The sequence below is a fragment of the Stegostoma tigrinum genome, chromosome 39 (genome assembly GCF_030684315.1).
Source record: "Stegostoma tigrinum isolate sSteTig4 chromosome 39, sSteTig4.hap1, whole genome shotgun sequence".
Taxonomy (NCBI): domain Eukaryota; kingdom Metazoa; phylum Chordata; class Chondrichthyes; order Orectolobiformes; family Stegostomatidae; genus Stegostoma; species Stegostoma tigrinum.
Genome location: NC_081392.1, coordinates 9,612,855 through 9,684,943, shown reverse-complemented (window position 1 = coordinate 9,684,943; position 72,089 = coordinate 9,612,855). Strand labels below are relative to the sequence as shown.

Here is a 72,089-nt window from a genome sequence, read left to right as displayed (position 1 = left end):
TGGTACTGCATTTACCTGGTATTCTACCCACCTGGTCCCGCATTCACCTGGTATTCTACCCACCTGGTACTGCATTTACCTGGTATTCTACACACCTGGTACTGCATTTACCTGGTATTCTACCCACCTGGTACTGCATTTACCTGGTATTCTACACACCTGGTACCGCATTTACCTGGTATTCTACCCACCTGGTACTGCATTTACCTGGTATTCTACACACCTGGTACCGCATTTACCCGGTATTCTACACACCTGGTACCGCATTTACCTGGAATTCTACCCACCTGGTACCGCATTTACCCGGTATTCTACACACCTGGTACCGCATTTACCTGGTATTCTACCCACCTGGTACTGCATTTACCTGGTATTCTACACACCTGGTACCGCATTGACCTGGTATTCTACACACCTGGTACTGCAATTACCTGGTATTCTACCCACCTGGTACCGCATTTACCGGGTATTCTACCCACCTGGTACCGCATTTACCTGGTATTCTACCCACCTGGTGCCGCATTTACCTGGTATTCTACCCACCTGGTACTGCATTTACCTGGAATTCTACCCACCTGGTACTGCATTTACCGGGTATTCTACCCACCTGGTACTGCATTTACCTGGTATTCTACCCACCTGGTACCGCATTTACCTGGTATTCTACCCACCTGGTACTGCATTTACCGGGTATTCTACCCACCTGGTACTGCATTTACCTGGTATTCTACACACCTGGTACTGCATTTACCCGGTATTCTACCCACCTGGTACCGCATTGACCTGGTATTCTACCCACCTGGTACCGCATTGACCTGGTATTCTACACACCTGGTACCGCATTTACCTGGTATTCTACCCACCTGGTACTGCATTTACCCGGTATTCTACCCACCTGGTACCGCATTGACCTGGTATTCTACACACCTGGTACTGCATTTACCCGGTATTCTACCCACCTGGTACTGCATTTACCCGGTATTCTACCCACCTGGTACCGCATTGACCTGGTATTCTACACACCTGGTACCGCATTTACCTGGTAATCTACACACCTGGTACTGCATTTACCCGGTATTATACCCACCTGGTACTGCATTTACCTGGTATTCTACACTCCTGGTACTGCATTTACCCGGTATTCTACCCACCTGGTACCGCATTGACCTGGTATTCTACCCACCTGGTACCGCATTTACCTGGTATTCTACACACCTGGTACTGCATTTACCCGGTGTTATACCCACCTGGTACTGCATTTACCGGGTATTCTACCCACCTGGTACTGCATTTACCTGGTATTATACCCACGTGGTACTGCATTTGACTGGTATTCTACCCACCTGGTACCGCATTTACCTGGTATTCTACCCACCTGGTACTGCATTTACCTGGTATTCTACCCACCTGGTACTGCATTTACCTGGTATTCTACCCACATGGTACCGCATTTACCTGGTATTCTACACACCTGGTACTGCATTTACCTGGTATTCTACCCACCTGGTACTGCATTTACCTGGTATTCTACCCACCTGGTACTACATTTACCTGGTATTCTACACACCTGGTACTGCATTTACCTGGTATTCTACCCACCTGGTACTGCATTTACCTGGTATTCTACACACCTGGTACTGCATTTACCTGGTATTCTAACCACCTGGTACCGCATTTACCTGGTATTCTACCCACCTGGTACCGCATTTACCCGGTATTCTACCCACCTGGTACTGCATTTACCTGGTATTCTACCCACCTGGTACTGCATTTACCTGGTATTCTACACACCTGGTACCGCATTTACCCGGTATTCTACCCACATGGTACCGCATTTACCTGGTATTCTACCCACCTGGTACTGCATTTAGCCGGTATTCTACCCACCTGGTACTGCATTTACCTGGTATTCTACCCACCTGGTACCGCATTTACCTGGTATTCTGCACACCTGGTACTGCATTTGCCTGGTATTCTACCCACATGGTACCGCATTTACCTGGTATTCTACCCACCTGGTACTGCATTTACCTGGTATTCTACACACCTGGTACCGCATTTACCTGGTATTCTACCCACCTGGTACTGCATTTACCTGGTATTCTACCCACCTGGTACTGCATTTACCTGGTATTCTACACACCTGGTACCGCATTTACCTGGTATTCTACCCACCTGGTACTGCATTTACCGGGTATTCTACCCACCTGGTACCGCATTTACCTGGTATTCTACTCACCTGGTACTGCATTTACCTGGTATTCTACCCACCTGGTACTGCATTTACCTGGTATTCTACACACCTGGTACCGATACCTGATATTCTACCCACCTGGTACTGCATTTACCTGGTATTCTACACACCTGGTACCGCACTTACCTGGTATTCTACCGACCTGGTACTGCATTTACCTGGTATTCTACCCACCTGGTACTGCATTTACCTGGTATTCTACACACCTGGTACCGCATTTACCTGGTATTCTACCCACCTGGTACTGCATTTACCTGGTATTCTACCCACCTGGTACCGCATTTACCCGGTATTCTACCCACCTGGTACCGCATTTACCTGGTACTCCACCCGCCTGGTTTCGCATTTACCTGGTATTCTACCCACCTGGTACCGCATTTACCTGGTATTCTACCCACCTGGTACTCCACCTCCCCGGTTTCCCTACTTTCCGTGGTACCACGCCCATGTCGTATTCTACCACCTGGTGCCCTACTTTTATTTGGTCCCCTCCTCCCCTGGGACTCTACCCACCTGGCACCATACTTTACCTGGCACCCTCCCCACCTCCCCTACCTATCTGGGACCCTTCCCTGCATCCATTTGGCATACTCTGCCCCTCATGGCCTGGCACCGTAACATCACATTTACTTTGTATATTTACAGTTTGCCAGCAAACAGGCCTTCGCCGGAATATGGCAGTTGGAGTGGGACATGCTTTGCATTCGTCTGAAACTGCTGTTCACAGAGCTCCCTTATTCCCCAAATAAAGGGAGAGCTGAAGAGACACCCTGAGTGAGATCACAACTCCTTGGAAAATCTGACCCGTTGTTAAATTCGCTCATGTCTTTCCTTGAAGATAAAAAGAAATGTACCATCGCTATTAATTGTTTGAGCACACATACAGGCTGAGTCTCTTGTGGTGCAGTGGCAGTGTTCCTTTGAGTCAGGACGCCTGGTTCAAGTCCTACTAGCTCCAGGAGTGAGTTCTAGCTTTGCTGAGTGGGTTGGTTAAAAAGTGTACGTGTTTTTAAAATGTACATATACAAAACACCGGGGGTGGAAATGTGACAAATGAGGCTGACCATGAGCTTGGTTGGCTTGGTGGCTTCAGTGGGTTAACACAGCTGCCCCACAGCGCCAGCGGCCTGGGTTCGAACCCACCCTCAGGCAACTCTCTGTGTGCAGTTTGCACCTTCTCCCTGTGTCTGTGTAGGTTTGTTCTGGCTTCCTGCCACAGTCCCCAAAGTCGGTGCAGGTTAGTGTGGATTGGCTGTGCTAAATTGTCCCCGTAGGGTGCAGGAATCTGCAGGCTGGGTGGGTTGGCCATGTGAAACGCTGGGAATCCAGAGGTAGGGTGGGGGGTGGAATGCTCTTCGGTTGGACCTGATGGGCCAAGTGGCCTGCTCCCAAAGGTCAATTAAACCTTCTCTGCTAAAGGAAAAAAAAATTCAATCCTGGTGGAAACGGGACCATGGGGATGTGGAAGCAACCACAGAAGAGTGGTGCGGATGCATGGATTTGAGGAGAAATTAAGTGGGAGGAATGACAAATTCCTGGCTGATCCACAGTCCATTCCAATATTAACCTTTATGAGGTTAACAATAAACCTGCCATTGCCATACTCCCTCATTAGAGAGAGATGACTGAATAAGGTTTAATCTACTACCTCAGGCGAGGAGAGTCCTTCGGGGGAATCGAACCCACATTGCTGGCGTCACAGCGTTTTGCAAACCCAGCCAACTAAGCTAAACCAATCCCAATTTACAAATGGCTAGTGGTGTGGTGGTAATGTAACTGGTTTCCTGAACTTAGGTCTGAAAAAATTCATGCCTAATCGATTGCAATGTGCTGTGCCCACTGTGACGACGTTGTGAAGGTTTGGTGGGAAAATAAAGCAGGATCTTTTGGGAAGCAGACACTGGGGCAGTGCAGTGGCTCAGTGGTTCGCACTGCAGCCTCACAGCACCAGGGACCCGGGTTCGATTCCACCCTCAGCTGATTGTCTGTGGGGAGTTTGCACGTTCTCCCCGTGTCTGCGTGGGTTTCCTTCAGGTGCTCCGGTTTCCTCCCACAGTCAAAAGACGCAAGGGCTAGGTGCACCAGCCTGGCTAAATTGTCTGTAACGTTCAGGGACACCTAGATTAGGTGGGTTAATGGAGGATGGGTCTGGGATGCTCTGAGGGTCAGTGTGGACTTGTTGGGCCAAAGGGCCTGTTTCCACACTGTAGGGAATCTGCGAAGCTCCCAATTATCCACGTTGTAATGGAGAGGCGCAGCTTGCAACCTGCAGATAGTTAGAGTTACAGCAAACTATGCTTTGTTCGCTGTACAGGACACTTCTAGTTAGAGCAGAAGTGGTTACCTTCGCATACACTGGACCGTATCAGTCCCCCAAGCAATCCACATATTTCAAGGATGTTGTAATACTTCAAACAGCAATAGAGTAAGAATTTCAGGCCCAATTATGGGTTACATCGGGCAAGGGTCCTGGTTAGCCCAGTTGGCTGGATGGCTGATGCAGAATGATGACGACAGCAAATCCCACTGAGGTTACCATGAAGGACTGTCCTCCTCAGCCTTCTCCCCTTGCCTGAGGCGTGGCGACCCTCCGGTTAAACCACCACTGGTCACCCCTCTCCCTCCAATGAGAGGCCAGCCCTCCAAGACTGTGACAGCTTTACCATTTGGAAGAAACCTGAGGCAATGGCCCTGGTCCCAGGTTCAGCTGGTGAGTGAATGGGCAATGGAGATTGTTTGAGTCAAAATTAAAATCCTCAACACCACCATAGGAAGCTCTTGGACCTAAATCCCCTCCCATTCTTTGAGCAATCTCAAGCTTATTCTTATAACCGGTAAATAGTAGCAGAGTCATACAGTCATACAGCACTGAAACAGGCTCTTCGGTCCAACCAGTCCATGCTGAATATAAACTAGTCCCACCTGCCTGCTCCTGGCCCATGTCCCTCCAAGCCTTTCCTATTCACGTAACAATAAACCATATCATATCGACTCTACAATACCCTTCTCTTAAAATCAGAAGTGGGGATGCTCGCCAATGATTACACAATATTCAGCACCATTTGTACCTCCTCAGACACCGAAGCAGTCCAATGCAACAAGATCTGGGCAATATTCAGATTCAGGCTGACAGGTGGCATCTGCGCCACAAAAATGCCAGTCTATGACCATCATTGATAAAACACAATTTAACAAGTGCCCTTTGACATTCAATGGTGTTACCATCACTGAATCCCCCACTAGCAACATCCTGGGGGTTACCACTGGCCAGAAACTCAACTGGGCTCACCACATTAACTCAGTGGCTACAAGGGCAGGTTAGAAGCTGGGAACTCTGCAGTGAGTAACTCACCTCCTGACTCCCGAAAGCCTGTCCACCATCTACAGGGCACAAGTCAGGAGTGTGATGGAATACTCCCCACTTGCCCTGGTCGGGGGCAGCTCCAACAACCCTCAAGAAGCTCGACACCATCCAGGACAAAGCAGCCCCTGCTCAACTGGCACCACATCCACAAACATCCCATTCCCACCACCGACACTCAGTCGCAGCAGTGTGTACCATCTACAAAATGCCCTGCAGAAGTTCACCAAAGATCCTCAGACAGCACCTTCCAAACCCACAACCACTTCCATCCAGAAGGGAAAGGGCAGCAGATACATGGGAACACCATCACCTCCCAGTTTCCCTCCAAGCCCCTCAGCATCCTGACTTGAAAATATATTGCCGTTCCTTCACTGTTGTTGGGTCAAAATCCTGGAATTCCCTCCCTGAGGACATTGTGGGTCAACATATGGCACATGGACTGCAGCGGCTCAAGAAGGCAGCTCACCCCCACCTTCTCAAGGGCAGCTACAGATTGGTAATGAATGCAGGGCCCAGCCAGTGATGCCCACATCCCATAAATGAATTAAAAAACAAACTGAGGTTGGCTATGCTCACACTCTAAGCCCCAAATGAACCCACACACACAGATGATACAGATGGCAACATATGCAACATGAGTTAGTCACTGGCCACACCAGTGTCTAATTGTCCATCCCTAATTGTTTTTGAGTTGAGAGGCTCGCTCTGCCATTTTCGACACCAGTCAACCCCATTGCTGTTGGTCTGGAGTCACATGTAGGCCAGCCCATGTCAGGATGTCAGATTTCCTATCTTAAACGGCAATAGTGAAAGTGAAGGGCCGTTACGATAATCAACAATGGCATAATGACCGAAACAAGTTTTAGATTCCAGATTTCTAGATCAAATTTAAGTGGTTCCAGCCAGCACAGGAAACTGGGCCCACTGGCAAATTAATGATGTGACCGCTACACCATTGCAAAGGAAAAACTGATGGATAAGTGAAAGCAGAAAGCTGAAATAGGCTGATGGACTACAGAAGGAGTGTAGCTCAGCTCAGAGAACACAGTCGATTTGACTAATGAGACTAGGTTGAGTGGGATAGAGCAATATTCCCAGTCAGTTCTAGATTTCAAAATGGCAGCAAAGTAGGGCTTCTGAGCCAGGGTTTGTCTGCTCTGTCTATTTCTTTTCTATTCATGAATCTATCATCAGTGAATCTTAGAATCCTTACAGTATGGAAACAGGTCATTCTTCCCAACAAGTCCACACCAGCGCTCTGAAGAGCATCCCACCCAGACCCATTCCTTATATTGTACTTTCCATGTCTATCCCACACAGCTCTGGGCAATTTGGATAATTTATCACGGCCAATCCACCCTAACCTGCACATCTTCGGACTGTGGAAGGAAACCCACACAGACACAGGGAGAATGTGCAAACTCCACACAGACAGTCACCTGAGACAGGAATCAATCTCGGGTCTCTGGCGTTGTGAGGCTGCAGGGCTAACCACTGAGCCACCGTGCTGCCCCAAAATCAAAACACATTGCTTTGAGCCTGATGTCACATTTCAGACAGGCCAGGCAAAGGTGCTCCATCCTCCTTATGAATATAAACCTGAGTTTCCATTTATTCATTCATAGGATGAGAGCATTGCTGGCTGGAATTTATTACCCATCCCTAATTGCCCAGAGGGCAATTATGAGTCACCCACATTGCTGTGGGTCTGGAGTCACATGTAGACCAGACTAGGATGGCAGCTTCCTTCCCTAAAGGACATTAGTGAACCAGATAGAGTTTTCTTTTCTGACAATTGGCAATGGATTCACGGTCCCTGACCTTGTAGATCCAGGGAGGTTGCTGCCTCCTGGTGGGAAACACTGGAAACTGGGCTTTACTGCCTCAAGACAAGGGGCAGGCCTTTTGGACTCAGGTGTGGAAGAATTTCAACATTTGAGTGTTTTGACTCTTTGTAGTTCTCTATCAAACTGCTCGAGCAGTAGTTAGATCAATTGATTGTTGGGATACTGAGAGGGTCAAAAAGAACATGAGTTTAGGGTAGACAGGTGTTAACTCAAGCACGATCCTGAGCAGTGGCCCGGGTACTTCTGGCACTGTGGCAGCGTCCCAACTCTGAGCCAGGAGGCCTGGCTGGCTCAGAGGCGTGCAATAACATGCCTGAGGAGCTGTGTACAAAATATCTCCCTGTATAATGGCCGAGCAGAGGAAGAAGGATCAAATGGCCTACCTGTATTGCTGTTTTGGATGGAATGCTGACAATAGATTGAGGTGGTATGTGCCGCAAGGATAAATGGAAAAGGAGCGCACGAGGCCGCCGATGATTTCAGTCTTGTGGGGCAATTCTTGGCCGTTCCTACCCTCCTGGTTACTGATGAATCAGACTCAGCGCTTCGCCAGGGAGACAACCTGACAGCTTGGTTGCCCCCATTAAATGTTGGTGTCGTGCCCCATCTACTGTTCACAATGAGTACTGCAAAATTGTTGAAAACACACATCAAACTCTCAGAACCACAGGCTAAAAGACCTCTTTTCAGACTGTATGATAATGAAAATTAGGAATCTAATGCTAGAGGGCATGCATTTAAGGTGAGAGGGGGGACGTTCAAAGGAGAAATGAGGGGCGAGTTTTTTTTTCGCTGCAGTGTGGTAGGAGTCTGGAACATGCTGCCAAGTATGGGTGGTGGAGACAGATACAGCAGAGGAGTTTAAGGTTGTGATCAGTGATGATGGGAACTGCGGATTCTGGAGAATGCAAGATAACAAAGTTTGGAGCTGGATGAACACAGCAGGTCAAGCAGCATCTCAGGAGCTCAAAAGCTGACGTTTCGGGCCTAGACCCTTCATCAGAAAAGGGGGATGGGGAGAGGGTTCTGAAATAAATAGGGAGAGACGGGGAGGCGGACTGAAGATGGATAGAGGAGAAGGTAGGTGGAGAGGAGAGTGTAGGTGGGGAGGTAGGGAGGGGATAAGTCAGTCCAGGGAGGATGGACAGGTCAAGGGGGCAGGATGAGGTTAGTAGGTGGGACATGGAGGTGCAGCTTGAGCTGAGAGGAGGGGATAGGTGAGAGGAAGAACAGGTTAGGGAGGCGGAGACGAGCTGGGCTTGTTTTGGGATGCACTGGGGGAGGGGGAGATTTTAGCTTGTGAAGTCAAGCCGCACCTCCATTTCCTACCTACTAACCTCATCCCGCCTCCTTGACCTGTCCGTCCTCCCTGGACTGACCTACCCCCTCCCTACCTCCCCACCTACACTCTCCTCTCCACCTATCTTCTCCTCTATCCATCTTCGGTCTGCCTCCCCCTCTCTCCCTATTTATTCCAGAACCATCTCCCCATCCCCCTCTCTGATGAAGGGTCTAGGCCCGAAACGTCAGCTTTTGTGCTCCTGAGATGCTGCTTGGCCTGCTGTATTCATCCAGCCCCACACTTTGTTATCTTACAGAGAAGTTTAAGGCATTCTTAGATAAGCCCATGAATATGCAGGCACTTGAGGGATATGGACCAAGGGCAAGCAGAAGGTATTAGTTTAATTTGGCACAACGTCATGCACCAAAGGGCCCATTCCTATGCTGTACTGTCCTATGCTCTCGGAGCAGGAGTAGGCCATTCGGCCCCTCCAGCTGGCTCCACCATTCAATGAGGTCATGGCTGATCTGATTTTGACCTCAACTCCACATCCCTGCCTATCTCCAAAGATTTTACGCCCATCTGCTAATTAAAATTCTAACCAGCTCTGCTTTAAAAATATACAAGCACTGTGTTCCATTGCCTTTTGAGGGAGAGAGTTCCACAGGTTCAGCACCTTCTGTGAGAAAGGAAAGGTCTCCTTATCCTTATTTTAAATGGGTAAGCCCTAATTTTTAAACAATGTTAGCGTTTCCCTCACAAACCCCCTCCCCAACCAACCCATTCCAGTTCCAAATTCTCTCACAAGGGGCAACATCACAGTTAGCAGGGAAAAACCCTGGGGGCTCGAGTTAGGCATGCATGCAGTAAAAATAAGAAACAGGAACAGGAGCAGGCCATTCAGCCCATCAAAAGTGCTCCCCATTCAATAGGATCATGGTTGATCCAACATTCCGAATGCCCATTTTCCTGCCCTTTCTCCGTAACCCTCAATTCCCCACAGATCAAGAATCTATCTGAGCCTGAAATGTACACAAGGAGTCTCTCTGTGACAAGGAGTCCCAAAGACTCACAACCCTCTGAGAGAAGAAATTTGTCCTCATCTCAGTCTTAAATTGGTGCCTCTTTATTTGAAGACTCTGCCCTCTGATCTTAGACTCCCCCATGAGGGGAAACATTCTCTCAACCTGTCAGACCCCTTAAACTGGTGAATATCTCCCTATGAGTGAAAAGACAGAAACAAAACATATCGTCAAGTGAAAGAATTCCAAAATAAGACTCAGGTTTATTCAATCAGATATTGAATCAGAGTTACCTTTCACTTAGTAGACAGCATTGTGTCCTCATTGTTAAATTGAAAGAGCTGAAAGGAATAACACTCCAGCTTTTGATCTATGATCAACAGAAATGTTTCTATCCCTGATGTTGAACTGATTTATATGTGACAAAATGCATATGGGCCTTACAGGGCTATAATTTAAGTTGCACGCTGATAAATAGGAAATGCGTTTCTTGCCATTTGGTAAAGAATGACATGCAAATCTGTGAGGCGTTCCATATTTTTTGAAAAATGGTAGGTTAGTTTTTAGATCAATTAGGGCACAATGGTTGGTACAGACTTGGAGAGCCGAATGGCCTGTTCCTGTGCTGTACTTTTTCATTTGTTCTATATATTATTGTACAAAATGCGGAGGAATGGGATTGTGGGAGATATAGCAGTTTGGATCGGAAATTGGCCTGCTGAAAGAAGACAGAGGGTGGTAGTTGATGGGAAATGTTCATCCTGGAGACCAGTTACAAGTGGTGTACCGCAAGGGTCGGTGTTGGGTCCGCTGCTGTTTGTCATTTTTATAAATGACCTGGATGGGGGCGTAGAAGGATGGGTTAGTAAATTTGCAGACGACACTAAGGTCGGTGGAGTTGTAGATAGTGACGAAGGATGCTGTCGGTTGCAGAGAGACATTGATAAGCTGCAGAGCTGGGATGAGAGGTGGCAAATGGAGTTTAATGCAGACAAGTGTGAGGTGATGCACTTTGGTAGGAGTAACCAGAAGGCAAAGTACAGGGCTAATGGTAAGATTCTTAGCAGTGTAGATGAGCAGAGAGATCTCGGTGTCCATGTACACAGATCCTTGAAAGTTGCTACCCAGGTTGACAGGGCTGTTAAGAAGGCATACAGTGTTTTAGCTTTTATTAATAGAGGGATCGAGTTCTGGAACGAAGAGGTTATGGTGAAGCTGTACAAAACTCTGGTGTGGCCGCACTTGGAGTATTGTGTACAGTTCTGGTCACCGCATTATAAGAAGGATGTGGAAGCTTTGGAAAGGGTGCAGAGGAGATTTACTAAGATGTTGCCTGGTACGGAGGGAAGGTCTTACGAGGAAAGGCTGAGGGACTTGAGGCGGTTTTCATTAGAGAGAAGGTTGAGAGGTGACTTAACTGAAACCTATAAAATAATCAGAGCGTTAGATAGGGTGGATAGGGAGAGACTTTTTTCTCGGATGGTGACGGCGAGCACGAGGGGGCACAGCTTTAAATTGAGGGGTGAAAGATATAGGATAGATGTCAGAGGTAGTTTCTTTACTCAGAGTAGTAAGGGAATGGAACGCTTTGCCTGCAACGGTAGTAGATTCGCCAACTTTAGGTACATTTAAGTTGTCATTGGGTAAGCATATGGACGTACATGGAATAGCGTAGGTTAGATGGGCTCGAGATCGGTATGACAGGTCGGCACATCAAAGGCCGAAGGGCCTGTACTGTGCAGTAATGTTCTATATTTAATGATAATCAGCAGTTATTTGCTGTTAATAATGAAACTTTGTGTGAATTACCATTGTCCTGATAGCAGCCTGTCTGGCAAATTCATTATTTTGATGCTTTAGTTGTGCAGTTATACATTGGTGGAACGGTGGGGCCTGGTTATTGGCTCACATGCCTCCCGAAGGAGTCGATACATTTTGGGACAGAACAGAGCAAGATCACCAAACTCTCAGGCACACTGTGAGACTGCCAAGGAAGATGAGGAAGGGCTGAGTGACCACCAGGAATCGGTCTCTCGGCACCCAACTATCCATGAGCAAAGATATGTAAGCAACGTGACTTCAACACCGTTATTTCATCCAATGTGCAATAGTTTTACTGAGATTGTATCCCTCACAATCTATGTGGTGTTGAACATTTCAATGCTCATCGGCCCCCACAGTGACTCTATGGATTCATAATGTTATCATTGCTCACACTTATTGCAAAACACAGACACTCCTGGGCAGTGAGTTGGTTCTGTTCTTAAATCCAAATGCAAATCAATTTGTACACAATTTATAGACTCATATGACATGGAAATAGACCCTTCGGTCCAAACAGTCGATGCCATCCATAATCCCAAACGATATTAGTCCCACCTCCTGGCCCATTTCCCTCCAAACCTTTCCTATTCATGAACTTATCGGAATATCTTTTAATTGTTGGAACTATACCCACCCAGCACTTCCTCCAGAAGCTCATTCCACACGCAAACCACTCTGTATGTAAAACAATTGCCCTGACGTCCATTTTAAAACCAGAACACAAAACAGGACAACATGAAATGGCAGGTGCTAAATATGGGAAATGTTCACATGTTGGATGTTTAATATTACAGCCCGGTGTAGGATCATGTTCACAGGCATTTATAAATCAGGGAACACCCTGTAAACAGGATTCTAGATGATCATATTCACTCAGTGATAGACCAGCCAATTGATAGCAGCTCCATTCCCTCCCCTTTAGCTGAATCACTGCCCCAATTTACTGTTTGCCAATGGGCCGTGTTACAAGGCTTGTGATGCAATGGCAGCGTCCCTGTCTGTAAATCAGGAGGCTTTTCCGACACTTTTTTTTGTCTCTGTTTACGGCTTTCGCAATTCTTTCGGTTTTTAATCTCCACACGTTCTTTAGCGATGGAAAAAGTCACCAGAGGCGGGAAATAGTTTGAAATCAACTAACCACTACTTTTATTTTGGTGCTGTAATTTGGACACGAGTAAATATTGAAGAGTGAGCACTGTCTGAGCTCTTTGCACAAATATTTTTTAAAATGGATTATATTATTAAAAAATAAACACCATAATAGGGCATTCAGCTCAGAAACTCCCCCTCATCTTGGTATCGGCAGCTGCTACATGGCCTTGGAATGAGCACTTACTTTGAAAACTTTTTCTTCCAATTGCATTTGAAGGAACAAAGCATTAACAGATATCATCTGCAGTTCTAACAAGTTCACACAAATACTGCTTCGGAATTTGTTCAGAAATTAACCTATGCATGTTTATTGAAACAGGAACCAGAATTTCAGATGAATGAATAAATTCTTTATTTCTAAAATCTGTTACTCTTTCCCACCCCCCCACCCCCATTAATGAACAGAGGCTGCCCTTCAACAAATAGCTACAATTTAAACGTTATTAGCAATTTAATGTACCAAATATTCCACACTGGAATACAGTGATTACAAAGTTATCATACTTAAATACAGATATGTTTCAGAACAAATACAGTACAGCACATTAACCCGGACTCCAAATTCACTGGTCTTCAACAGGATTATATTAATACAAAATCAGGAAGTTGATTATTACAGTCCATGGTCTCACTTGACTTTTCAGTGAAATGTTAAGCTTATGACAATACAAAGGTTTCCATTTAATCATTTTTCTTCTCTTCCTCTGGTTTTGCCATTAGACCTTTCGGGGAACTATTTTCTTTTGACATCTTCACAGAGTCCTCTCCACTCGTCCCAAATTCATTCATTCGAGTGGGATCGACTCGATAGATCCAGCGTTGGTACAAGTAGATAAAAAACACAACATCTAATTTGGGGAGAAAGGAAGAAATATTACTTCAGACATGTGTAAACTCTGATTCAATTCTCAGATATTGTCAAGTCAAGATCAGTCAGTGCTCTCATTCGAGGGTCCATCATACTAATCAAAGTATCAAGCTATTTATAACATGTAATATTCAAAAGTGTGCCCAGACTAATATTCATCATTCAAGAAGCTGCCTCAATACAGGCTATCCGATCGTTATCATATTGCCACTCGTGGGAGGTGGATCGGTGGCTGTGTTTTTCACATGATACCTATTACTACACTTGGAAAGGACATCACGGACTAGATAGCGTGCTGAGAAATTTGAGGTTGCAAGCCTTTTGTTTGTGGATGAGATCAAGCAGTTGCAATGCGCTGCATGCCTGCAGTTGACAACAAAGTTCCCCAAAGCACTTTTTAACAGCATTTGTGAACTGAACAACAACGGTGTCCAAGAAGGGAGAGAATTAAGAAATGCAAAACAGTAGACAAGTGGTGGTCTTGGGGGGAGGGAGGTGCAGGAGAGAAGGAGTCAGGAGGGACAGGGAGAGAGCGAGGCGCGGGGGGGGGGGGGGGGAAGAGAGAGCGCGAGGCGGTGCGGGGGGGGGAGAGAGCGCGAGGCGGTCGGGGGGGGGAAGAGAGCGCGAGACGCTGGGGGGGGAGAGAAGAGAGCGCGAGACGCTGGGGGGGGAGAGAAGAGAGCGCGAGACGCTGGGGGGGGGAGAAGAGAGCGCGAGACGCTGGGAGGGGAGAAGAGAGCGCGAGACGCTGGGGGGGTAGGAGAGCGCGAGACGCTGGGGGGGGAGGAGAGCGCGAGACGCTGGGGGGGGAGGAGAGCGCGAGACGCTGGCGGGGGGAGAAGAGAGCGCGAGACGCTGGGGGGGGGGGAAAGAGAGCGCGCGAGGCGGTGAGGGGTGGGAGCGCAAGAGAGAGAGGGAGAGAGAGAAAGGCGGGGGGTGGCGGGCAGTGGGCGCAGGGGACGGGGGGGAGGGGGGTAGGAAGGGAGGGGGGAGGGGGGAAGGAAAGGGGGGGAGGGGGGAAGGAAAGGGGGGGAAGGAAAGGGGGGGGAGGAAAGGGGGGGAAGGAAAGGGGGGGAAGGAAAGGGGGGGGAGGAAAGGGGGGGAGGAAAGGGGGGGGAGGAAAGGGGGGGAGGAAAGGGGGGGAGGAAAGGGGGGGGAGGAAAGGGGGGGGAGGAAAGGGGGGGGAGGAAAGGGGGGGGAGGAAAGGGGGGGGAGGAAAGGGGGGGGAGGAAAGGGGGGGGAGGAAAGGGGGGGGAGGAAAGGGGGGGGAGGAAAGGGGGGGGAGGAAAGGGGGGGGAGGAAAGGGGGGGGGAGGAAAGGGGGGGGAGGAAAGGGGGGGGAGGAAAGGGGGGGGAGGAAAGGGGGGGGAGGAAAGGGGGGGGAGGAAAGGGGGGGGAGGAAAGGGGGGGGAGGAAAGGGGGGGGAAGGAAAGGGGGGGGAAGGAAAGGGGGGGCAAGGAAAGGGGGGGCAAGGAAAGGGGGCGCAAGGAAAGGGGGGGCAAGGAAAGGGGGGGCAAGGAAAGGGGGGGGAAGGAAAGGGGGGGGAAGGAAAGGGGGGGGAAGGAAAGGGGGGGGAAGGAAAGGGGGGGGAAGGAAAGGGGGGGGAAGGAAAGGGGGGGGAAGGAAAGGGGGGGGAAGGAAAGGGGGGGGAAGGAAAGGGGGGGGAAGGAAAGGGGGGGGAAGGAAAGGGGGGGGAAGGAAAGGGGGGGGAAGGAAAGGGGGGGGAAGGAAAGGGGGGGGAAGGAAAGGGGGGGGAAGGAAAGGGGGGGGAAGGAAAGGGGGGGGAAGGAAAGGGGGGGGAAGGAAAGGGGGGGGAAGGAAAGGGGGGGGAAGGAAAGGGGGGGGAAGGAAAGGGGGGGGAAGGAAAGGGGGGGGAAGGAAAGGGGGGGAAGGAAAGGGGGGGAAGGAAAGGGGGGGAAGGAAAGGGGGGGAAGGAAAGGGGGGGAAGGGGGCGGGGGAGAGGGGAGGGTGAGAGACAAAAAAACATGTCAAGAAGGGGTTCCTAGAGGCCAGATAGAAGGTCTGCTGCTCATGGTAGGATGGCGAGATCTGAAAGCTGAAGAGTTTGCAGGACAGAATATATCCGAGTATGCCTGCAGTGTGCAAAGTGGCCAGACTGCCCATCATGTCCACACTGAACCCCCAACGAGCAACCACCCAGGCTCACCCTAAACCCATAACCTCACATTTCCCATGGTTAATCCACCTAACCTGCACACCTTTGTCAAGTGGGAGGAAACCGTAGCTCCTGGAGGAAACCCATGCAGACATGGGGAGAATGTGCAAACTCCAAACAGATAGTCACCCGAGGGTGGAGTCGAACCCAGGACCCTGGCGCCGTGAGGCAGCAGCGCGAACCGCTGAGCCACCCAGTTAAGTCACAACTTTGCCGTGGCTGGGAAGGTGCTGTCTTGATGTGAGTATTTTGAGGCTGACAGAAAGTCGGTCAGAGCAGTGCTTGAGATGGGTCAACAAGAGGAAGAACCACACAGGAAAGCCCAATGCAGCTGATCTAGCATCAACTTCTAGGCCTGAGCTTGCACCCTTCAAATTGGTGGGGTCACTGCAGGACTTTCGTTCACATTTGCTCATGGGAGACAGGTATAGCTACCCATCACTTATGCCTATCCTTACTTGCATTTGACAGGGAATGAGAGGCATTGCAATCTGCATCGTGAAGTTACTCCTATGGGAATGGTCACTGACTCAGCAAAAATGAAGGAATGGTCTTCATAAATAGATTTCCAAATCAAGATAGTGTGTGACTTGGAGGGGCAACTTGCAAGTGTTATTTTAAAATTTGATCAAGAGATACCGGCAAGGAACATTTATTCCCATCCTAAGGCCCCCTCAGCAAGGGATGTGTATGTGTGAGGGTACGCACTGTGAGGGAGACGACAGTGACGAAGTAAGCCCCTTGAGCCTGCGCTGCTGTTTATTAAGGACGTGGAGGTGCCAATGTTGGACTGGGGCCGACAAAGTCAGAAGTTACATGACACCAGATTATAGTCCAACAGGTTCAGTTGAAATCACAAGCTCCCAGAGCGCTGCTCCTTCGTCAGGGGCAAGTGTGTATGCAGCTGGCAAAGGAGCAGCACTCCAAAAATTTGTGATTTCAAATGAACCTGTTGGGTCTATCACCTGATGGCGTGTGACTTCCGACATCGCCATTTAATAAGATCATGGTTGATCTGTTTGTGCTCCGAATTCCACATCTACCCCTAATAACCTTCGATACCTGTAACAAGAATCCAACCACCTCTGCCTGAAAAATAGTCAATGACTCTATTTCCATCAGCTTCTGAGGCAGAGTATTCCTCAGTTCCACAACCCTTGAAAATTCCCTCTCCCTGTCTGAAAACAGGTGGGTTCTAATTTCAAAAACACCATCCCTTAGAAGCAGGAATTCCATGCCATTCCTTCTGATATATCAGAGAGAACTTCATGTTTCACAATAGAAATGTCACCACCCAAATGAAATGTGCAGAAATGCACACTGAGAATACACTTCATTGTCGAGAGCGGAGATGATGTAAAAGGGTCACCTAATCAGTGAATTAATTTGTAGAAATGATATAACCACTTACCATCTCTCAAACATCCTATTCTGTACATCATTGGCATTTTGATAACAAATGCAAAGAGATCATCAATGAAGGTATTTAGTGCTTTGTAGGTAAGCATCCTCCACGGGAGATGAGCTACCGACTTTAGCTTATAATTAATGAAAAGCTGTGGCGTCATTGTTATAAATCCTGCAGGGAGGAAACAAAAGACATTTAGAACCTTCAGACATACAACAGGCTACTCATCCCTTCGTGGTCATACTAGCTCTGATAGAGCTAACTGATTCAGAACAAAGCAATTTGCTGTTTTGATCACAATTGACCTGCAACTTAACTCCAAGTTTTGTCATACATTCCTGAATATCTTTGAACAAGAATCTCTCCGACAATTCACGTAACATTAAATGCTCTTCAAGGGAGCGTTCCAAACTTTGCTAATTTTCTAATTACAACTCTGAAAGGCCTGGTGGTTTTTTTTTTAAAAAAAATCATGAAGAATTTGAATATATTGGAAACTAAAGCTTCAAGGACTCCTCCAAGATTATAACTTCTGAAACTATTTCCACCTCCCATGCAATATTTGGAGCATTTACCACATCAATGTAAAAATATAAATTTCAGGCTGATGCTATTAGCAATGATCTGCACTCAATGTGCTAATCTCACACCTGTTCGATTTGAACCCAGCCCTGAAATCTGGGGTTAAAAAGTGGGAGCACAGAAGGTTGATTAATGAAGCGATATTGTGCATATTCAGCAAATGATCATTAATCTGGTGAATAAATCTGCACTAGTGCCCACAGCCTCAGCATGCGATACTTGGCACCGGAGGGATATCAAGGGGAATAAATATAATCAGGAATTCAGAGACATCCAGAATTATAAACACTACATTTGCCATTAATTGTAAGAAGTATCTATGCTAATACTATGAAACAACCATTTTGCACCCAAATGGTATTTTAATTATTAACTGATGGGTGGCACAAACACTTCCTTGTTCTCAGCTTCCACCCCACCAGCTTCTGTATTCAACAGGTCATTCCCCTGGACATGTGCCTGCTCCCCCATGATGCCAGCACCAAGCACATCAGCAGCCCTCCTTCTTCAAGCTTTCATTGGAAATATCCTCTCTGCAACACCCCAGTCTATTCCTCAGTCAGCTTGAACCACACCCTCCTTCCTCAACAGCACCTTCAACATCACCGAGACGACCTGATCTCTCTCGATGTGGACTCGAAACCAGTTTCACCATTCCGTTCTGTTACAATGTCATCGGGTTGACATGTTAACAGTGTTTCTGAATGTAAATTAACTACCTGAATTCACAACAGGAATTATATAAACTAGAAGCCAGTTTTGGAGGAGTACAGGTAAAGATCCAAACAACTCTTGTTTCTCCCAAGCCTATTCTGAATTAAACCCTTCATGATTATATAGACCTCTGTATGGTCAACCCTTAACCTCCCACAGTCTACTGGACAAAAGTCCCAGCTTATCCATCCTACTCCCATAACTCAAATCCTCCATTCCCGGCAACATTCCGGTAAACCCTCTCCAGTTCAACAACATCCCTCCTACATCAGGGCAACCAGAACTGCACACAGTACTCCAGAGGAGACCCCACCAAAGTCCTGCACATGGGACTAGTTCAGTTTAGAAATATGGGTGGCATGGAGTGGTTGCGCCAAAGGGTCTGTTTGCACACTCTATGACTATGATCTTTAGTGTAAGATTCAAGTCTTGTATTCAAACTAAACAGTGTTCCCACAGCTGGGAAACTAATTGAAATCAGTGTTTCACATTCCCCACTCCCTTCTACAGCTAAAGGCTCAACATTAAGTCCTGTAAAGTGATCAATTAATCATAACATTGACAAAGGATTCAGCATTAGATTTCAATCGCAGAATTAATTCACCAGCTTTGATCAGATAGAACAGAGTTAAAGTCAGTAATTCAAATTAATGGGTTATCAATGGTAAATCAGAAACTTTTTTGTTAGTGTTGCATTACCTAGAAAGTTATTGTACTCACCAAACGTCAATAAGAAACCATAGAGCATACTCAACACCCAGGAATACCAGCTTTTATGCTCCATATACAATAAGCTATAGACAGCATAACAGCCCAACAGTGGGAACAGAATCCAGGACAAATATTTAAAAGCCATCTGAAAAAGACCAGGTATGAATTATTAACTACCCAATAATCACTTCTAAAGCAACTAAGTGCCTCTAGATCAACTCTGCAGGCTAACAGGGAAACCAATTTCATTTGGAGACAATAATGGGTGTACCTCAAGGACTTGTACATTTGCTGCAAATCCCAAATGACTAAAGCCTTAAACAGTAATCCAAAAAAGCCTTTGTAATTATATAAAAATTAACCATTCAGATTGCCTAATTTTGAAAAGACAAGAGGAATCGGAACTGCTGAACTTCCTTTTGGAAAACATCACTAAATATTCTACGTATGAATAGAAAATGTATGCTGCTTGTTGAAGTGAACTTCTAATCACTGCATCTAGCCACGTCTCAGAAATGAGACTCCCCGAGGTCACATTTACAACAACAAATGGATAAGTCAAGGTAAGGGAAAAGTTACAGCACACAACAGATCACATTTGTGCCTCATATGATGCCTTCAACCACTTGGTTTACATCCCCTAAATTTATCAACATATCCTTATTTTCTCTTCTCTCTCATTTACTGATCAAACTTCCTTTTAAAATTCACCCGTTCCATTCGCTCCACCATTCAGCATATCCATGCTGCCTGTCTGTAGAGCAAACCCCACAGTCCCACTCCCTCTGCTCCATCCTTGTAGCCCTGTAAGTTTACTTCCCTTGAATGTCCACGCAATTTCCTTTTGAAGTCATTCATCACCTGGACCCCACCCCCTTCACAGATAACAACCTGCAGGGGTCACTACTATTTGTTGCATGAAGTTCTTCCTCGTATTTCTTTGCCCCCGCTGCCCACACCAATCCCAGACCGACTCCCACCACCCAAATACACCCACACACACAACCCCGAACCTTAAATCTAGGTCATTCAGTCCTCACACCATCAGTTAATGTATATCTGAACCTGTCATGATAGTTCACACCTTTATTAAACCGTTCCACTTCCTTTATTCCAAGGAGAACAACTTCAGCTTTTCCAGCCAGACCTTGCAGCTAAATTTCTGAAACCATTCTGTTAAATCTCCTCTATGCCCTTTCAAAGTCCCTCACATCCTTCCTAAACTGTGGTGGCTGAGCTAGGGCAGCATGGTTAACACTGTTGCCTCAGAGCACCAGGAACACGGGATACCGCCAGGACTGGAGGGTTTATGTTAGAAGGAGAAATGGGAAAGACAAACCTCTCTCACTGGAATGTAGGAGGTTGAGAGGTGACATTACAAACGTTTATAAAATCATCAGGGGTATACACATGGTGAATAACAAAGGTCTTTTTCCTAGGGTGGGGGAATTCGAAACAAGATGGCACATTTTTAAGGTGAGAAGAGAAAGATTTAAAAGGGTCCTCAAGAGTAACTTTTCATGCAGAGGGTGGCTTGAATGTGGAATGAACTGCCAGAGGGAGTAAAAACCAAAAGAACTGCGGACGCTGTAAATCAGGAACTAAAACAAAGTTGCTGGAAAAGCTCAGCAGGTCTGGCAGCATCTGTGGAGGAGAAAACAGAGTTAGTGTTTTGGGTCTGGTAACCCTTCCTCAGAACTGGAGTTCTGAGAACAGAAGAACAGAGTTCTGAGGAAGGGTTAACGGACCTGAAACGTTAACTCTATTTTCTCCTCCACGGATGCTGCCAGACCTGCTGAGCTTTTCCAGCAACTTTGTTTTTGTGCCAGAGGAAGTGGTGGATGCAGGTACAATTACAATATTTAAAAGACATTAACATGAATAGATTAACATAAGACATGGGAGCAGAAATTAGGCCATTTGGCCCATCGAGTCTGCTCCACCATACAATCATGGCTAAGAAGCCTCTCAACCCCATTCTCCTGCTTTCTACCCTTAACCTTTGATCCCCTCGATCTAAGTCTATCTTAAATATACTCAATGACCTGCCCACCACAGAATAGGAAAGGTTTAGAGGGATATGGGTCAAATACAGGCAAATGGGACTAGTTTAATTCTGGAAAACGGATGAGTTGAACCAAAGGGTCTGTATCCATGCTATATGACCCTCTGACTTTATGACTCTATGACGAGTTGAGTCCTCTTGCAATTGAAGAACATGAATGAGGCCTTAGTGAGAGATACTGTGTCCACCCAATACAACAGAACACAGGCACCTTTCTTGTAAAGGTCACAAGTGGTACATAAAGGGCACCAGTCTTTGGGTGAAATGCTAGGTATACTTGAATACTGACACTCCTGATTCAAGAGACAATAGACAATAGGAGCTGGAGTAGGCCATTCGGCCCTTTGAGCCAGCACCACCATTCATTATAATCAAGGCTGATCATCCACAATCAGTATCCTGTTCCTGCCTTATCCCCATAGCCCTTGATTCCTCTATCTTTAAGAGCTCTATCTATCTCTTTCTTGAAAGTATCCAGAGAGTTGGCCTCCACTGCCTTCTGGGGCAGAACATTCCATATATCCACCACTCTCTGGGTGAAGAAGTTTTTCCTCAACTCTGTTCTAATTGATTTGTGCATCTTCCACTTGCCAGGCCACACAGCAGCAAGGTTACACCACGGCTAGCTGGCACTGAAGATTTTCAGCAGAAGCAAGCCATTTGAGTCCGAGGATCTCAAAGTCGCTTCCCAAAAGCTCCCAGCTTACAGACAAAGCAACTTGTTCCACAAGTTCAACAAGTAACTGTCTTCAGATTAAACCACTGCTCCCCACTTAATTTACTCTCTGACACTAAGTCATTGACTCTGCATTTCTGTAAACCAGACTTGCCTGTAGCATTTCAAGGAAGCGTAGCTTCTTCCAGGTGGACCATCAAGCTTTCAAAATATGCTACTGGGGATAGAGTTGGGAACAGACTGCCAAAATGCAATATAAATAGCCTTATTTCACTCACGTTTTAAAAATATATTCAGCAGTTTTAAGAAATTATAAACACAGTTTCATACTTACATCATCGTAGTTCTTAGTTGAGGACTGCACGTATGTTGATTTGTCTTTTAACGTCAAGCGAGGGAAGATCCCAGCCACTTTATTATCCCGGTCAATCTATAACAAAATTGGTCATATTACCTACAATAACTTAAAAACACACCAGTATTAAAGAGAAAAGCTAGAACTTTGCCCAGATATGTTTAAACTATCCTCATTCTTGTAAATTTGATCTCCGTCAAAGAGGTGGCACAGGAACAATGGACTGATTGTTACGATGCGCCACGCGGCCATTCTTTAAATAATTAGTACACAGAAAATAAACAGTGATTGTGTAACCCACAGTACTAACCAGAAAAGACTGGAACTAGGGGATACAGTTTAAAAAGCTGAGGTCTCCCACTTAAGACTGAAATTGGGGGTATTTTCTCTGACGGTTAGGCACCTTACAAACACCCTTAGAGAATCAGGTCAGGCACACTGAATATTCTTAAGGTCAAGGTGGATAGATTCTTGGCTGACAAGGGGATTATGGTTATCAGGAGTAGGTAGTAAGGTGAGGTTCAGGCCATAATCAGATCATGATCATCTCTGAACGGCGCAGCAAATGGTTTACTCCTGCTCTTAGTTTGATTGCTCATGAATAGGATCACAAAATGGCCCCACTTGCAATCTGGAAAGATGACAGGGCCCTAACACCTGAAATGCTGATGGTCACTTAGTTCATTGGTTCTTTTATTTCAGAACAAAACAAACCTGTTTTATTCTTTTAGTTTTAGTTCAGTGCTTATCAGATAGGGGGAAGTATACAGCAAAGGTGCATCACAATATTTGCATCATGTTATAAATGGGCTGATTAACAACTTATTTTCTTATAGTTTGCCAATCTCATTATACATTTTGTGATTTTCTTAGAAATAGGACATATTGCTCTTTAAAAATCCTCTGTGATATAACTAAATTTCCATTAGCTTTCAGAAAAAACAGTTACTGAGCGAAAAAGAGCAAGTTTTGTGTGAAGCAAAAACTGCAGGTCTGCCAGAATCTGTGGAGAGAGGTCAGAGTTCATGCTTTGGGTTCAGTGACCCTTCCTCAGAACACAAGTTCTGTGTAATTCACCCTCTATCACGCTGGGAATAGCTATCACACAATAAAACAATTTTGGCGTTTTGATTTATAAAGTTATGATCAATGTTGATCAGTTAAACTACCACAGAACCAGAAACAAGACAATGAGAATTTCTTAGTATGTCTGGAAGACACACACTCAAAGTCACATGCTCCAACCAAACATGCGACACACAACACATTATGTCTTCAATTACTTATAGATGGGATTCAAAATAGTATTTGTCCAAACTAAAAACCATCTCAAACACGTTTGAACAAAACAGTACCATCTGCTTCTACAGTCTCTCTCAGGAGCATCATCCACAAACTGGTCACTTACTCACTGAAATATATATTTTAATTTATTAATTTGTGGGATGTGGGCGTCACTGCCTGGGCCAGTATTTATTGCCTGTTCCTAGCTGCCCTCTTGAATCACTACAGTCCATCTGCTAATGCCATTAGGGAGGAAATTCCAGGATTTTGACCCAGTGACAATGAAGGAACGCCAATATATTTCCAAGTCAGGATGACGACGTATTTCCACAAAGCACTGTAAAAGCTGACGTGCAGTAGAAGAGAATATTCTTACCCGCACATCCATGACTTTGGTGATCTTCCAAAGATCGATCAAGAGGCCAATAAATACGCTGACCTGAACCACAAAGTTGGTCTCATTATCCAGGATGTAAAGCAACACGACCCCAGATTGGAAGACACCAAAAATCACAGAGCGTACAGACAGCCCCTCCAAGGACTGACGGCTGTTCCAGAACTGAATGTCTGAAAAACATTAGTTACACTGATTAACTTACTTTGAATATTCAGCATAAAAACAGAACAACTGGTCTATGGTGGTATTTATAAACCCACACAATGCTCCACTCTTCTCCCCACTGACCAGTTAGTATATACTTCAATTCCTTTCTCTCTCACGTACTCATCTAGTTTCCCCTAAATCAATGTATGCTGTTTGCCTCAACTACTCCAGTGCTATGAAAGCTTGTGACTTCAAATAAACTGGTTGGACTATAACCTGCTGTCGTGTGACTTCTGACTTTAAAATAACGAAGCAACACCACAGATGAAGCTTAGTTCGGAATGGCAGCTTTATCAGAAGTTTCCGACTTTTTTGATTTCTTAGCTATTCCAATTTATCAATGGATCAACTAACCCTAAAGTCCAGGAATGTTAAAACATTCATCTCCTGTCTCTGCTAATGACTGTCGGAGTGGAGATGGGGATGCATTACGTTTATTCAGAACACTGGCCCTGAAATGACAAGCCGAGGGGATCTGTAGAACAGATAAAAATAAAGTGCTGTGAAAGGCTAGCATTTCAGATCATTGTCACATTGTGTGTACTAGAATGGACATTGTTGCCTGACCATCGTACAGCTTTGTGCAGTAATTTGAAAATAAGCAAGCACTTTGCAGTTATGGCTCACCATTTTTGAAAGCGAGGAATTCAAACACACTGTGCACAATGGACACAATAATAGTTACTGCTAGGAGATATGGATTGGTTTCCAGTAAGGCAACCTGTCAGAAGGGGAAAGAAGGAAAAAAACAAGATAGTCATGTTAACAAAATAGACAAATACTTTATGGTAATCTATAAAGAACAATTAAGTCCTCGAACACTTACCTGGTTCTCGACCCATTTTACGTACAACCACTTATCGATTATAATTTTTTTTATTGCAACTTGGACAATAATTGGTGAGATTAGATTTGTCCTGCTTTTTTATGGACAGGACATACCCATGGGCTGTTTCCACATTGTCAGGTAAAGGCCAGAAATGTAGCTGTATTGGAAAATGTTTCACTGGAGACATTGCTAGTGCTGGAGCACAGGTCTTCACTACTGCTGCCAGGATGCTGTCAGACCCATCGTCTTTGCAACATCCTGTGCCTTTAACCATTACTTCAAATCACTGGGATTGAAATGATTTGACAGAAACCTGCGTTGGAGATGCTGGAAACTAAGGAGAAAGCCAAGATGTTTCAGTCACTCGTGACTAGAGATGGTTGCAAACAGCTTGTCTTTTGCACTGATGTTTTGATCAGATTCAGTGGTTGTGGGGTCACTTGGCACAGTTTGCTGCAGGCTAGATCTAATCTGAATTTATCCCATTCAGCATTACAGTTGTGCCACTCAACACAATTGATGGGTTATCGCCGTAATGAAGATGGAGCTTTAACTCCACAAGGACTACATGATGGTCCCCCTTGTTGAAATTGTCTGTGATAGGTTGACAAGATCGAGTCAGCTTTTCTCTCTATCTGTCCCTTCACCACCTCTCGAGCTCAGCCTGGCTAAATATATCTTTTTAGGACATGACCAGCTCAAGCTCAATCAAAATACTTGCTACCAAAATACTTTTGGTAATGGACAATGAAGCCCGCCATTGACAGTATACAATGTAGCACTGCCATCTTCAGTTCTCCCTCCAAATGGTGCTTAATATGGAACTGATGCATCAGCGGAGGTAGGGTGGTATCAACAGGAGGTATCCTTGCCAAGGTTTGACCTGATGCCATGAAACCATGTAGTGGTTTGGTACAACTGAGTGTTTTACTCAAGAGTCAACCACATTGCTGTGGGCCTGGTGCCACATGTAGACTGGACTAGGGAATGACAGATTTCCTGACAGAAGGAGTGAACAAGACGGGGTTTTTATGGTAATCATTTATAGCTTCATGGTCACCATTACTGAGGTTACCTTCAAATTCCAGATTTTTTGGAAAACTCAGGAGCTGCCATGGTTGGACAGGAACCCCACAGAATTAGGTTCAGAATCTGGATTACTCGATCTGCCCTTGCAAGTTCCACATTCTGCTTGTTTAACATAAAGACATTCTACTGGATTCCCTGTTGGATTTCTTAGTGACTATTTTATCAATAGCCTCCCACACATATGGAAACATCTTCCCTTTTTCCTTTCTCAAACCCTTTAGAATTACAAGACTCGATTAAGTCAATTCTCAGCCTTCGTTCCTCCCTCCACACCTCCAAGAGAAAGGAATTACAGTCTGCCTTAATGAAGGAAACAGAAAATGTTTGGGCTCACTCCCTAAAATCATGAAAAGGTTTGAAAAAATATATTAAAAATGGAAACATAACTGTGACAAAACGTCAACAATCACTGAGCAAATCCTGATCTTTTACACCATTAAACAAATTGGCAAGGGATGGCAGAAAGTGTTTAATCCTCCCTGCTTTTTTTGTCAATTCCACTGACAGGCAAATATTAAAGAACGATACAACAGTGAGGAGGCTGCTTGGCCCATTGTGGTCACGTCGGATAACCCAGCAGTTTCACTCACTGCTTCTTTTCTCTGCAATTTTTCCCACTGTTGCATGGTTTTAAAGAAAAAGTCTGTCTCTATTATGCTGCCTTTTCTAAACTGCCCATCTGGAAAGATAACATTCAAGTATCTGGCGATCTGTTGGCATGCTGTAAGCTTACAGTCGCTCACAAGGCTCCCAATCTCCTAAGGTTTTGCAATGGAGTTAACATTCAAAGGAAGAATGTTATTGAGATGTTCAGCTAAGAGTGAAGGATTTCACCAGAGAACATAAATCAATTTCAGAGGAAACGCCAAAAAAACATTTTATTTCATTGTGAACAGCTAAGATGCCAAACACCATCAAATACAATTCGACATTAGTTTCCAGTATTAGCATGGCTGGGCTGCCCTGCTCAGACAATTAACGATTACTATCAGGAAGGAATAATAATTCCTTCAACCCAGTCTTTGTTTTAAAGAAACTAAGGAAACAAGCTCATTTGTATTCAGTACCGTTGAGGTTGTGCGTAAACTGGCAGTGGAGCTCAAAGTCTTTACAATTAGCATCCAGATTTAGCGAAGATTTCAATGTATAAAATTCTAAATGGAGCCTACAGTCCCATGCTGCAAGACTCTGCTATTGGCAGAGCTCCAAAATAACAGGTCTCCACAGACAGGAAACAAAACAGCATTTCAAATATCTCAGGAGGGAGATGCTTTTTACAACCAGGCTTTGTATTGAGCCAGGTTTTAGCAAGGTGGTGAATCAGACAAAAAGGTTTCTTCACTCCCTCATGAGTGTACTGGCTCATGCTGCAGTACAGGTTCGGAGTGGGCATTCTTCATCTATTACACCACAAGGAAAGGATATTTAAGTAAATCATTTGGAATGAGAAGGGAGGAGATTTAATCCTGAACCAGTCTGCACTCACTGGAGATATTGATTTCAAGTGAAGTTTCTGCAATGACTGTTTGTTGCTCCTCAACAGCACTCATCAAAATGATCCGAATAGAGACTGGGGATCACCGCTCTGCCTACTACGGAATATCAATAAATAATACATTCCTTAAAGTATTGAGGAATTGCCGTGCTGGGTTTCAAACAGTAACCAATTAATCGGTAAGTGGTTGGGAAATAGGAGAACGCAAGAGTAAAGGGAACATTCTTCAATTGGTGTAAGACAACAACTGATGCTCCGCAGGAATCTGTACTGGTATCTGAATGCCTCACTATTTTAATAACCTGACTGAAAAAACTTGCAAAGCACACAAATTAAGGAGTCATTGGAGGAGGAAAACTAGAGCGTTAAGTGAGCAAGGACACAATGCAAGGAAAGCTAAAACCACCCATTTTGGATTTGAGAAAGACAAATTTGCTTTCTCCCTGATCAAGACCAGTGACCTCGAATGAAGGGCAGCACAGAGTGCTTCATACATTCTTGAGATGTAGCTGCCACTGGCAAGAGCAGCATTTGTTGCCCATCCCCAAAGGTCTTTGAGCTGAGTGGCTTGCTAGAGTCATTTCAGAGTGCAGTTAAGAGTCAACCACATTGTTTTTGGTCTGGAGTCACATCCGGACTGCAGAACGACAGCAGATTTCCTTCCCCAGAGGACAATGGTGTACCAGATGGGCCTTTTATGACAACTGATGTTAATTACTGAGGCTAGTTTTCAATTTGAAATTTAATTATTTGAATTGAAGTTCCACCAGCTACCATGGTCTTACAGCATTGACCTGGGCCTAGTGTTACTAGTTCGGTGACATTACCACTGTGACCATCTCCGCTGCTTCACAGATTCGCTAGAGTTAAATAGTTAAATTACAAGAATTGGTTCTGTAAGCCTTGAATGTATTCCCTTGAGGTGTTTTACATGGTTCAGGGGCTTTTATAGGGCAGATAGAGGGAAATTTTTTCAGGGAGAAGGTCTGGAGAAATCAAAAACAAGAGGTCACAATCCTATATTAGAGCTAGCCAGGTAGGAAAGAAATCAGGTAGCACCTCCTCCCGCATGCAAAAGGTAGTAAAAAAAAAATCTCTGAATTTTCCTCTCCGAAAAGCAAGGAGCGAAACGTCAGCTTTTGTGCTCCTGAGATGCTGCTTGGCCTGCTGTGTTCATCCAGCTTCACACTTTGTTATCGATGTTTTTCCTTTCTTCTTCAACTGGATTCGGGTATAGCTGGTAACATCATCATTTGCTGCCCACCCCTAATTGCACTTGAGCGGAGTGGCTTTCAGAAGGCAGTTAGGAGTCAACCACCATTGCTGTGCATCCGGAGCCACACATAGGCCAGACCAGACAGGGACAGCAGATTTACTCCCCTACAAGATGCTAACAAGCCAGTTAGGTTTTTGCAACAATTACGGTCACCATTACTGAGACTAACTTTACACTCCAAATTTTTTAATTGAATTTAAGTTCCACCAGCCAAAGAGATGAGATTTCCACAGAACATAGAACAGGACAGCACAGTACAGGCCCTTCGAACCACCATGTTGTGCTGACCTATTATCCTAATCTCGGGTCAAAACTAACCTGCGTACCTTTCATTATACTATCCTCCGTGTGCCTATCCAAGAGTCACTTAAAAGTCTCCAAAGTATCTGGCTCCACTATCACTGCCGGCAGCACATCCCATATGCTCACCACTGTGTGTGTGTAAAGAACCTACCTCTGAAATCTCCTCCAATCATCTTAAACTTTTGCCCCCTCGTAATAGTCATTTCCACCCTGAGAAATAGTCTTTGACTATCCACACTATCTGTGCATCTCATCATCGTGTACACCTCTATCAAGTCACCCCTCATCCTTCTTTGCTCCAACAAGAAAAGCCCTAGCTCCCTCAACCTTTCCTAAGACCTGCCCTCCAGTCCAGGCAGCATCTTGGTAAACCTCCTCAGCACTCTCTCTAAAGCTTCCACATCCTTTCTATAATTACGTGACCAGAACTGACCACAATATTCCAAGCGTGGTCTAACCAGGGTTTTACAGAGCTGCAGCATAACCTTGAGGCTCTTAAACTCAATTCCCCTGCAAATGAAAGCCACCACACCATATAGCTTCTTAACAACCCTAACAACTTGGGTGGCAACTTTGAACCATGTCCCTAGAATATTAGCCTAGGTCTCTGGATTATTTACCTGCTACATCACCATTTGCACCTAAAAATGTCGGTGAAACTTTCAAGATGAGGATTAAAAGTTTTTAGAAGGGTGAGGGTAATTGAGGGATATGGAGAAAGGGAAGGCAAATTGGTCCTGAGGTACAAATCAACCGCAATCTAACAATGGAACAAATTCTAAGAGACCGAATGGCCTATTTATTATGCTACATTGCTCTGTCTCTATTGAGCTCATTAGGAGACTGGAGACAGTCGATAATTGGGCTGACAAATGGAATCAAAAGTTATTTATACTCGATATTAAAGTGATAAACAACCTTCACTGAATCCTGCTCCTCATCTGGTTGGTCGTACAAGTCCTCTCCCCAGAAATTCCACGGAGATTTGGTACTCTGTGCAGCGTACAGCTGCCACTTCCACAGCGACAACGGGCAGTACGTCATACGCAGAGGCAGTTTCTCCAGGGAAGCATTGATGGGAAAGTAGTCCTTCTGCAGGTTCCAGTAATCATTGAAATAAATGATTGGATAATAGTCACCGCTGACTGGATCAAACTTCACATCTGTTGGAAAATGAAAAGAGGACCCAAATGCAATGTCACTCAACTTGACACACTTGTACGTGTTCCACAAATCATCCATATATCACACAGGAAATATTTAAACTTGTAGCTGAATAACACTAGAGAATCCAGGCATAGCTTTTGAGATGACCAAAAGGCAATCTTGGTTAGAAATTCCACTCAATTGAGCAACTCAGTGGTTAGCACCGCTGCCTCAGTGTACCAGGGACCTGGGTTCAATTCCACCCTCCAGTAACTGCGTAGAGTTTGAACATTCTCCCCTTTTCTGGGTGGGTTTCCTCTGGGGGCTCCTGTTTCTTGCCACTGTCCAAAGATGTGCAGGTTAGGTGGACTGGCCATGCTAAATTTCCTCCATAGGGCTGTGGAGGCGAGGTGGATTAATCTTAGGTAATGTATGGTTACAGGGACAAGGCAGGGGATGAATCTGGGTGGGAATCTGGGTAGGGACTCTATGATTCAAACATATGAAAAGAAAGAAAGGCTTGCGTTTATGGAGTGCATCTCATGAGCACTGCATGTTTCAAAGACTTTCCAGCCAAGTAAGTATTTTTGAAGTGCAATCAATCTTCTTATGCAGGAAACACAGTCATCAACTTTGCAAACTCTGACAAACTGGAACGTGATAATGATCTGATAATCTGCTACTGTGACGGTGATTGGGGGATAAAGAGTGGCCAGGACACCACGGTTAAATCCCTTCCCCTTCATCATAATGGGGATCTGTGACATGCACCAGAGCTGGCACACAGGCCGAGGTTTAATGTTTCATCCAAAAGGTGCCGTCTTCAACAGTGCTGCGCACCCTCAGTACTGCACAAACAAAAAAATGAATAAACAGGAAGAGGGATCAGGCATAAGTTTGAACTTGAATTCCTTTCAAGTCATGGCCTATATGCGTTTAGATAAGGGGAAAAAAAAGTGAAAGTACTGCTTCACAAGCAAACCAGTGTTTATTTCTAACACAAAGAATGCTGGTGAAACACAGCCGGTCTGGCAGCATATGTGGAGACAGGAATGGTATAATGCTATGAGCCCAGTATGACACTACTTCAGAACTGAATAAGAGATATACCGAGTTGAAATGTTAATTCTGTTTTTCTTTCCACAGATGCTGCCAGACCTGCTAGGGTTCTCCACCATTCTTTGTTTGTTTCAGATTTCCAGCATCTGGTATTGCTTTCATTGCAGTGCTCATCTCTGCACAGTTTCTGTAATTACACTCTCTAATGATTAACAAGCAGTACTGTGGAACGTGTCACAGGGATGGGCAATCATGTGTTACCTTGCCTCATGCAGTCAAACCTTTGTCCTTTACTCACAAGGTTCAACATTCCGAACAAATTTGTGGACCTGAATACACAATCTAGACTGGCCCCATGGGAGTGGTGAATCATTCAAATAGCTTTGGAAGGATGAGACATTAAAAATAAAGCCTTGTCTGACTGTTCAACAAGCTATAAAAAAAGAACATTGCAAATGTGAAGAGCAGTGGGCTCATTATGTCCTATTGGACATTTCTTCCTTAAATCCTCATGTTAAGTCAGTCATCGATTTCCTATGCAATCGCTGGGATTTAACTAGCTACATCAAAACAGCATTTACATGACAAAATTCATTGACTATAAAGCTCTTTGGACTACGATAAGAATGTGATAAGGTACTATGTAAATAGAAAATAAAATCCAAACGAACTGCAGATGGTGTAAATCAGAAAGAAAAACAGAAGTTGCTGGAAAAGCTCAGGAGGTCTGGCAGCATTTGTGAAGAAAAATCAGAGTTAACGTTTCAGGTCCTGTGACCCTTCCTCAGAAGGGCTCTGTGGAACGGTCACCGGACCAGAAACGTTAACTGATTTCTCTTCACGAATGCTGCCAGACCTGTTGAGCTTTCCAGGCAACTTCTGTTTTTGTTTCTACGTAAATAAAAGTTTATCCACACTCATCCCATAATATTTTTGCTTGTTCAGGAGATAAACTTGCAGCTTTTCTTCCCGAGGAAAGAAATTGGCAAAGGACCATAACGACACTGCAATGGGAAATGACCACATTAGTCTCAAGAAACTTACCAAAATCAGTCACTGTGGCAGGTGTTCAATTTCACGTATGGATATATGAATTAGGAGTAGGCGGCCATTCAGCATGATCCACCATTCAACAAGATCATGGCTGATCTGATTGTAATCTCAAATCCACACTCTTGCCTACCCCAATAAAACATCCCCCCTCCTTGTTTACCTAGAATCTACCTACTCACTTCTGCCTTAAAACTATTCAAAGACTTCCACCACCTTTTCTAGAACAGAGTTCCAGGGATACTCAATCTACAAAAATATTTCACCTTATTGCCATTTTAAATTGGTGATCTTGATTTTTCAACAGTGACTCCTAGTTCTAGGTTCTCCTGTGAGAGGAGCATCCTCTCCTTGTCTACTCTATCAAAACCCCTCAATGTTATTTGTTTCAAATACGTCACCTCTTACATTTCTGAACTCTGGTTGATACACGCCCAACCATCCCACTTAAGACTACCTGCCCATTCCAGCAATTAGCCTGGCACCTATTTCCAACACATTGACATCCTTCCTTAAATAATGTGATCAATACAGGAGGTTCTTGCATACTAAATCATAAAAGGATACAGCAGAGGATGTCATTCAGTCCATCATAGCCGCAGTTGCTGTCTGCAAAAACAATCCAATTTAATTCCAGCTCACATGCACACTGCCCACAGCCCTGCAAATTTAATCCTTCAGGTCTTAAGCCAATCTGCTTTTAAAAATTAAGTTTCTTTCCACTGGTCTTTCCAGCAGCACATTCCAGGTCACAGTAACTCTGCTGTGCAAAACAAAACATCTCAAACTGCCCATGACAAACTGCTTTTGATCAATGGTCTAGGCCCGAAACATCAGCTTTTGTGCTCCTGAGATGCTGCTTGGCCTGCTGTGTTCATCCAGCTCCACACTTTGTTATCTTGATCAATGTCCTTTGGTTTATATCTGCCATTGAGTATATCTTTCCCTCCTTACTCTGTCAAAACCTCTTTATAAGAATGAAGGTGGTCTTGTGGCTCATTCCGTAAGTGCCCATGAACTAGAAGTTCCAGGTTCAAGTCCCACTTCAGGAACTGTTGGTCAGGAAAGAAGTGCAGCAAGTTAATGATCGGCCTGCTGTTCCTTCTAACACTTAGAGCATTCCCCAAAAGGAGAAAAAGTACTAAGAAATATGAAGCAAATAAATGATGGTGAACATTCCTTTTCACTAAATTTCCATTCTAAAACAGAACATACAGCCTGAGCTTATGGAAGTGCCCTTCAAATTAAAGTTCGGCTTTACAATGGCTACTGCTTCATGAGCTGTTACGTTGTGGCTCTCAGAATTGTACTCGAATACATTTTTCTTCTTAGCCTCATTGGCTGGAGAACAGCATTCTGGCAGAGTCCGTAAGACAATTCAGTCATGCAGAGACAAAAATGTTTGCTTGAGCGGTAATGTAGCTTGTGAGGCTAGAGACCGTAATCGGTAGAACTGCATGGCCAATCAATTTTAGGAAATATCAACACAAAATAGGATGGACTAATTTTTATTTAGCATTGCCTTCATATGTTAGCAAGTATGGGCTGTTTAAATGCAAATAATAAAAACTTTGCCTCTGACTAAAATATACAATAACATTCAAAACCTACACACCCCTTCTGAGGAAGGATCACTGGATCCGAAACGTTAACTTTTTTTTCCTCCACAGATGCTGCCAGACCTGCTGAGCTTTTCCAGCAACTTTGCTTTTGTTCCTGATGTACAACATCTGTAGTTCTTTCAGTTTTTACACCGTAACTCTAGCCTCTTGAATACAATCCCCCAGGGTTCCTCAAATCAATAATGCTTCCTCATCGTTATCTCCTGAAGGCATTGAGTTATCAAGCAGATGCGGCATGATCCGTGCGAGCAAGTATCAGCAGAATTTTCAACCAACATTCCCTATTGTGGCTGAAGGTTCTTTGGGCATTGTCCTCAACAGAGAAGGGTTTTCACAAGCAAAATGCTGAGCTTTAATCTCACAAGAAGCTAACGTTAGCCAGAAAGAAGTTTGCTTCCCAAGCTGGGCTGAATGTCAACAGGGAAGCAAATGCAAATTAACAATGCATGACGACAAACTTGCTTTCATGGGCTCAAAACACTGGCCAAACTATTCCATTTGATGAAAAACTTTGTGCATTGCTGACAGGTAACAGGGTCTGCGTGACAGTTTAAAAAGGCAGAAGACAGACTTAGACTCCAGTGTTTAGATATCAGCAGAGATGTAAGGAGGAGGCTGGCAAAGACGGATGAAACCAGTGACAGCTGAATGTTAACAACAGAGCCTTAAATGAAGAGTAACTTTCGCCCAACAAACTTTCACCTGTCCTGTGGGCTGCAGCTGAACTTCTGTGGTAAAAAGCCCTAACTCAGGGATGATGGGACTTGGAAGTCAGTGGAGGGGAGGAAGAGAAGCTTCAGATTCTAAAGGTTGGGAGGTGGTGGGGGGGGGAAAAGAGTCCAGATTACATCTAAGAGTTAGGTGAACGGCACCAAGTGAGCAAACAACCTTAAATGGCTTTTTGAATTTTTAGTTTAGATGACCGAGTGGGTTAGCAACTTATGATCTTGATTTCTGAACAGTAAGTGGATAGAAATTACGACCAAGTGGGTCCCACCTATCTCAGTGCTTTGAACATTTTATTCACAATGAAATAAAGCAGCTCACAGTTCAAACAAAACTTTGTCTCATTCAGAGAGACTGAAGCCAGGAACACTGAGTGCATAGACATGGAGGGAAGTGATGATTATGAGTGGGAGCACAAGTTTATATTTTAACAACTCAGGGAACAGCACTAGGCTGGGTGGCAGTGTGCTTTTTGCAGAAAGTGCTAAGAGGCTGCAGGGTGGCTTGGACAGGCTGGCTGTGTGGGTAAACACTTGTATAATGCAACACAATGTGTATAAATGCGAGGCTATCCGCTTTGGTGGTAAAAACTGGAAGGGAGACTATTATCTGAATGTGGCAGTTTAGGAAAGCACGAGGTATGAGGAGACCCGTGTGTCATGGTGGAACAGTCGCTGAAGGTTGGCATGCAGATGCAGCAGGTGGTGAGGAAAGCTAATGGCATGCTGGCCTTCATAGCGAGAGGATTTGAGTATCAGAGTAAGGATGTCTTGCTGCAGTTATACAGAGCGTTGGTGAGGCCACACCTTGAGTATTGTGTACAGTTTTGGTCTCCTAGTCTGAGGAAGGACATGTTTACTACAGAGAGAGTCCAGTGAAGGTTCACCAGACTGATTCCCAGGATGGCAGCACTGACATATGAGGAAGACTAGATCAACTGGGCTTGTACTCACTGGAATTTAGAAGAATGAGGCGGGATCTCCCAGAAACATATAAAATCCTAATGGGACTGGACAGGCTCAATGCAGGAAGAATGTCCCCAGTGATAGTAAGTCCAGAACTAGGGGTCACAGTCTAAGAATAAGGGGTAATCTATTCAGGACTGAGATGAGGAAGAATTTCTCCACTCCGAGTTGTGGAACTGTAGAATTCTCTCTCACAGAAAGCTGTTGGGACCAGTTCGTTACATATATTCAAGAGGGAGCCGGACATGGCCCTTGCAGCTTACTCAAGGGGTACGGAGAGAAAGCAGGAATGGGATACTGAGATTACATGATCAGCCATGATAATATTAAATGGTGGTGCAGGCTTGAAGGGCTGAATGGCCTGATCCTGAGCCTATTTTCTATGCTTCTTTATTTCTACCTTTCAAAAATGAGCTGCATGAGAAACTAAAACAGAAAGACAGATCACAGTTAGCAACCTGCTCAGATTTCGTGCATTTTATTTTCGGAAGAGTGTCAAGGCCATTGAGCTGATGTGGAACAGACACATTAAAATGACCTTAAAGAAGATGGTGATAAAGGAGAGATGAGAGAAACTGACTCTTCACCGGAGTAGATGTGGTCAACAGGACATTTGATTGGGATGGTCCATAGTAAGGAAAATTTCAATACAACCAACAGGGAAAAATCATTTGTATTAATCAGTGAGTTGGGAACTGGAGGGAAACAATTTAAAGATCAGTGAAAGAAGATGAGGGAGAAACTGGGAGGATGATTTTTTTGATCGCAAATCCTTTGAATGCCATAATAGTATTGGAAGTATAATCCAAAACTGCTCTAAAGCAGAATTAGATAAATAAACATTAGAAGTTCAAGACGAAATGAGGTGAGGGGCTAGTAAGCACCACAATTCCTTTTAAGTTGTTAAGTCTATGAACCACTGACATGCCTTTATTAGCCAAGGCAGAGAGCTTAAGAGAAGTGAGTTTGTGCTGAGACATATAAAACATTGGCTATGCCACAGCTACAGTATGGTGTTCAGTTCTGGAATCCACATTAAAGGAAGGATGGGATAGCACTGGAGAGGATGCAGAGGGCATTTACTAGGATAATGCCCTGGCTGGAGTGACTCAGTTAAGGAGAGAGATTGGACAGACTGGGGCTGTTCTCATTAGAGCAGAGGAGAGGGGAAATGGTGGTGATGTAAAGAACTATGAGGGGCATAGACGGAACAGACAGGAAGAAGGTTTTCCCTTTGATGGTGGGATCAATGTCTTGGGGCACAAATCTGAGGGAAGGAGAAGGAGTTTAGAGGGCATGTAAGAAAAACTCTTTCACCCAGAGTTGTAAGCATCTAGAACTCACTGCCTATAAGGATAGTCAAGGCAGAAACCTGTATTTAGATGTGCACTCATGATGCCAAGGTGTAAAGGTTATGGATCAAGAGCTGGAAAATGGGATCAGAATAGTTAAATGGTGGCTTTTGACCAGCACCAGTGTGAGAAGGACCCTTCTCGGTGCTATAGATCTCCATTACTCAGCCCAGACTTGGGATAAAACAGAACTGAATCAACTTACAATTATTCATATAAACTCCTTTCACTAGCTTAAGACATCCTAAAACTTTCTGTAACCAATTAAGTAATTTAAAGTTCAGTCATTGTTGTAAGCACAATGGCCAATCTGTAAACAGCAATATCACATTGTTATTTATGGGATAATGTTCCGCCGATTGGCTTGTCTGAAAGTTGGAAGCTTCCTAATGTGCACGATTCAAAAGGTAATGTATGTCTCCACTGAGCTGTAAAATCATAACATTACAATTAATTCTAAGTCTAAAACTTCAACCAGAATGTAATCGTCAGAACGCACCATGCCTCTATAATTAATTTTTAAGTGTCCTACACCCATGTTCTCCTGTTTGAATCTCTCCAATCAAGTCTGTTAAAATGCTGAAAACAAAAACCAAAATGAAATCACACAGCATCCATGCGGGCTATGATCAACATGTATTACCCTTCCTTGTCTGTCCTACAGCCTGTGTCATGGTCTAATGTACCATTCCCTGAACAGTCCAGCAGCATGGAACTGCCCGCACTTGATTCACTTCTTACTTACTGAATCACATCATTCCCACCAACACACTTGAAATCTGCAGCTTCGCCGACTTCATCCAGATCTTGTCACAGACTGAACCAAACTGTGTGCAATTATGATTTCTCACTCAACCTCAAATCATATTCGAAATAACATCCACGTCCCCCAGCTGCTATCACAAAGCTTGCCCACTTCCACATCTGTAATATTGCCTGCCCTCAACTACTACATCAATACACACCTCAGTCACATTAAGACTGACTCCAGAGATTTAACCATCCATTCCCAGTCCTCACGATACTAATATAAAACTCTAATGCCTCCTACTCAAGCCCCTTCAAAGTCTTGCCCATCTTAAACTCTGACACTTGTCACACCTTTACTCCAAGCAAACTCTCCACTTCTGAATCTTAAGCAGATGAAGTCCAAAGAACTGTAACTCCCTCTCTAAATTCCTCTACCTCTTTGCATTCTATATTAAAATCTTCCTTGAAGCCACATCCGTGTCCAGGCTTATGGTTATCAGCCTGAATGCCTGCTTCTTCAGTTCAGCCACTTGCAGCTCCCGGCAGTGTGAGGGAACCTCTTTCTCTATTAAAAAAGAGGCTTTGTAGATAGATGCAAGTTGCATCTTTTGTTATTGAATGTAATTTGTATTGTTAACACAGGTGAAATATATATAATTTTGCCTAGCAGCAGTGAAGTATTTTCTTCCAGACTGGCTACACAGTTTCTCAATAAGCAATTAAATCTCATCCTTCTGTACAATGCTAACTGCTAGGAGGGAAATCATCATTTAAAAAGACACAGCAATAGTTCACAAATTGAACGGCTTCCACATCCCGATATAAGTTTGGTTTATTTTAAGAGGCAAGTCTCCAAGACATACAATGCCAGGTTTCTGTGCCACCATGGCATATCGCTGACCTTCAGGGTTCACTGGCAAAACCAGCTGGATATCACCCCACAGCTGATAACTGCTGTAACAATTTGATAAAGAAAGAAAACTGCCCCTTGACCTTCTCATGAGTCAATGAGTATCCACTTACACTGGTCTAGAGGAGGTGGTACTGCTCCCATTGACCATGCTGTGTGATCATCTACGATATGGACTGTGAGGTTTGGATGCCAGTGGGAAATAATCTCAACAGGTCCATAGTCCTCAGCTCGCTGCAAATGAAATAAAAAGAATGCACAGATAACGTCATTAAACAACTTTAAATGCATGTTATGTTCACAATAGAGCTTCAAATACATTAACAGACCATCTAAAAATACCTTAATTATTTCAGGGTCAGCATCTGTCTGCCCAGTCAGAAGATTTTTTGTCTTTTGAAACTTCCTCCTCTTGTATTTGTTTAACACTAGTGTGAAACAGACAGACAGTTAACTAAGGGTCATTTGTTACTCCTGAAATGCACAGCACCAGGATGATTTGCAAAATTTTCTCAGCTTCCCAGTCCTGTTGTCAAACCTCACTGGTGCACCACGCTGTAAATCAAGCTCCGGTATTCCCAAGAATCATCACAAAATGTAAAGATTTTAAAGAGTACACGACTCTCCAGCTGTCCTGTCTTTTAGACCCAGGTTGACAGGAAAGCTTGAAGCAGGTTACTACACTTAAGAATTATTATTCGTTGCAAACAGTCTGTAGCTGTTGGTAAACAATTATGAGCCATTAGCATACAACAGTACTAGTTGAAACTCTAATCCATTTATAAACTCTTCATTACATACACACATGCACACACACGCATACACACACACGAGAAAAAAGTCATGGGTATATGGATTATTAGTCCAGTGATTCCACCATTGTGACACTGTCTTCCCCAAATTGAAGGTGTATATTGGCTTACTTCTTGTCGTCGACACTGTAGCCAGACGTCTGTACTGGGCTTTCCTCATTGGATCAGGATGATACCCGCTCTTGGTGAAATATATGTGAATGTACATGGAACCATTGGATTTTATATTCTGTAATAAAAATAGTGAGTGTTATTTTCAGATTTACATTTGGCAGCTCTGATAAGTCCTGGCTGATGGCAAAGCCTATTTTAAACCAACCATAGGATACAACCTATATCACAATACATTCAATTTATTGCTAATTTTCAAAAATAAGGCACATTTGCTTCTTGAAATAGATTCAATAATGCACTTTATTCCCTATTATTCAATATATCTGGAGAATACAATAAAAATATCACTATTTTAAACACATCTTACCATAGCAATCAGCACTCAAACTGCAAACATGGAACCTAAAGAAAGGCAGCATTATGACAGATGACTGTAAACTGTGATTCACAAAATTCTACATCACCTCAATACAATGAGGAATTGTTAACCGCTTTTCAAAGTCTTTGGAGAGTTAATTTGGGAGGATGGGTCAAAAAACCTGGCTTGTATTCATCGGGTCTAGGAGGCAGAGGGATTGCCCAATTGAGACATGTCAAATGAAAATGCAGACATGGAGAAACAGTTTTCACTGATGGGGAGAAAACCAAGAGAATAAATATTAGGTTAAAATTAGACCCTGTTGTTTGGGAACAAGATCAAGATTTTTCTTTTAATTTTGTGAGCACACTGGGTAACAGAAATTTGGAACTCTCTCTCCCCAGAATGGCTGAGGAGGTCAGGACGTTTTGAATCTAGAACTGAGATGACTCAATTGCTAGGGAAGTTGACAATGGATATGGAGCAATGTGAGTAAAGGGATATTAGATGCACATCAGCTATGGTCTAAATTAGACAGTGGAACAGGCTCTAGGGGCTGAATGATACATTCCTGTTCTTTAGGATACGATGCTATCAACAGCAGACATTGATAATTCCAGATTCAAGACTGCATTTCCCTCCAACCTCCTGCAATCCTATCTAACCTCCAACTGAGAAACTGTAAACGAGGCAGGCGAGAAGGAAGAAACTAATCCACCTACTTAGTGGCAGGAAGGAGATGTTAAACAGATGAAAAAAAAAACTTAACACAGAGGTACAAGACAAAACAAAGAACAAAGCGGGAAAGAAAGGCTAGTTCCAATATTTTAATTTAATTCAAATCTTGTCTTAAAGAGAGACAGAAGAGTACCACGTGAATGCATGACACATTCACCAGGCTAATATTAATTAAACGAAAGCAGAGAAGCAGTGGTTCAATAGCAAGTGTTACTGGACTAGCAATCAAGAACCCCAGGATAATGTGTGGAGGGACGCAGGTTTGAAACCTACCACAGCAGACGGTGAAATTCAAATTCAATGAAAAGTTAGAATAAAAAAACTATCTGGCTCACTCAGGAAAGAAAATCTGCCATGCTTACCTGGTTTGACTCCAGGCCTACAGCAGCATGTTTGATTCTTAATTGCCCTTTGGCAATAAACACTGGCCTTGCCAGTGATGCCATTATCCCATGAATGAATAAAAAACATTAATGATTTATTTAATTTAAACTCATAAGATGTGTTGAGAGTTGAATTATATAAATGTATGATTTTCTGAGGCAGCTGGCCTAGCGACAATACAGGGAGTCCACGCTTAACATTTTCCCTTTTAATGTCTTTTCACTTTAACATCATTTCTAAGACCAGAAATCTCAATAGCATTGCAAGTACTACACCGAAGAATTTTGTCTGAATGACTGGCTTCATTTGGAAGTAATAGCTCCCTCTCACACATTTGAGGCCATTCTCAGCCTTCCCACTTGCAACCTCTCCCTGTGCACCAAGTGCCCGAGGTCGGTGTCTGCGTGAGTTTCCCTCAGGTGCTCCAGTTTCCTCCTGCAGTCCAGAGATGTGCAGGCTCGTGCAGATTGGCTGTACTAAATTGACCATAGTGTCCAGGGATAAATGGCGGAGTGGACTTGATGGGCCGAATGGCCTTACTTCCACCCCTATGTCTTATGGTCTTATAGAAGGAATCAAGGGCTACGGGGAGAGTGCAGGGAAGTGGTGTTGAAATGCCCATCAGCCATGATTTAAATGGCGGAGTGGACTCGACAGGCCGAATGGCCTTACTTCCACTCCTATGTCTTATGATCTTATGGATATGCAGATTAGGTGGGTTATAGGGGAATGGATCTGGGCGGGATGCTCTGAGGGTCGGGGTAGACTTGTTGGGCCGAAGGGCCTGTTCCCACACTGTAGGGTTTCTATGATCTTCAATGAAACTGCAGGGCTACCTAAGCAGATTGCGATCCAGAGCCACAGGCATAAAGGAGGAGAGGCACAGAGCTCCATGTGGCCTTCACCCCTTTCATCCCAAAAGCCCAGGAGTTAACCCAATGGCTGATCCATAACAGAAGCCCGAGCATCAAGACAACAAAAGGAAGAGGAAAGGATGAAGGGCTTAATGATGACTGACACTGCAACTATCAGGAGGATTGGCGGGAGGGGGGCGGTGATGGTGGTGGTGTGCTGGAAGGCCAAGCGCTCACACCTTGTCAAGAAACACAGCAGTGACCAAGGCAAAGCCCAGAAGCTGTGTTGGCCAGAAAGAACAGGTAGCATGGATCCCCAGACAGACACCACCTGACAGCAGCTGCAATGTGACAAGCAAGCATCCCAGCACGTGTCCAAAGTCCAATGAGCAAATTAAATTTAACAATTCCCAGGAGTTTAAATTCCTACCGTAAAACAGATTGAAGAACTAGTTAAAAGCCAAGTTTTCATACCTCAGTTGTTTGAATTTCTCCGTAGTGCTCATAACATCCCGTCCCAGATTCTCCACTCGTCCAGTCTCCATACACCAGGTCAAAGTGCTCCCAAAAGAGTGGAGCACTGTCATTAAATTCTGTGAAGTGCTCTTTCTCAGATACATAAACACGCAGGTCCTACAAGGATCACGAAGGACATGTTTAATGTGAATGAAAAGCAGTTAATGCACATACAGCGAAATGTGCGGATTTGATCTTGGAGAACAGATAGTTGAGAGGACATTTGACAAATGAGTTCAAAATCACATGAGCTGTGGATAAAATACACAAGAAGAAACTACTGTAGGCAGTAAGATCGAAAACCAGAGGGCACAGATTTAAAGCAACTGATAAAAGAAATAATGATAAAATATGGAAAATGCTTTCACATGGTGAGTCGTTAAGATCTGGAATGCACTGTCTCAGTGTGGTAAAGGAAGGTCTAGTCTGGGCATTCAAGGGGGCATTGTATTATTTTCTGAAAAAGAAGATTGCGCATGGTTACAGGGAGAAAGTGGGAGAATGACATTTGGTGTACTGCTCCTTCGACATGACGTTACACGTAAAATAGTTTCCTCTGTGCTACAACTGGCAGCTCATCTCCTCCCACTCATGAGTAATTAGGGATTGGTCATAAATTCTGATGGCTGTCCAGTGACACCTACATCCTATGAGTTAATCTCAAAAAAAAATGACTCTGATCTAATCTGCACATCACTATTGAACTGTTCAAACTCATGTAAAATTCAAATGAAATTGAGAAAACGTCCACTTCATCAGCCTAAAAAAGGCACATAGAATGGCAAACGAATGGCATGGGAATTGCTGAAGGATCACTGCCAACTTAATGGAAATACAAGTTTTATAACTTTTCCAATATCTGTAACACAGAGACAGGCCATTCAGCCTAGTGAGGAAAAGGCATAGAATTGAAATGTAGAAGGTTGTTCACCTAAAGGACCTTGATTACACAACAGTTGAATCTTTCAGTATCGACTTTTATTGAACAGAGAAAGGAGGGCTCTTCTGGCCTCGTGGTAGCATCCCTGTCTTTGAGCCAAGAAGCCCAAGTTCAAAGCCGACCTGCTCCAAAGGTGTGTTATGCCATTCCTGAACAAGTTGATTAAAAATACCTAAAGGTGACAGAGAGGAATTAAAATAGCAGCAAAAATAATTTACCAAAATTATACCAAATAGAGTTATGTCTCTTTCCCTGGAGAACAGAAGATTGATGGATGCTTCGATCAAGGCTTCACCGGTGTTTACAAACCACTGGGCCACAAGAGCTCTCCCTTCGCTGTACAATAAAAATTGATACTGAAAAGTCCAACTGTTGTCTAATCAAGACCTCTAGATGAACAACATTTTACATTTCAATTCTCTCAAAGTTTCGTTCCCTTTTGTTCAATCTTTAGTTTCAAAGCCCAATGCGCCCCTTTTTGTTCACAGGGCGTGGGCATCGGTGGTTAGTCCAGCATTTGATACCCATCCTCAAGTGCGCTCAAGGTGGTAATGGTGAGCCATCATCTTGAACTGTTGCAGTCCATTCTTACTCCCAAACCATGCATTCGGCCTAACCACTGCAACAGAAAAAAATCTCTAATAGCCTTGGTTTGACTGAATTGGTAGCACTTCGAATTTTACCCCTCCAGAATATCAGCTAGACTGACATGCCTGTGCAGTAATCATGTATCAGTGGTAGCCTCATATAAGCCAATAGCCCACATCCTGTTGATAGTATCGAGGGCTATCGCAGGCTTCAGCGAGACATTGACAGAATGCAGAGCTGGGCTGAGAAATGGCAGATGGAGTTCAACCCGGATAAACGTGAAGGGATGCATTTTGGAAGGTCGAACTTAAATGTAGGATTAAAGGCAGTACTCTCAGCAGTGTGGAGGAACAGCGGGGTCTTGGTGTTCAAGTGCATAGCTCCCTCAAAGTTGCCACCCAGGTGGATAAGGTTGTTACGAAAGCGTATGGTGGTTTGGCTTTCATTAACAGGGGGATCGAGTTTAGGAGCCGCGAGGTTATGCTGCAGCTCTACAAAACCCTGGTGAGACCACACTTGGAATACTGTGTCCAGTTCTGGTCACCCTATTATAGGAAAGATGTGGAGGCTTTGGAGAGGGTGCAAAGGAGGTTTACCAGGATGCTGCCTGGACTGGAGGGCTTGTCTTATGAGGAGAGGTTGACTGAGCTCAGACTTTTCTCTCTGGAGAGGAGGAGGAAGAGAGGTTACCTTGTACACCTCGATCAGGTCATGAGAGGCTTGGATAGAATCGATAGCCAGAGACTTTTCCCCAGGGCAGGATTGACTGCCACGAGGGGTCATAGTTTTAAGGTGTTGGGAGGAAGGTATAGAAGAGACGTCAGAGGGAGGTTCTTCACCCAGAGAGTTGTGAGCGCATGGAATAGTTTGCCAGTGGTAGTCGTGGAAGGGGAGCCATTAGTGACATTTAAGCGACTGCTGGACATGCACATGGACAGCAGTGAATTGAGGGGAATGTACGTTCGGTTATTTTATTTTTGGATTAGGAATATTCCACGGCACAACATCGTGGGCCGAAGGGCCTGTACTGTGCTGTACTTTTCTATGTTCTATCCTAAACCTGTCTCAAGCCGACTGAAGGCCAGTCACTGGTTTCAAAATCACTAATTGTTTTCTCTCCACAGATGTTATGACTGCTGAATTTCTTCAGTAAATTCTGTTTCATAAGCTGACTGATTCTTTGCTGCACACTTTTCACAACAATAGAATGGGATGCAAATAAATGCACTATTCCCATCGTGTCTTATGCTAGGTGAACAACACATTTGTTCTCAGGAAAGGATTAGACATTTTGTTAAATGAAAGAATAAATGCTTGATAACTGGAGCACATTAATCTCTACAGTCTGGGACATTTATCACATTGGTATGATTATAGCAAATAGAAGATTGTTGTGCTTTGGGACTGTGTTTAAGGTCAAATGAAGACGGTCACTAACTGACAGATAGCCCAGGTGGCTTGGTTGTTAGACAGTAAAGGGTTGCAGACTGTTTCAACCAGGAAAAAGGTACAAGGCGTTTACACTTGGGAGAGAATGGCAGCAGCCAGTGGATAGATTGAGATTTTACAAAGGCACAGAAAAAATTGTGTTCAAGGTTGTAAAAAGCTACACTTTAATTATCCATTAATTTCTAAGATGAGCGCAAGAGGTCTTAAGGATAGCTGATTTGCATCTTTAGCTGGATACTAGAACCATGTGATCCACAATATCATGGCAATAGGCTCCAAGATGGGAAAGATACAGTGGAAGTCATATTGGATTACAAACTTTTCTAAAATTCCACTGAATATCAGACAGGTTAAGCTGCTAGGTTCCAGAGGATAGCAAGCTGCTACTGGCTAAAAGTCTCTATGGTTCTCCGAGCCACAATGTGGGTGAAAAGTTTCACACAAAAAAACAATAAATTTTAAGGGCGTGAGATTTCCATTAAACATTTCATTGTGAAGGATGATTCTGGGGTTGGGAACTACCAGTCTGAAAGGAGAAAACAGTAAAATAAACCCTCAGGGCTAAGAATAATCAGGTATTAATTGGAAAGTTAACTTTCTGAAAAGAAATTCATCTGCCTCTACATAAATGATAACAATATGCAGATTAGACTCAACAGGTTCTAAGCACTGGCCCTGCTGAAGCTGTGGGAGAAACTCAGCAGATCCAGCAGCATCTGTGGAGAAAAAGGAGAATCAACGCTTTGAGTCCAGTGAACATTCTTGAATCGGCTTCAGGCAAATTTAGGGTGTGGGCTTTTGGCCTAAATATACGGGGGTACCACGGGGTCCAACAAGAGAGTACGAAGCAAAGCACAGCTAGAAACACTCTCACCCGAGTCAGAAAGTTGTAGGTTTAAGACCAGTTCAAAAGATTTAAGCACAGAAGCAAATATTTGCCCTCAATTAATCAACTTTGCTAAAAACAAAATTACCTGGGCATTGCTGTTGGCAGGAGCTAGCAATGACCATAAGAAAATAAGAACCAGGAGCAGGAGGCCATTCAGCCCTTTGAGCCCGCTTCACCATTCAATAAGGCCATAGCTGACCTTTTGGTGGACGCAGCTCCACTCACCCACCCTCTCACCATAACCATTAATTCCTTTGCTGTTCAAAAAATTATCTATCTTAGCATTAAAAACATACAGTGAGGAAGCCTCAACTGCTTCACTGGGCAGGGAATTCCACAGATTCACAACCCTTTGGGTGAAGAAGTTCGTCCTCAGCTCGGTCCTAAACCTGCTCCCCCTTATTGAGACTCTGTCCCCTAGTCTTAGCTTCACCCACCAGTGGAAACAACCTCCTGACTTCTATCTTATCTATTCTCTTCATAATTGTATATGTTTCTATAAGATCCTCCCTCATTCTTCTAAATTCCGACGAGTATAATCTCAGTCTACGCAATCTCTCCTCATAAACCAAACCCCTCAACTCCGGAATCAACCTAGTGAACCTCCTCTGCATTCCCTCCAGTACTAGTACATCCTGTATCAAGGAAACCTAAACTGTAGAGTACTCCAGGCATGGCCTCACCAGCACCCGATACAGCTGTAACATAACCTCCCTGCTTTTAAACTCCATCCCTCTGGCAATGGAGGACAAAATTCCATTTGCCTTCTTAATTATCTGTTGCACCTGCAAACCAACGCTCTGCACCCAGGTCCTTCTGCAGAGCAGCACATTCAAATAACAGTCCTTTTTACTGTTACTCCCACGAAAATGGGTGACTTCACATTTATCAACATTGCACTCCATCTGCCAGGCCTTTGCTCACTCACTTAAGCGATCTCTCTCCCTGTTGTTGTTGGTTGGCTTGCCGAGCTGGTTTGCTGTTCCGCAGACGTTTCATTACCCTGCTGGGTAACATCAGTGCAGCCTCTGATGAGACAATCCAGCTCAACAGACTCCACAGTTTAAAAACCAGGCAGGAAAACAACAGCGCCTCATCAGAGGCGGCACTGATGATGTTACCCAGCAGGGTAATGAAACGTTTATGGAACAACAAACCAGCTCGGTAAGCCAACCAACCTCAACACCCACAAACCAAGCTACAAATCTACTCCAAAACCGTGGAGATCTGTACCCCCTCTGCAAACTTTCAGAGTCCTCTGCATACTTTTCTCTATCCCTCATTTTAGGGTCATCCACAAACTTTGACACTCTACACGTTCCCCAATTCCAAATCAATGATGTAAATTGTAAACAATGGCGGTCCCAATACTGATCCCTGAGGCACACCACTAGTCACTGATCACCAACCAGAAAAGCACTCATTTATCCCTACTCTTTGTGTCTTGAGTTAACCAATCCTCTTCCCATGCTAATACATTACCCATAACACTGTACTCCTTTGTCCTGTGCAGCACCTTGTTGAATGCCAATTTGGAAATCTAGATACACTATATCTACTGGGTCCCTGTTGTCTACCTGCTCGCAATGTCCTCATAGAATTCCAGTAGAATAGTTAAACATTAGCTGCCCCTCATGAGCCCATGCTGCATCTGCCCAATGGGACAATTTCTGTCTGTAAGTCTTGTTATTGCTTTCTTGATGAGATTCAAGCATTTTCCCCACACAGAAGTTAAGCTAACTGGCCTATAATTCCCCATCTTTTGTCTACCTCCCTTTTTAAACAGTGGCATCACATTTTCTGTTTTCCAATCTGCTGCAACAGCCCCAGAGTCCAGCAAATTTTGGAAAATTATCATGAGCACATTTGCTATTTCTCCAGCCATCTCTTTAAGTACCCTGGGATGCACTTCATCAGGCCCAAGAGACTTGTCTACCTTTGGCTCCATTAGCTTGCCCAACACTACCTCCTTCGTGAAAATGATCGTTTCGACGTCCTCACCTACCATAGTCTCTCTGTCATCAATTACGGGCATGTTCATTCACTGTAAGATCAACACAAAATGCTTGTTCAATGCCTCAGATATTTCCTCATTTCCGATTATTAAACGCAGTTTCTCGTCGTCTAAAGGACTAATGTTTACCTTAGCTATTCTTTTTCGTTTTATATATTTGTAGAAACTTTTGCTATCCTGTCTTTATATTCTGAGCTAGTTTACTCACATTTATTTTGCTTTTCTTTATAACTTTTCTCGTGTCTTTCTGCTAACTTATAAAGTTTTCCCAACCTTCTAGTTTCCCACTGGTCTTTGCCACTTTGTACAAGCAAATGTGCGAATTGTTCACCATTTCCTACAATACTACAGTGACTAGGCCTCAAAAGGAAATCGCTGAATATAGAGAGATTTGGGGTGCGCTGGGGTCCTTAAAAGATGCTCGATAAATAATTCTTCCTTGTGCTCTTTCAATCAAAACAAAAGCAGAAATGGGTGAAAAAGAACACTAGACGTGTCAGAAGATTTCAAACAGAACTCTCTAGCAGAAGCAATTTGCTTTGCTTTCAAATACAAACACTTGCATTTTCAGTGAAAGTTCTATTTTGTGGTAGCGGTAACAGACGTGTTGTGGGGAATGACTCAGAAAGCAATTTTATTTTACCATGAGCGTGTCTTTGGGGAAAAGATTGCGGCTGGGCTGTCGCGCTATTCCCGTAGGATCGCTCTGCTCTGGGGGTGCGCTTCCACGGCGGAACCAACTGCTGATCAGCCAGATGATAAAAATTCTGAAAAAAAAAAATTTAAGAAGTCACCGTTTAAAATAATTGATTAAAACAAAATTCTAATATCGTGTCTGCAGTAGCTCACCTTTTGACAGGAAAATCCATTCCAACTGAGGTTAGGAAAATCAAGTGTTCAGGAGAATTACTGACGTGCATTTGACAAAATATTAATCACCATATAGAAAAATGGAATTCTCTTTGTGGAGAAGAATACATTAGGAAATGATAATTGAACAGAATTTTAATAACTAATAACAGTCTGAAAGAGGGGAAGTTTTAGGTGCAGGTATTTTCAGCACAAAGCCTGACCAACCGGGCCAGCTCTACTGGCTTCAGCCCCAAATTACTGGCCCTGTATTCTACTCAACATTTGAGCAAGAAAAGAAAACATACTTTCCTATTCAAAGCAACAAGGCATGCCTCCCTGACCCAGCCATCTCAGGACCATGTCTTTGCCAAACCAAAGAATTTGCTGAATCATGGGAGGTCACATGTTAGGGCTAGTGGGGAGGTTTTAACTCACTCCTTTCTCTACTCGCACCACTCTTCTAAGGGAGCTGACCTGAATGAAATTTCCCTGGTGCAAACTTCTGATGGTGACCCTCTATGTGCTATTCAACTGTGAATTTATCATACGTATGGGAGGACAGGTGACCATTCTGCTTCTTTATTTTATTTAGCAAAGCCTTCAGCTTAGTTTCCCTAATCTTTGTGGGCCGAAGGGTCTGTTCCTGTGCTGTATGGTACTTTGAGTGGGTGGGAAAGCAGCAAACGGGATGCAATCAGAGAAGCGTGAAGCTACGTACTTGGGCAAAGCAAACAAAGCAAGGGGATTCATGACAAAACGGCTGATATTGAGTAGGGTAGAGAGAGCAAGAGACCTTGAAATGCATGTCCACAGATCCCTGAAGATGGCATGACAGGTTGATGAGATGGTAAAGAAGGCATGTGCCAACGATTATGCACAATGCAGGAAGGACGGACAGGACGCTGAGCGAGCGAGCGAGAATGAGAGAGAGAATGACAGTGTGCTTACAGAAGAGATTCGCAAAAATAGCAGTTTAAAACAGCAGCTTATGAGAGCAGATTGCATAGGCACTAAGGCTGGTTTCCTCAGAAGAGGAAGCTGAGGAGGGGCCTAATCAAAACACACAACATAATGAAGGGCTTGTATAGAGCGAGACAAAGAGGGCATGCTTCTGCGTGCAGTGATGACAATTATCAGGGGATAAAGATTTAAGGTGGTAAATAGAAAGACTAGAGGGGACATGAGGGTGATGAGGGCCTGTATTCAATACCCAATTTCAGGATCAAGTCAGAAACACAACTCATTTAAAAGGAGCCTGGATCCAGATGCCTGAAGCACAGTAACCTACAAGGCTACAGAACAGGTGCTCAAAAGTAGGATTATAATAGGGAGCTAGTTTATACAGCTGAATGGGCCAAATGGCCACTTTCTGCTTGGTTATTTTTCTACAGCTCTAGTTCGTAATCTTTTTCAAATGCTACCAATTCCCCTTCAAATTACACAGCAACCTCAGAGAAAGGCATTCAATTTTCCAATGACCTATGGAAACTTTCCTTTAACTTCCTGTTTCATTCCTCTTTGTCAGTTTGTACTCTTCATAAGCCAAAGACAGCTGAAGTGTTATTTGACCATTCAACCTCTCTGAACAGGAGCATAAATAAGCCATTCAGCCCCTCAGGCCTGTTCCACCATCCAGTGAGATTGCAATTGATCTGCATCTGAACTCCACGTGAAGCCTTGCTTCCAGAACTCTTAATCCCTTACCCAAACCAGACCGTTCAATCCCAATTTTGAAATTTTCAAGTAGCCTTCTTGAAGGAACAGAGGTGTAGATTTCTAACAGTGTGAAGAGGTGTGCCTGAAAGGCTTTTCAAAAAAGCATTCATTAACTATTCATTGGGAGTTCCTCGCTACACCATCAGATTAGATTAGGTTCCCTACAGTGTGGGAACAGGCCCTTTGGCCCAACAAATCCACACCACCCCTTGGAGCATCCCACCCAGACCCATCCCCTGAGCACTATGGGCAATTTAGCATGGCCCATCCACCTAGCCTGCACATCTTTGGACTGTGGGAGGAAACTGGAGCACCCGGAGGAAACCCACACAGACACAGGGAGAACGTGCAAACTCCGCACGGACAGTTGCCCGAGGCTGGAACAGAACCCGGATCCCTGGCGCTATCAGGCTACAGTGCTCACCACTGAGCCATTGTGCCGCCACTTTCCGCTCATCCTCAATTGCCCTTAAGAAGGTGACAGTGAGTCAACTCATTGAACCACTGCAGTTCTTGTGATGTAGGGTAACTCACAGCACTGTTAAGGGAGTTCTAGGATTCTGAACCAGTGACAGGGAATGTGTTTCCAATACCTAGGTCAATGCTCAGGTGGTCTGTCCAGTTTCAATTGTTTAGTACCTTTTACAAACCAAGAGACAAGCAAGGCTGTTTAGGAGAGCATTTAATAGATAACCACTTTGCTGAGAGTCTGGAGTCTCATAGAGACCAGACCAGGTAAGGACGGCAGATTTCCTTCCTCCAAGGTCATTAATGAACGTCAACAATGGTTTCATGGTCACCATCACTGAGACTTGCTTTCACTTCCAGATTTAGTAATGAATTTAGTAATTCTGGATTACTAAGCCAGTGGCATTATCAGCACACCACCTCTCCATAATGCTCCTTTGTTATAGACATCCACACACATTAGGAAGTAGTTTGCACCCGTCAACATTTTATTTCACAAGCCTACTTTCATAACTACTGGCCCTGTTGGTTCTACTGGATCAGAATGAAATCCTCTCACTGGAGCTAATATTTCTGAACATGAATAAAACTCTCACCTGAATAAAACTCCTTTGATCACTTGCCAGGCATTGGGGGGTTGTTGCTGCTGCGGCTGCTGCTGTTGCCGTGGGTGTGTCTCAACCTGATTTCCTTCTGATACTTGGACCTGCCCGTCTGCCACCACTTCGCTGCTGACCTGCAGAATGCAAATACAAACATCTTATAGAATAGGTCAAACTTTCAACCAGGAGGGAAAGGTGAATAAAAACAACAGAACAAAGTGGAAACAGTTTATATAAACAAAGGAGGTATTTTTGACCGTGGTTCAGTTTGCAGCGCTCGAGCAAATCAGAAAATCATGGGCGAAGTTTAACTCAGGAACGAAACCTAAATGGATACTCTGGTGGGAAGTCTTTTGGATGAGATCTTAAACCGAGGCCTCGCCCACCTTTGGGTGACGTAAAAAAGTTGAGAAAGTACTGTGCGCCGTTCTGGGACAATATCATTCTTCAAGAAGCATCCAGAGCAATCCACTCAACAACGTTTAAAAGACATTTGGATAAGTACATGAATAGGAAAGTTTTGGAGAGATTTGGGCCAAATGCAGGCAGGTGGGACTAGTTTAGTTTGGGAACATGGTCTGTGAGGACTAGTTGGACCAAAAGGTCTGTTTTCATGCTGTATAACTACATCTAACATGATTTATAACTTTGTCTAAGCCTATTACAGCTATAGGAATAGTTTATATTTGTCCTCCGCCTCCTACAGTGTTCCAGTGAAGCCAACATAAGTTGAAGGAACAACATCTCATCATCCATTTAGGCACTTTACAATCTTCTGGATTTGACAGTGAATTTAACAACTTCAGACCATGAACTGTGTCCTCCCTTTAGACAGGCTACATGGTTTGGTTTCAGCATAGCTGTCCTGCTTTCCCCCCCCCCACCCCCATACTTTGCCCCCACACAACACAGAGGCCATTGTTCCAACCCCACGTATACTTGACTACAAACGTTAACTCTTGTTTCTATCTTCATAGATATTGCTAGATCTGATGAGTTTCTCACACATTGTCTACATTCTAGAATGAATGATTTAGTCATCTATTTCACTGCTGTCCATGGGAGCCAGCTCGGCACAAAACAGTTGCTTGATTTTCTACATACCAAGTAATTATACTTCAAATGTAAGTTTTCAGAACACCAGGAACACCCTCCTATTAATCTTGAAGACTTTTCTTTAAAAACAAATGAAATGTTATTTTAAAAAAATGAAAGAACTGTGAATGCTGGAAATCAGGAACAAAAACAGGAATTGCTGGAAAAACTCAGGTCTGGCAGGATTTATGGACAGAAATCAGATTTAACGTTTCAGGTCCAGTGACCCTTCTTCAGAACCCAATATTCTGACAAAAGTAATGTTGTTATTGCCTTAGATGGTGAACAACTCAGTTTACATCTCAGAGCAGCCTTAAAATTTGACTGTAACAAATGAATAAGCCAAATATGTTTGTAAATAAAAACAAAAGAACTGCAGGTGCTGCTAATCAGAAATAAAAACAGAAACTGGACCTGAAACTTCAATTCTGATTTCTCTCATACTGATGCTGCAAGATCTGTTGTGCTTATCCATCAATATCTGCTTTTATTTATGTTTGTAAATAAAATCTTTTTTGCACTGAAACATTAAAACTAAAAGGATTGAGCAGCATAAAAAGTTACTGAAAAGAAAATTCAAAAAAGCTAGTGATTATTTGGTGCTTATAATATGCAACAAACACAATAAATGTCAAAATTAGCATTCAATATGGAATCATCGACTCAGGATGATACATCAGACAGATGTCAATTGGTCCACATACTAATGCCAACTCTTTGAAAAAACTAACAAGTTCCAAACCCCTGTCTGTTCCCACATAACTCTGACTTTTGTTCCCGTTATCCAATTCTCTCAAGGTTATCAGTGAATTTGTTTCGAAGTCCTTTCAAGTGGTGCTTTCAAGATCATAACTCATTTTGTCCAAATATCTTTTTTGCCAACTATCTCAAATCTCTCTTCTCCGGTTACTGACCTTCTGGCCGATGAAAATAGTTTCTCCTTATTTACTCACTTCAGTGAATATCCCTGCTAAATCTCTTAACAGTTGCAGACGAAATTTAGCATGCTTGTGAAATGCTGATTCTGTTAGGAAGAACGAGTAGTGCCAATTCAAACTAAATAGAGACGATTTTAAAGGAGGCAAGACCAGAGAGACCTATAGGGCTTGAGTGTGAATCTACAAAGGTGACTGGCAAATTGAGAAAATCATACCATCCCCATGGCTTCCAACAGAGGCATATAACTGCAAGAAAATGATGCTAATTATTTATAAGTCACTAGTTTGATCCCAGCTAAATTATTGTGTTCACTTCTGGGTAATAAAGATGTCAGGTCTCAGAGACAGTGCACAGATTTATGAGAATGGCACTATGCATCTAGTTTTTCTGGAGCTGCCTAACTGCCGTCTGCTCTAAGGACAGCAAACTTAACTGTTATAGTGTCTCCCTATAACTGGGATCTAACATGCACAGTGTATGCAGGGGTCAGAGTAAGTGCCACGTTTGCTCAGGCAAAAACCTGTGGGTGGAGTCTTTTAACATGGATGAAGTGATGACACTGCAGCTACACATGACTGACTGGGAAACCTTCATACTTGCATCAGGAGAACTTAGAGATCAACAAACAACTTGTTTGGTTGTAATATGACACACCTTCTATGGCCAAGGTGAAACGTGAACAGAGAGCTTCTGATCCAGAGCTGGGAAAGCTTGTGGCCCCAGAAGAACTAAATGCATGATACCATTTTCATAAATCTCTGAACGGTCTCAGAGACCAACATCCTTTTTGAAACGCATTACCCAGAAATGAACATAATAATTTAGCTGGGGTCAAACTAGTAATTTATAAATAATTTGCATCATTTTCTTGCATTTATGCGCCTCTATTTAGGAAGCCAAAGGGGTGGTAGATTTACTCAATTCACCTGTCACCTTTGTAGATTTACAATCAAACCCTCCAGGTCTCTCTGGTCCTGCCTCCTTTAAAACCGTCTGTTTAGCTTGTATCGGCACTGCTCATTCTTTCTAACAGAATCGGCATTTCACAAGCATGATAAATTTCATCAGCAATGTGTTTCCCACTTCACTGCTCCATCCAAAATTACGACACAGTGCTTTGGCCAGGACGTGTTGTACACCAGGAAATAGAGACCAAAAGAGGAATTAAAGTCATCTGCAGAAACTCTCCACATGTTTGCAGATTTTAAAAAAATAGAACTGAAAGTAAACGCCAATCAAGCAAGATCAAAAGGTGAAGGGTGACTTGATAAGGATCTGCATGATTGTGGAAGGATTTGAATGCAGAGATGCTTCCTTTACAGGTGACACCTGGATGAGGGTCATGAATAATGGCCATTAATAAATCCAACTGTGAATTCAGGAGAAACTCCTTTACCAGAGACGGGCCAGAATGTGGAAATTTTACCAGTGAGCATTGTTAAGGTACCTATCATAGATTCACTTGATGGAAAGATAGATAAGCACATGAAGGGGAAAAGTAAAAGATACCATAATGAAGAAGAATGGAAATATGAAGCAAACAAAAAAACTGTTATAAATCAGAAAGAAAAACAGAAATTATTAGAAAAGTTCAGAAGGTCTGGCTGCACCTGCAGACAGAAATCAGACTTAATATTTTGTGTCGGGTGATCCTGATTTTTTCCCAGATGCTACCGGACCTGCTGAGCTTTTCCAGCAATTTCTGTTTTTGTCAGAAGAAGCAGACATTGGCATGGATCCACTGGGAAAACAACCAGTCTGTGTGCAAATACTCAGTAAAATCAGACACATGGGAATTGACTTCAAGGCTCTAATCTCACTTTAAGATGATAAAAGCAAAGCTTATGGAAGAAGTTTCCCAGTCCACTGAAGGTCAACACTCAGAGGCACTGAAGTGGCTCTCTCACCATCATGTTCTGGTACGTTCTGCTTAGCTTCTTTGTAATAATCAGCTTTGCAAAGAACTACTTTGTCAATGGAGATAACTCAATAAGAGGATGCATACACACACAACGATGCAGGCTATTCAGAATAACCATGCAAGTTTTCAAAGGAACCAGTCTTCTTGGATAAGCTTTAATTTTAAGATTATTTGCATAATTTCTTCCACCAGAGGACACATTTTCTCCATACATCCCAGCAAATGTTTTTCTGCAAACCATTAAGCACTACAGTCGGATTATGGCCCACAAATTTCTATATTTGCATGAATACAAGTTTATCTATAAAGTCTGTCTTCATGTTCTAACCTTCAGAATGCAAGCACCATTTTGTTGCGATAGGGTGTTACTGACCAATAAACCTAAGGCATCAGCATCAGATTTCCAAATCCTGCAAGTGAATTTTTAAGTAAATCGATACAAATTCTTGCAAAAATGGCTGCCATTTGAGTCACAGACAAAAGATTTTTTTTTTAAAAGTGCCTAGAACTGAAAATAAGACCATGCTTTGTGAATAGATACAGAAAAATGACCAAGGGGAGAGACGACTCTCAGGTTCTTAAGATTATCAAAGGATTTAATAAAAAGAGTCAACGTAGAAAAGATGTTCCAAATTGCAAGAAAGACCAAAATCAAGGCATCATAATCGTACAAAAGGCATTAATAAATCTAACCAAGAATTCAGAATAAACAGATGGCAATTAGAATGCGGAACTTGCTACCACGTTGAGTGTTCGAGGCAAACAGCATAGATGCATGCACTGGGGAGCTGGATAAACATACCAGTGACAATGGAATACAGGTTACCTTACAGGACTAAGATGCCTGGGTGGAACATAAACAGTTGCAAAGATCTTTTGAGCTGAATGCCGTGCGACTACTGTTTACTCTTCCATTTTAGTAAGGAGGACTTTAATATTTAACTTTTTAAACTTTGTTTTCCTTATTTTTCTGCTTTGTATGCAAGATACTGCGCTTAGGTACCTTTGTAACTAAGATGGCATTATAAGTGATGGCTTATAAACTTTTCACTGTTTTAATGTGAATACACAACAGTAAAGCTAATTCAAAATAGCACGCACTAATTTAAGATTTTTGGATTTATCATTCCATCTGTTGCTGAGATGCTCAAATATGTTTTTGTTGTCTTGCAACTTGACTATTCCAATGTTTCCCATCTTCTTTCCTCTATAGATGAAGCACATCAAAAACATTGCTGCCCACTCTGATTCACACCAAATCCCATTCACCAACTAGCTCTGCACTTGCTGAATGGCACAGGCACTTAGTCCTTAACATCGCGTGAAGCTGGATGAACACAGCAGGCCAAGCAGCATCTTAGGAGTACAAAAGCTGACGATTCGGGCCTAGACCCTTCATCACAGAGAGGGATGGGGAGAGGGTTCTGAAATAAATAGGGAGAGGGGGGAGGCAGACCGAAGGTGGATAGAGGAGAAGATAGGTGGAGATTACAAGAGAGTTGCATGGGAGAGAGATTCCCTGAGGTTGGTCCGGAGGGAGGAGGGTAACTTCTTCAAGTTAGGCATCCCTGGAAGAGGCTTCGCAGTGAGGTTAAAATTGTATCAGAGATAATGGGAACTGCAGATGCTGAAGAATCCGAGATAACAAAGCGTGAAGCTGGATGAACGCAGCAGGCCAAGCAGCATCTTAGGAGCACAAAAGCTGACGTTTCGGGCCTAGACCCTTCATCCAGCTTCACGCTGGGTGTAAGTGTGGAATGTGCTCCAGGTAGAAGTATTGGCAATGGATGTAAGTTGAAGGTGAAGGGTCCTGTATAATATCATTTCTGTAGCTGGGATCTGCGGATTCTTTTTGGAGAAGTAGGGTCCTGCAACAGCTTTCCACAGGATCCATAAAACAGTAGGTCAATACATGAATAAATGGTATCTAAAGAGAACCTTGGCGTGATCCTGGGGGCAGGAGTGGAGTGCAGCTGCCACATGTACTTGAAAGAATAGCACATACAGAGGAATGCTGAGCAAAGCAGAATGCCCAGCAACTAGACTCACAGTTACCAAGGCCAGTGATGGTGCTGGATGAGTCCAAACTTGAAGAGGAATTTTAAATATATTAATCACATCAACTCAGGGATAGGGCATCGAATATATTCAAGTATCGAGGATAGGACAGTATCATAGTTTTCAAAATGAGCCCTTCAACTAAAAGGTTCCAGAGGCATTCCCTCAACTACTTCAGCTCTGCATTCAGACTGGAAAAATAACTCTCCTGACAATACTACAAAAGAAAGCTCAAAGCTAAAACATGAGACGGACCTGACCAAACCGCTTTACCCTTATGAGAAAGCAACTTGCAGGAGCCATCAAGGTTGAAAATGATAAGAAAATTAACGTTGTGATTATGCGGGGCCAGGTTCGAGCAGTGAAGGAGGGGTTTGGTGTGTGAAACTCCATACATCTTACTGCCAATAGGAAAGATGGGAGGAGAGGGGAGAGAAAAAACGTAGGAAGCAATCATTACAGCTTAGGGGAAACAGAAGATCTCAGCAGAACGTATATAACAAGTACAATGGGGAGAGGTTGGAGGTTAGATGTGATCGTCCCCAATAACAGTAATCTGGTCTAAAGGTGCAAGATGTGTTAGAAAGCCTCCCTCACCTTATTAGGATTGCAGGGTCAAAATGGCAGTGAATGAAGTTATTCAGCCCACTGATTCCATGCCAGCTCTCTGCAAAGTAATCCAATTGTGTAACCTTATGTACGCTTTACACAACTTCAGTTTAAGGTGAAGGGCTGCTGCTCATACTATGATCATTAACAGAGTCTGCACAGAGAATCAGAGGAGAGAGCAAACGACGTCAAGTTTGAACTTTAAAAGGGCGGAGGTTTATGGAAAGGAATATTCACAATATCTGAGTGGCGGGAGCTGCTGATATTCAAAGTGTCCAGCATAATAGATGCAACTTACTTCTTGGAGACAACCTCTTCCCGTTCATGAGCCACGTAGACCATTAACCGGTCTCCAGGCCTATTGTAAAATTCACATCCCCTTCAGCCCATTGAATTATGATGCACTTATCCTGCAAGTAACAGGAGCAGTATTCAACCTCGACTTCAGCAGCTCACAAGCCCCAAATGCAGCAATTGCCATATTATTAGGAAATGAATGCAGGCCAAAATCAGATGAGGCATTTACTATTTGACTAAAACATACAATAGCTAAGCAATATGCGACCAACATACAATGCCAGAAGCCAGAGTGGCGAACAGCTGATTGTTCAGACTGGAGGGAGGTATACAGTTGTGTGCCCCTAGGATTCAAAGCTAGGAACGCTATTGTTTTTGATTCACATGAATGACTTGGATGAGACAAGGGCATAACTTGCAGACGAGATAAAGCCTACAAAAATGGTAAAGTAAGGAAAGTCGTAATAGGCTTCAAAAGGCTGGTGTGAGGTCATCAGTTTTGGAGGAAAATGAGAAACAGTACAAGTTTTAAAAAAAGTACAACGTTAAAGATTCTGCATTAAGAGAGAGACCAGAGGGTATGTATGTACAAATCCTTAAAGGCAACAGGTCAGGTCACTGAAGTAGTTAGAGCATACTAAATCCCATACCTTCCAGATAGAATGTTGAATCTTACAGAGTCCAAAGGCAAGAAAGTTTAAAGTATAGAATAACTCTTACTCTACTCCAGCTGAAAAACATGCAATAACCTTAGCTCTGGAGTACTCAGTCCAGTTTTGGGTAACATACTTTAAGGATAATGCAGATTTTGGAAAGGGTTCAGAACTGTTTTACTCCAATGGCTCTGGATTAGTTACATGGATTGAGCGCATAAACTGGGATTGTTCTCCTTCAAGCAAAGAAGGCCATGAGGAGATGGGTATTCACTAAAACAGTCTATGCCTATTTTTCCTGTGGCCCTCCTCCTGAGACCCTGCAGAATGCATATGCACTTTTCTTTTCTTAGCGCAAAATGAGCTGTGTGCATTATAGTCTATAAAACTATGTTAAAAGACATTGCCCTCCACTCTTCATTCCATACACACTTTCTCACAACTCTTCCCTCACCACTGCCCCGACAACATCTCCCATCCAGTCTCTCGACATCCCCACCAGCCCACTCTCACACTGCTCAATCATCCTTTTTCAATATCCCAAGTGGCCTTGCGTGTGTCTGCCTCGGAGTTAGATCAAGTAAATAAAAAGAAACTCTTTCCAGTGGCTGAAGGATTAATAACTGGAGAGCACAGATTTAGGGTGACTAGCAAAATAACCAGACGTGCTCTGAGGAAAGGAACTGATTCTCCAGGGAGTGGTTAGAATTCCAAATGCATTGACTGAATGGACGATGGACGCAGATTCAATGGAACTGAACAGGTTACATAAAACAGGAACTGACCATTGTGACCAACCAACCTGACTAGACACTTCTGCTTCATTCATCTTGTCTCAACTAATTCTATTAGTGTAATCCCACTGCTACGGGAATAAGAATATTATTTAAAAAAACAAGAGTTAACGTCTGAGCAAATTACTGCAGATGCTGGAATCTGTACTGGAATCAAAAATGTTGGAAACCACAGTGGGTCAGGCAGCGTCTATGGACAGAGAGAAAGCTAACGTTAAATCTAGATGACTCATCAAGGCTTAATAACTCATGTTTTAATCAACAGGGCACAAATAGTAGAAAAGGGTATGACACTAGGTATCAAGGATATCAAGATACAGCTGCAGTTATGGATAATTTTAATCTGCATATAGACTGGGTAAAACAACTTAATAACAATACCATAGGGAAGGAATTCCTGAAGCATGTACAAGATGGCTTTCTGGATCAATTCATTGAGGAGCCAACTAAAGAACAGACTGTCCTATTGTATAATGAGAAAGAAAGACTTATCAATCGATCTGTTCAAGGCCCATTGGGGAAGCGTGGCCATAATATGATAGAATTATTCAGTAGAATGGAGAGTGATAGAGTAATTCTGACATTACTGTTCTGAACTTTATATAAGGGAAATTACAACATTATGAGGTGCAGGCTGGCTATGATAAATTGGGAACTGTTATTTAGAGGTGGATGGGCAATGGGAAATATTTGAAGAGTGCATGGAAGAACTGGAACAGTTGTTCAATCCTGTCTGGCACAAAATTAAAATGGGAAATGTGGCCCAACCATGGCTAACAAGGGAAATTAGGAAAAGCATTAGATCCAAGGATGGGTGTACAAAGTAGCCAAAACAAAAAGCAGACCTCAAGATCGGGAGCAATTTAGATTTCAGCAAAGGAGGACAAAAGGATTGACTAAGATGGGAAAACAGTATAAGCTTGTGATGAATACACAAACTGATTGTCTCTTCACACGCTGAGATTTTACAAAGATTACTTAAGGCAAACATAAGTCCCTTACAGTCAGAAACAGGGGAAGGCATACTGAGGAACATGAGATGACAGACCAATTAAATACATAATACATAGTTCACAAAACATTGGGAAACATTGTGTCCAGTGATAGGAGGAATTGAAGGAAATCAGTATTAGCATAGAAATGGCTTTGGGGGAACTGATGGGATTAAAGGCCAATATATCTCAAGGGTCCAATAATCTACTTCCCAGAGTACCCCAGGAAGTGACCCTGGTAATCATAGATAAATTGGTGATCACTTTTCAAAATTCTGTCAACTCTGGAGCAATTCCTGCAGATTGGAAGAAAACAAATGAAACCCCACTATTTAATTTTTAAAAAGTGAGATAGAGAGAAAACAGGGAATAATAGACCATTTAGCTTGATATCAGTAGTGGGGAAAAATGCTAGAGTCCATTATAAAAGACTTAATAGCACAGCACTAGGAAAACAATGACAGGATCAGACAGAGTCAGTGTGGATTTACGAAAGGGAAATCATATTCAATAAGTCTATTTATTTTGAGAATGTACCTAGTAGAGTAGATGAGGAAGAGCCAGCAGATGTAGGTCACTTATGCTTTCAGAAGATTTGCGAAGAGGTCCCATATCAGAAATTAGCATGTAAAATTAAAGTGCATGGGACTGGGGTTCGTAATTGAAATGGATAGAAAAGTGGTTGACAGATAGGATATAACGTAGAAATAAACAGGCCTTTTTTTTTCCAAATGGCAGGCAGTGACTAGTGCGGTACTACAGGGATCAGTGCTTGAGCTCCAACTAAATCAATGGTTTAGGCAAGGGAACTGAATGTAACATCTCAGTTTGCAGACAATAGAAAGCGAAGTGGAAGGGTGAACCATGAGAAAGATGCAGTGACACTTCAGTGTGATTTGGAGAAGTTGAGTGAGTGGGAAAATGCAAGGCCAATAAAATATAATGCAGATAAATGCAAGGTTATCCATACAGATAGCAAAAACAGAAAGGCAATTTATCTGAATGATGATAGATTGGGAAAGAGTAAGGAACAAGACCTGGGTGTCCTGTACATGGTTGCTGAATGTATGTGGGTGCAACAGGCCATAAAGAAGGCAAGTTGTATTTTGGCCTCCGTATTGAAAGGATTTGCATACAGGAGCAGGGATGTCTTGCTACAACTGTATAGGGTCTTGGTGAGACCATACCTGGAGTCTTTTGGTCTCCCTATCTGAGGAAAGATGTTCTCGTTGTTGACAGACTTAAGCACAAGGTTCACACACACTGATTCATTAGATGGCACCGCTGACTTGTGAAGACTGACTGGATCAATTAGTTCTAATTTCACTGGAATTTAGAAGAATGAGACAGGAACTCTCAGAAACCTGTAAACTTCTAATAGAACCATGTAGCTTAAATGCAGGAAGTAGCTGAGGCAAAAGCATTAAATGTTTTCAACGAATAGCTCTTAAGGCTCAAGGGATCAAAGGGTAAAGGGAGAAAGTGGGAACAGGGGACAGAGTTGGATGGTCAGCCATGATCATACTGAATGGTGGAGCAGGCTTGGAGGGCCAAATGGCCGACTCCTCCTCCTATTTTCTATGTTTCACAAGCCTTCTCCCCTGTAGTGACAAGTTCACATTTTCACCATACCCTGGATAAAGAGGTTTCTTCTGAATTGCCTACTGGATTTCTTGGGGGACTACCTTAAATCGATGATCTCTAGTTTGCTCTTTGCCACAAGGCTCTCTGGATACTTTTACAAAATTGTCATGCCTTAAGTTTTCTTTCAGAGCCAACCTTGTTCTTCTCTTCTTAATAGCTTTGTCTTCCCCACAATCTGGTGCTATCCCTGTAAACATTTTTGTTTTCACCCATTCCACTACCTCTATCTTTTCTGAATGCAACCAGAATTGTACACAGTACTCCATTAATAGTTACACCATGATTTTAAGGAATTAGGACAGAATCATTTGGTCCCTTGTGCTAACTTTCTTATTCTAGATCACGACTAATCTTCTATCTTGACACCATTTTCCTGCATTGCCCTTCTACTGTTAAAGTTATCAATCTCAGTTTTGAATGTACTCAATGACTGGGCTCTCGGCAGTGGAGAATGCTAAAGGTTCACAACCCTCTGAAGAAATTCCTCCTCATCTCAGTCCTAAGTTATCTATACCTCATTCTGAAATACTGTCTTATGTTTCTGGAACATTCCCACCTCCACCCTAGCTAGGAAAAAAACATCTAATTTTTTAACATGACTTACTTACATTTAAGTAGAAATAATCCCAAATGAGTGGCTTGTTTATGCTGCAATGTTATTTTCATGCTTTATTTTTCTTATTAGTCGATGTATTTGCACTTCCAGAAACTTAGCTCCTGACCCATCCCAATTAAACACATTTTCCACATGATAATATTACTTTTGTCAAAACATGATAGCTCACACTAATCTATGTTGAAATTCATTTGTAAATTGTAGGCTAGTACTAATAATGGTGGGCACAAAACTGGTGGAGTATTAGAAAACCATTCTGGTTGACAAATCTCTTTTGGGCAAGAAATTTACTGGGGTTAAATTTGCTTCTAGACCAATAGTAATGTGAGTGATGCTCAAACGTCCTCCGAAACAGCCTAGCAAGATACTCGGGTGTTACCACTTTGCCAAGAGTAAATAGTCATGACTGATAAGTGCTGAATAAATAACCACAAACTAAGGGGTTTTAGGACAGATGACCAAGGATAGGGGAGGGTGGGGGTTCAGAGGAGGAAATTCCAAAACTCAGGGCATGGGAGGTGAAGGCATGGATTTACAAACCCGTGCTGCAACATATTAGAATTGGGGTTCCTAGACCTGTTACACAACTCCATTTAACTTGGCTTCATCAGTCTGAGCTCCAAGCACTGGTCTGTTATTGTTAAAACCTTCTGTATTTCCACCTCCCTCTGCTCTTTTAAAAATCTTCTTAATGAGCAGACTTTTAGCAATTCCTCTTAATATCATCTTCAATGGCTGTGTCACTGTTTGACTATTATTCAGTGAATAGGTTTTCTACATTCAAGGGTGAGCTATAGATGTAAGCTGTTGTCAGTGGTAACAGAACCAATGTTACATTTTTACCAGCAGAATGAATATTTCCAAGTAGGTGGCAGCCTTTTCCCTTCATACAAGCACTAAGCAATAAAGTGGCCACAGCTCCCTTCCACTGTCCTAACTGTATCATATTCCAGTGCAGATCCCAGCATCAGTTCTGACATGGTGTTAGCACTTTCTTATTGCAGATCGATATTTGTGGGTCTGTAAGACGTTCAAGAGACAACAATCTGAACTAGGATATCAAATGTTTTGGTCTGTTTAGTATATCTTTTGGTGCTTAATAAAACATCACTGCATCAAGAATCGCATTGGCTAAAAATTGTCTGGAGTCTAAACCCCATAGGCTTAAATCTTTGGTGGGTAGCCTGAACCCATCATCTAAGCTGGAACTTCAATGAGTGCAGTAAGAACACTATATGGTCAGAGAGTCATTAAACTGAAACCCTGTCTTGCCTCTCAGGTGGGCAGAAGTAAAGGGTACCATGGTACTTCTCCCCCAATTAGCATCACAAGCAGAATGTATTCCATTACTTCAGAAGCTTGTGTGTGAAGCTTGTCTCTGACATGACAAAACGATGACAACTTCAGAAGTATTGGAAGTGACTGTAAAGCATTTTGAGACATTCTGAAATTCACAGAATTCTAGAAATTTATCGAGCACAGAAGTCTGCCATTGAGGCCACACTGTGTCCATGATTACCAAAATATAGCAATCCTCTATGATATGTAGGTTAAGGCATTTTAAATTCATATTCAAGTATGTTTTAAATACAATGAAGGATTCGGTCTCTCTGCCCTTTCAGGTGGTGTGACCCAAACCGCCATCCTTACCCCACTCAACATGAAAATAAATTCTTCCCCACTCCCATCCGTACAGCTAATATTTTACAACGACCTCCAAAAAAAAAAGGTCCTCCCAATCCATCCTCCTCATTGTTTCATATATGTTATTAAACTTCCCTTCTGGCTGTCTTGTTCCAAGGAAAATAAGGTCAGCCTATCCAGTCTTTCCTCAAAGCTGAGCTGCAAAGGTGCCACAGAAATGCAAGTGTTTCTTCTCTTCAGTGACAGTTAGTCTAATGGAAAGTGAATCTGGGCCATTATTGGAAAATAAGGAAATAGCAAATGAATTGATCAAGTACTTTTCAACAGTCTTCTTCATAGACGGTACAAGTAAAATACCAGAAATAGCTGTAAACCAGGAGCTAAGAAAGAAGAGAGGAACTTAAGAAAATTACAATCACCAGGGAAATGTTCCGAGCAAATTGTTGGAGCTGTGAATCCTGATGAACTTCATCCTATGGTCTTAGAAGCAGCAGCTAATGAGATGTTTGATGGGCTGGTTTTAATATGACATTCCCTAGATCTTGGAATGCTTCCATTAGGTTGGAAAACAACAAATTTTATTCAGAAATAGAGGGAGACAGAATGCAGGAAACTACAGACTTATTAGCTTAATGTGTGTCACAGGGGAAGTTGTTAGAAGTTATTATTAAACACTTTATATTTGGGAACTTCAAAAAAAACACAAGGTAATCAGGTAGAAACCAATTTCTGGAAGCTCTTGAGCAGATACATGTATTGTGGATAAATATGTTCAGTGAATATACTCAGATTTCCAGAAGATATTTTAAGAGGTTCTACATCAAAGTTATTGCGGAGAACAAAAGCTATACCTATTCTATGTAACAGGAGCTCATGGTGTGGGGGTTAACATATTGGCATGAATGGAAGATATGCATTAAAACAGGAATCAGAATCAGCATAAATGGGTCATTTTCTGGCTGGCAAAACAATGAATGGTGTGCAACAGGAATCGGTGCTACAGCCTCAAATATATTTTACAATTGATATAAATTTCTTGGATGAAGGGACCAAAGGTATACTTGTTAAATTTGCTAATCACACAAAGATGGGTAGGAAAGTACACTTTGAAGAGGACATTAGGAAGCTGCAAAGAGATATGGCTAGATTAAGTGAGTGTACAAAAATCTGTAAAATAGAGGATGATACAGGAAAATGTGAAATTGTCTATTTTGGCCAGAAGAATAAAAAAATCTATATAAATGATGAGAGTTTGTACAGCTGAAATTCAGAACAATCTGGATGTCCAAATGTATAAATCGCAAAATGTTTGTATGCAGGAACAGCTAACTATCAGGAAATTAATACAATGTTGTTGTTTGTTGTGAAGGGAAAGTGAAAACAAAAGTAGGAGGTTATGCCTCATTTATACAGGGGGTAAGACCAGACCTTAATGGGGGCCTCATCAGCTTTCTGCAGTGGTACTATTTTTACGTGAACCCAGGAGCTGTGAATTGAACTAAGGTGGACTTTGTCTTAACTTTTTTTTCTTCCTATTTATGCCTTCTGTTATTAATAAAGGCACTGTGGTATGGCAACTGAAAACACTTCACTTTTATTTATAAAAAGACAAGAAACAATAAATTATCAGTCCATTCTACCTGGAATACTGTGTACAGTCTTGGTCTCATTATTTTAGAATATATATCATAATATATATTATAATAATAATATAACAAATAATATAATAGAAAAAAGCAGTTCAGCGAGGGTTTACCAAACCCAAATTCAGAAGTGTGGGGGTGGTCTTAGCTAGAAAGGTTGGACAGATTAGGCTTGTATCCATTGGAATTTAGAAGAGTAAAAGACAATTTATTTGAAACAAAGAACCTGAAGGAGTTCAACACAGTGGCTATGGCAGGGGAATTTCATCCTTTGGGAGAATCAATAAGTAGGGGTAAGCCATTTAAAAGAGTTTTTTGAACAACATCAGGTTAAAGCGGCACGGTGGCTCAGTGGTTAGCACTGCAGCCTCACAGCACCAGGGACCCGGGTTCGATTCCAGCCTCAGGTACCTGTCTGTGGGGAGTTTGCACATTCTCCCTGTGTCTGCGTGGGTTTCCTCCGTGCACTCCGGATTCCAGTCCAAAGATGTGCAGGTTAGGTGGATCGGCCATGTTAAATTGCCCGTAGTGTTCAGGGGTGTGTGGGTTATAAGGGAATGGGTCTGGGTGGGATGCTCCAAGGGGTGGTGTGGACTTGTTGGGACGAAGGGCCCGTTTCCACTCTGCAGGGAATCTAATCTAATCTAAATGGAGAATTTTTGAGATTGTCTCCCTCAAAAGGTAGTGGAAACAAAATCTGAATATTTTTAAGGCAGAGGGTAGATAGATATTTTGATATGAAAGGTTATCAGAGGTATTTGGCCTATATTTCAATGGAATGGGGTGTAAAAATAGGGAAGTCATGTTAAAATTATACAAAGCACTGGAATATTGCAAACTCCAGTTTTACTCCATTTTTCTAAGGAAAGAAATACTAAAATTGAAAGCAGTCCAGAGAAGGTTCACTAGGCTGATTCCAGGTATGGCTGTGTAGGCTGGGTTCATACTCATTGGAGTTCAGAAAAATGAGAGGCAACCTTATTGAAGCATACAAGATTTATAGGGGGCTTGATAGAGTAGATGTGGAGAGGCTATTTTCTTTGCGGGAGATTCTAGGATCAGAAGGAATAATCTCAGGGTAAGGGATCATCCATTTAAAACAAATCTGGAGGATTTTCTTGAGGGTTGTGGATCTGAAATTCTTTATTGCAAAGGGCTGTAAAGACTAGATTATTAATTATATCTAAGGTTAATGAATAAAGAAAAAAGAGATGGACAGAATTTTAATCAAAAAGGGAACCAAGGATTATGGAGAAAAGACAGGAAAGTAGAGTTTAGGATTATCAGACAGGTCATGATCTCATTGAATGACAGAGCAGGCTCGAGGGGCCGAGTTACCTCCTCCTTCAAATTCATATGTTCCTACATTTAGTACATCGACATTAATTAGGGTCAAGCTACACTACCACCAGAAAGTCTGGAAGTAACTGTGCTGGTGACTCAGCAATCTCTGCAGCATCCCACCTCAGTAACCTTTTATTGAAGGAATAGGAGACAACCATCCAGCCCCTAGATCCTGTTGTGCTGTTCAGTAACAGATCCGTCACCTAACTACATATTTGCCCCACATTTCTTAACACCTTCATATTGCAAAAACCTTGCAGCAGGCTTAAAATTAACAACACCAATTGCCATTTGCAAGGAGACTGTCCAAATTTTCTTCAACTGCATAAATGTTTTCTAACTTCTCTCCTCAAGGTCTGGCTTTAATTTTTTTTTGACTTTTGGCCCTGAAGCTTAGATTTCTGCTGATAGTGGAGTCTACATGCCCTTTGACAAACTTGTTTGAAACAATCCTTCACCTTCAGAGTCTGAGGGAATATAACCCTACTGTTACATTTACATTGAAGGGATGTTGCCTATCACTAGTTGCCTCTTGAACTGAGTGGCTTGCTAGGGCCACCACAGGTGTCAAGGGCCTGCATTTGGTCACCGAAAGAACTAGAGATGCTGGAAGCAAGAAACTAAACCAGAAATTACTGGAAAAGCTCAGGAGGTCTGGCAACATCTGTGGAGAGAAATCAGAGTTAGCGTTTCAGGTCCGGGGACCCTTCCTCAGAACTGATGAGGTCAGTGAACATCAGTTCTGAGGAAGGACAGCTACAACTGAAATGTTGACTCTTGATTTCTCTCCACAAGTGCTGCAAGACCTGCTGAGATTTACCCGCAATTTCCGTTTCAGTTCCGCATTTGATCGCTCCTAATTACCCCTTGAATTGAGAGGCTTGGCTAGGGCCACTGTAGGTGGCAGATAAAGAGTCGACCACATCTCGGTGGGTCTGGAGTGACATACAGGTCCCGACCAGGATGAGGATGGGGCAGGTTTCCCTTCGGTCTGGGGACACGAGTGAACCCAGATGGGGGCTCGATAGATGAATGATTCGCGATCACCGTGGCTGACAAGTCCAGGTTGTGTAATCCTGCTTTATCATTCAAGCCGTGCTGGCGTTTGGTGGGAGGGTGAGGGTGGTGGTGATGAGAGTTGGGGTGAGCATGAGGATGGGGCTCCAAGCCGACTCATACCCTTCTACCGGATTGTGGGGTGGGCGGCCAGTGGCCTGGGCCCCGGGGCTCGGCTCTAAAGCGCAAAGGCCCCAAAGCACCGGCTCGGGGTTTGTCCTCAGGCCGCTACCTCGCGCCCTCAAACCCCAACGAACCGGTCCCTGAACGGACTGTGGATTTGCTTCCCCACCTTGTCATTTTCCCTTCTCCTCCCCGGTTCCTCACCTCACCGTTCGCCGTCGCCGGCCTCAGCGGCACCTCACTGCCCCGCGCCGCCATCTTCCCACCGCCCGCAACAACCAACTGCAGGATCTCGCCCCTCCCACCTTCTACCTCGGGGTCAAACGAGAATCTCGCGCATGACCTCTCGTCGGGTGGAAAAAGTACCCACGTGAGGAATAGGATAGCGCCATCATTGATCCTGGCGGAAACCTCCTCCGCACCGCCCCTAACCAGCCTCGGCTGTGTGATTGCCAGTATCAGCCGTGGATAAGAAAGAGCAGTGTGGAGCTGGAGGAGTACGGTGAACCAGGCAGCATCAGAGGAGCAGGGAAGTAAATGTTTCGGGTCGGGACCCTTCTTCAGATTGATGATAGATGATGGAAACGTCGGTCCAAACAGTCCTCACTGACTCCAGCATCGGCAGTTCTTTCTATCTCTGAGCCAGTACTAGTCAGCCCATTACAGCATGGAAACAGACCGAAAGAACAGCGGATGCTGTAAATCTGCAACAAAAGCAGAAGGTGCTGGAAAAGCTCAGCAGGCCTGGCAGCATCAGTGAAGAAAAAAAAAGTTAACGTGTCGAGTTCGGTGACCGCCACCACCACCACCCCCCCCCCCCTCCCCTCCCCTCCCCCCAGAACTGATGGTAGCAGTTAGAAATGTACCCTTCGGTCCAAATAGTCCATGGTGACCATAATACAAACTAAACTAGTCCTACCAGCCAGCTCCTGGCCCGTCTTCCTTCCAAACATTTCCAATTTGTGTACGTACGCAAATGTCTTCCAAACATTGATCCCCGGCAATTACAGACCAGTAAGTCTCACGTCTGTCGTCTGCAAGGTGTTAGAAAGGATTCTGAGGGATAGGATTTATGACCATCTGGAAGAGCATGGCTTGATCAAATACAGTCAACACGGCTTTGTGAGGGGTAGGTCATGCCTCACAAACCTTATCGAGTTTTTTGAGGATGTGACTAGAAAAGTTGATGAGGGTCGAGCTGTGGATGTGGTGTATATGGACTTTAGTAAGGCATTTGATAAGGTTCCCCATGGTAGGCTCATTCAGAAGGTCAGGAGGAATGGGATACAGGGGAACCTAGCTGCTTGGATACAGAATTGGCTGGCCAACAGAAGACAGTGAGTGGTAGTAGAAGGAAAATATTCTGCCTGGAGTCAGTGGTGAGTGGTGTTCCACAGGGCTCTGTCCTTGGGCCTCTACTGTTTGTAATTTTTATTAATGGCTTGGATGAGGGGATTGAAGGATGGGTCAGCAAGTTTGCAGACGACACAAAGGTCGGTGGTGTCGTTGACAGTGTAGAGGGCTGTTGTAGGCTGCAACGGGACATTGACAGGATGCAGAGATGGGCTGAGAGGTGGCAGATGGAGTTCAACCTGGATAAATGCGAGGTGATGCATTTTGGAAAGTCGAATTTGAAAGCTAAATACAGGATTAAGGAATGGATTCTTGGCAGTGTGGAGGAACAGAGGGATCTTGGTGTGCAGATACACAGATCCCTTAAAATGGCCGCCCAAGTGGACAGGATTGTTAAGAAAGCATATGGTGTTTTGGCTTTTATTAACAGGGGGATTGAGTTTAAGAGTCGTGAGATCTTGTTGCAGCTCTATAAAACTTTGGTTAGACCGCACTTGGAATACTGCGTCCAGTTCTGGTCGCCGTATTATAGGAAAGATGTGGATGCTTTGGAGAGGGTTCAGAGGAGGTTTACCAGGATGCTGCCTGGACTGAAGGGCTTATCTTATGAAGAGAGGTTGACTGAGCTCAGTCTCTTTTCATTGGAGAAAAGGAGGAGAGGGGACCTAATTGAGGTATACATGATAATGAGAGGCATAGATAGAGTTGATAGCCAGAGACTATTTCCCAGGGCAGAAATGGCTAGCACGAGGGGTCATAGTTTTAAGCTGGTTGGTGGAAAGTATAGAGGGGATGTCAGAGGCGGGTTCTTTACACAGAGTTGAGAGCATGGAATGCGTTGCCAGCAGCAGTTGTGGATGCAAGGTGATTGGGGTCATTTAAGAGACTGCTGGACATGCATGTGGTCACAGAAATTTGAGGGTGCATACATGAGGATCAATGGTCGGCACAACATTGTGGGCTGAAGGGCCTGTTCTGTGCTGCACTGTTCTATGTTCTATGTTCAACCCAAATCCAACACTTCCTCGTAGCCGTGTGCGGCATCTTTGGTCCAACTTGCCCATACCAACCAGATATCTTACATAAATCTAGTCCCATAACCCCCCCCCCCAACCCCTTCTTACTCATCTACCCATTCTAGTAGATATAGAATGCCTACAGTGTGGGAGGAGGCCCCCCACACCAAACCTCAGAGAACCCATTCCCCTATAACCCACCTAATCTACACCTCCCTGAACGCTATGGGCAATTTAGC

The 72,089-nt window shown here is 43.5% G+C and overlaps 1 protein-coding gene across 1 annotated transcript; it reads right to left on the bottom strand.

Annotated features, from left to right (window-relative positions):
* Positions 1 to 13,177: 13,177 nt before the first annotated feature.
* Positions 13,178 to 69,793, bottom strand: clptm1 (CLPTM1 regulator of GABA type A receptor forward trafficking). The gene is made up of 14 exons (XM_048522403.1): positions 69,686 to 69,793; positions 52,048 to 52,187; positions 49,059 to 49,182; positions 42,494 to 42,652; positions 39,683 to 39,800; positions 39,102 to 39,187; positions 38,873 to 38,993; positions 30,098 to 30,342; positions 24,815 to 24,908; positions 23,960 to 24,150; positions 22,279 to 22,374; positions 19,213 to 19,348; positions 17,200 to 17,367; positions 13,178 to 13,593 (listed from the first exon to the last, which is right to left on the bottom strand). The coding sequence occupies exons 1-14, from the start codon at positions 69,737 to 69,739 to the stop codon at positions 13,427 to 13,429; spliced, it is 1,899 nt and encodes a 632-aa protein (XP_048378360.1). The 5' UTR covers positions 69,740 to 69,793; the 3' UTR covers positions 13,178 to 13,426.
* Positions 69,794 to 72,089: the final 2,296 nt, after the last annotated feature.

Bases quoted from the DNA above. Each gene is read 5' to 3' on its own strand.
- clptm1 (XM_048522403.1), bottom strand. From the start codon at position 69,739: ATGGCGGCGCGGGGCAGTGAGGTGCCGCTGAGGCCGGCGACGGCGAAC. The intron at 22,375-23,959 runs GTAAGAATATTC...ATTTTGTTATAG, and splicing joins CCAAAGTCATGGATGTGCGG to ATTGACCGGGATAATAAAGT. The intron at 13,594-17,199 runs GTAAGTGGTTAT...TCCCCAAATTAG, and splicing joins AATAGGATGTTTGAGAGATG to ATGTTGTGTTTTTTATCTAC.